Consider the following 72,089-nt stretch of genomic DNA (forward strand, 5'->3'; position numbering starts at 1 on the left):
AAGAAGTCAATGAACCAAGATAATGGGCCAAATCCCTCCTTGAAGAGGCAATAAAACCTCCATGGTATCTCATAGCACACTAGGCATGTGAAAAGATAGTGCTCCTCCATCTCAACCTCTAATGTAAACAATAAAAAAAGATCCTATTCTCCTTGGAAATTGTCCAACTTGCACCCACAGAGGCAATGTGATGAGACTCTAATCTAGCTTATCGTAATCCTCATGGCTTGTGTGACTTGTGCATCCAAGTTGTAGTGGAATGGGAATAAGTGATCCATATAACGCCCATGTGCCCATGGCGGCATACCAAATCTTGACGTGTCCCAAGTTGTGCCTACATGACTCCAATGCCAACCAAGAAAGCTTGTTTTCTCTATCCAAGGTGTAGATGATGTCATGTATAAAACACGAGAACACTTGAGAAGAATCATAGGGGTGAGGCACTGAGGGCTTACACCAAATCATCTGAGTTCTATTGGAGCCCCTATGCATCATGACACGTGTCACAAGTGTCAAAAAGTCATCCCTTAGTGTTAGGCTCCTAAACTAAGCCTCAAAAAGCACTCACTCCAAACAAACCAAAGCCACATACCCCCTCATCAATGAAGTTGGGCTTGCCGAGCACATAGTTAAGTAGGGTCTAAGTTTAAAAAAAGATAGGACAATCTCTACCTGATAAGATAGGATAGTCTCTACCTGATCCCCTACATAGGTGAAGTACAACCTAGGGACTGTGGCATGTGAGGTGTAGAAGATCATATCCTTAGTGTTGCCAAGGTTAACAATGATGTCACGCTGCTCACGAAAGGCTTGCAATGTCGTCGAGTATCTCCATATCCTCTTGGACGAATCTGAGAGAGAGAGAGAGAGAGAGAGAGAGATGGATGTATTAACATATGCTAAAGCCAAGTACGACCATGGAGACCCAATCAATATCTTGCAAAACTCTCCTATGAGCTAAAAACAAAGAATACTCAACTGACTAATTACTAATGCCACTCCTCGCTTGACATCCATTTTGTTGATGGATCACATGTAACATCTTCTCAGCTCATAGACCTTTCAAGTCTTTCGTAGAGATTGATCTCTCTTTCTCTCACATTTAAAGAAAGAGCCTCTATCCAATCCAAGATTACGAGGACACACTATGATCCCCTCACATTGTATAATTGTAGCACTATATCACTAGCACTTATATGATTTGTTTTTTCTTTCAACTTTCGATTAGGATTTTTACGTTTTCTCCATAATTCAATAACATCATAATACTACTGGTCTCATAGACCCTCCGTCTTTTATAGACATTAATAGACCCCACTGACCCACCTACTACATGACCATCATGATAGTCCATACAATCACCAAGAAATATGGGGTAGTTTTGAAGGCTCAGATCAAATTCTTAGTGGAGAGATAGGGCCAAAGAGACACCTGCCAATCAAGCGTTACGAGGAAGTACTCTACTTTGAAGCATGTTTACTTTTCGAGGTATTATTGAGGAGACAAAGGCATGGAAGCAAAAGGCATACTACAATTCCATAATTGGCAAATTTGAGGTACTTTCCCTATGTAGAAACCTTATACCCTAGCTTGGTAGGACAAATTTCGACTTTAAATTTTGAACGGTATAAAATTAAGGTTAAAGGGCTAAAAAGTTAAAACACGCAAAATTTAACGGGTTGTAGAAGAAAAGCCTTCAAAATGTTGGAAATTTTATGTTAAGCAACAAAAGGACTTTTGGTGGACAAATTTGGGTGGACAAGCTCACGACTCGTCAAGGCCATTGCCCATTCTACTTCATGCGATTGATAGTCCTAATCTCTAAATCTATTGAGAGACTACAAAGACACTTGGATGCATTGCAACGGTTTGGCAATGAGAGAGACCTCATGGTCAATCTCAACAAAATCTAGGTCAAGATCTTTCACACTTCATACAAACAAAGAGCACGTATGTCATTCCTATTGGAGTAGGGATTGCCTCATCTTATGTTAACCTCGAACCAACCTTCACAAGCCCAATCTTTTTAATGAGACCAATCGCACGAGCATGTCTAACCAAAGGATGCGTAGCTTTCCCCCACCTAGAGAGGTAGTGCTTCCAAGCCCACTTTCAAGAGCCTCGCAACAAGTGCTGGTGAGTATCAAGACTTGCTCTATCCCTCTCGCGTAAGCTCCATGAAGGAATCAAGGGCCACACGTCAAAAACGGTCCACAACTAGTGTGTATGCATGACGTATGTAGGTACGAATTGAAATGATGCACATTTATGACAGAGGGACTCTCTCATGTGGCATAGTTGGCTTACACATGATTATTCCAAATCATGCGTGAGTGTAGTTTCCAAGTGTGTCCAAAAGCCAATGGTTCATTGGATTAGCCAAAATGGATCACTTTCCTCCTTTACAGTGTGGTCTTAAATCATCATTCCTGGAAATCTGATGTTAAGAGACCAGTCTCTTTATTCACCTTACCTTGACAAAGCTCCACACGAGCCCTACATGGATGCACCCCACCTAAGCTCCCCATGGACTCCTTTTCCATTCATGCTAGTTGCTCATGATGTTACTATCAACCATAGATACCTTCATCAACACATCACAGCCACTGTCTAGCCAAGAGTAACGTTACACTTTCTACAAGTTGAGTCTAACGGGATACGTCTCCGGTTTCCATTTCAAACTTCTTTATACTACCTCAGCCTGCAACAGAGGAGACCACTCAGGCACCACATGAACACAGGCATCATACAAGCAATCACCACACCAGAGTGCAAGATCCTCTAGCCCCATGGACACGTGGAGTCACTAGAAAGAGACCCCAATCCTTTCTAAGAGCGAGACATCCTAGCCCTAAGAGATCCGAACCTTCCATCCATCTGTTGTAGATTGGGGCGTACTCCGGAGACATGGGGCCACAGGATGGCCAACTTCATCACATGCATGCCCTCTATCATGGAGGAAGATGGTACTATGATGTTGCTATTATTGCGTGGTTGGGTTGTTCACATTGTACATGTAAGACTCGCGTAATCGTGGGTCATTTTATTTGGGTAGATAGTTTGTGTCCTTTCATGTTTTGTGGCATACACAAACACACAAATCAAATGCATCACTTTTGGTCGCATGGACCCTTTGAATCTTTTAAAAAAAATAAAAATTTTCTCACCCACCCACCCATGCGGGGGGGGGGGGGGGGGTGTGTGTGTGTGAGAGAGAGAGAGAGAGAGAGAGAGAGAACTGCACTGGATATTACCAAAAAAAAAAGGTGTGTGTGTGTGTGTGAGAGAGAGAGAGAGAGAGAGAGAGAAAGAAGAAAGAGGCCGAACTCGACCTATGAGACAAATCAAGGTTCAACTGTCAATGTCTTCTAGATGTCCAGAGAAAAAAAAAAGGACAAAATGAACATGAAATAAACTATGAAAGTACTGAGCTAGAGAGAGAGAGAGAGAGAGAGAGAGAGAGTATACACAATCTGTTGAAACAGGAAGGATGCCAAAAGCATCCCCAAGCTTAGCATGACAAATCAGGAAAGTGAAACAAAATACGAGAGAGAGAAAGAGAGAGAGCCCTTTGCAAAAGACCCAAACAGTCGTACCAAAAAGAAGCTTGAATAGTTTATTCCCTAGCCTACTTGTTTTGTTCTCCACGTGGTTTTTTATGAATGATACAAATCAACCTCGATAATTTCAAGGATTGGTTGAGGGAGTGCCATGATTGCTTGATACAAGCTAGGTGTTGCCAAGTTATTTGCTGTGCACGATAGAGCTTCAAATCCTGAATGCTAATCCCAACGTCACTAGCTGGCTTTGTTCCTTGTGACAGTTCAGAACACGGGCAACAACAGAAACACCGAGGAGCCAATAATCTCCGGTTCACAAAAATTACTCTCCAGTTGCTTCTGTCCTCATGGACTTTCCCAAGTATTGGACCGCTTTACCAGCAGTACCAACATCTTTGAATCTCATCACTCATCCAGGGATATCTTGCTCCCTTTCTTTGAAATTGAGCTACATAACCACCCAAAGCTCAGCTACAGAGCATCTCCGCCAATACACCAAGAAGCTGCGGCCACCCGCAAAGGGTAAACAAGCTAGTCCGGGAACAAATATTTATAATACCTAACTAGCAAATCCAACACTACAAAAACAACTCAAATCGTGTGTCTAGTCGAGCCGTACACGTACTGTACAATAATCAGGAGGTAAGGTGGTTTACAACTCAGCTATGGGGGAACAATGATTGACTGAAGAGCAAGCACGAGGCATGAAAGGGAGCTGCCCAATTGGGCGGCACGGTTGGGCACCCATTGCACTACTTGGGAAATGCCAAGGAAACACACAATTAAAAAATCACTCTGGACTTTGCCTGGCCAACTCTACATGAAATAGCTCAAAGCAGCTTTCTTGCGGGAACCTCCTTCACCATATAGCTCGTTCCATTGCAGCAACTCGGTCATGTTGGCAGAGTCAGAAGACACGCTAGCACAAACCTGCGCGCAAAATAACTCCATGTAAACATCCAAGCGTGACAGAAGACACGAAATCAAATCCTCCTTTTAGATGGTGACCGAATACCTGTTCATGTGCACGGCGCATGTCATCCATATTCAAAGGCCTTATGTTGACAGGGCTGCCAGCAGTCCCAACAAGGGGTGGAGGAGACCGACCTTCTGCAACTGCAGCTTCTCGTTCCTAACAAGATAACCAGCATACACCAAAAGAGCACAAGTTCATTTACCTTGTCTAGAGAATAACTCTAATACATTTAAAAAAACCACACTAGAAAGGACAATCTTCTTTGACATACCTTCTTCTCCTTCTCTAGAATTTCCCGAATTGGGCGGTAGGCAGCCATGACACACAAGTTCTGAAGCAGCAACAACAGTAAGCACCCAGCTTGAAGCTCACACAGGTAGTGCCATCACAGCTTATGAAGGGTAGGTGGAGCACTAACCTTTAGATCACTTCCAGAGTATCCATCTGTCATGCTAGCAATATCATCAAAGTCTAGATCAGGAGCCACTTCCTCCTTTGAAAGTATAACTTTCAAAATCTTGGAACGATTGGCTGCATCCGGCAGATTCACCATAAGCCTGCCAGCAAGACACCAAAGGTCTCTGTAAAACCCTTCACCCTAGCACTTAATTGCAGATCTCTCACAGAGTACACAGCTTCACAGACCTCCGAGGAAGCCTGCGAATGACAGCTTCATCCAGGTCAAACGGTCGGTTTGTCGCCGCCAGCACTAGCACACGTTCTCTATCCTTGGTCCTTAGGCCATCCCAATTGGCCATAAATTCGTTCTTCATTTTGCGCATGGCCTCATGCTCTCCAGGCTTTTCTCTGCGTCCAAGCATACTGTCTACCTGTGCTCATTGCCAGTACAAAATAATCTTGAAATTAAGAAGCATTACTAACATTCACAACAGGCCAATCATTACCAAGACTGTCACCAGATGCCTTTTCTCATTCTCATAGCACAGCACACTAAGCTATGACCAAACAAGGAGGTTTTTGACTCTTCCATGTACCTCATCAACAAAGACAACGCTGGGAGATATCTTGCTTGCCAGAGTAAACACAGCTTTCACGTATTTCTCTCCTTCACCAAACCACTGCCATGAAAAGCAACATGTCAGAAACCTTAGTTGAGCACAAGACCATGCAACAGGACTGAGTGCTGCCACCTACTTACTTTTGAAGCAATGCTTGACATCGAGATGTTGATGAAATTTGCACCAGCTTCGGTAGCAACAGCTTTCGCCAGCATTGTCTTGCCTGTCCCGGGAGGCCCAAACAGCAATATCCCTTTGCAAGGCTGCAAAATTAGTGATACTCAATAATGATAGAACAAAAACTGTCTTCATCCCCCCTCCAAAAACCAAAAACACAGATTCATGCCCATTTCCTTCGAATTCCTCCTCCGCCATGGTTCCACCAGTGCTTCACACAAACTTATGTCAGCGCCCACTCTCCTCTTCACCTTCCTCTTCCTCCTCATCTTCTCCCTTCCCTTTTCCCTCTTTCCATAAACCTTACTTAGTAGGCAACACACAACTCCCACCTATACAGTTTAACATGAGCTACAGCCCAAAGCCTAGCAATCAGCCAATGACGCGATTGCTTGTTTCTTCAATTGAGTACATAATAGTTCAAGACATCCTATGTAACTATTTGGCCCTCCTAGCTCTATTTCACATGATGAAATCCATGCCCGGATACTAGACAATTGGAAAAAGACATGCGGACAGGGTCCATAAGGATCGATTAAGAAAAAGCACCATTCTTGGTCAAAAAGCAAGAAAAAGCAAAAAGTCAAACAGGGTTGACCACGAGCCAAGGGCACCATTGGAAAGAGGAGACTAAGCCGAACCAAAAAGCTAGAAGACGTTTTCTCAAAAAGCAGCTCTAGGACCTAAAAGCAAGGCCCTAAAGTTGTAAAAGCACAAATCAAGAACTTTGGCTATTATTAATAATATTTAATAAAAAGGCAAAAGCAAAGCAAAAGCATCACTTTTTGGCAAAAAGCAAGGCTTCCCCAAGTATAAAAGAAGCATCAGCCTCTCTTGAGCATCAAGTTGAAGAATCACGTTGCCATCTTCATTGAAGCGTGGAAATTATCTTCTTCATCGTCATCTATGAACCAAATCATGGAGTTTTTCATCGCTACCCGCTGATTTCAGAGCGCCTCCAACAACAGTTATGCCACGTCAACATTTTTCGTGCGATTGTACGGATCTGTACATCTGTACGGTACAGAAAATTCCAAAATCCCTAAAACTGCTCAAAAAAACCCTAAAATTTGCTTTTTGGAGGTTTTTAATCCCCCGAAAACCATTAAAACAAGTTTTATATTAGTTTTCTTGCCAGAAAGAGATTTTCTAGGGTTTTCATCATCGACAAGGCTATAGGAATTGTGGAGATTATTCATGGGATGAGCGAGTGGATTTAGAGCTTGGACATAGAACTTGGACATAGAGCTTGGACATGGAAGCTTGAACTTGAGCATAGACATGAAGAACTTGGACATAGAACTTGGGCATGAAGCTTGGACATGAACATGGAACACAGAGCTTAGATATGGAGCTTGGATTTTGGACTAGGACTTGGACTTGGACTTGGATTTGGATTCATTGGACTTGGGATCCATTGGATTTGGATAATGGATCTGGTACTAGCCTGGTGAGAGAGAGTTGTGGGTCATCCCCGTGGTGTGCTCGACAACATCAGAGATCTTGTGCGTCGACATCGACATTGACTTGGATATCCTACATCGGCATATTTGTTTTGTATTCATTGATTGTATTGATCCTGGCCAGTTGTACTTCACATTCTATTCCGTACTCGTAACTAACACCCTGATCCCCATACCATTTGAATATACTTTCAGAGATCCTGTTTTATTATAGGCAACCAATATGCATCGTCCATGCATCCCCATATGCTTTTCCATCTAGCTTACAATTTTTTGATTGAAAAAGAGCAATGTGCCTAAAATAGCTTACTTTAATCGGTACTTTCTGTACTTGTGTCAGCGTGTGGTGTGCATTGTGCCTAACTTTTATAGCCACTTTGACACCATCCGTTTGCAAGAGAAAACCTATCTACCTCAAATGCTAAGATTTCATTGAGAAGATCGGCCATCAACTTGCATTATAGTTACTCTCTCCTCAACCACATCCCAATGCTTTCTCACCCAAATTATAACATATTCTTGCATTTATCTCATCCTTTTTTTTGGTCCGTCTCAAAAGTGAGTGTATTCGGTCTAGTTCTCCAACAGATCAAGGCATTATCTACTACCATAACTCCTCATGAGTCTTAGCAGTGTGGTGCCATATTGACATCCCAAGCACAAGTTGTCATGTGCATCACATAATGGACATGAATCTCAGTGTTAGCGGGCTAAGGGGCAGATTGATGGTCAGGCACCCAGGAAGACGCCCAAAAGAGTCAGGATGTACAAGACCCATACTCATAGCAGTCTAAACAAATAAGATGGAAACTTTGGAAGTGACTAAGTCAATGAATCCCTTGCTGATTCTGCAATTACCTTTGTCAGTTGACCTTTACAAAAGAGCTCCGGCCTTTGCAAAGGAAGCATAACTAGCTCCTTAAGTGTCTCCTTAACATTCTCTAAAGCACCGATGTCATCAAAAGTTACTCCAATGTCACTTGGTGGGATCACCTCCGAAAGTAGCCTTTTCTCAAACTCATTGTCTGTTACAATATCCTACATCACACACAACAGGTACAAGAGTTAAGTGCTCCTCTATGAGAAACCATCACTAAGAACTGTTTATGTTTCATTGAAACCAGTATTACCAGTTTGTGGCCATACCTTAAGAGTCTTCTTCAAGCTACGAGATTCATTTTGTACCGCCTGTAGAATATTTAAGCCATGGACAATACTGCAAAACGAACACCAAAATCACAAATACAAACTTTCATTGCAATTTAAAAAAATTGATAGCATGAATATCTCTAAATGCAAATTGAGATCACCTTTCCGTGGAAAGCACCAACTTGCTGTTTCTAATGCCTGGTTCTTGACAATGCATAAGATGATCACTAATAGCCCAGCCAACTATCCTTTCAGTAGCTATAGAAGAAAGACCCATCCATGTTTTAGAAAATAAACCAATATCTGCATCAACTTAATGCAGTGATAAAGCGTGAGTGTGGAGAAACAGAAAGCTGCAAGATCAACTTCAACACTCACTTTCATTTGTAAGTGCCTGATCCTTAATAAAGATGGTAGAAAGACCATCGCACTCTACATTGTTCCGAGTTAGCACCTGCATGGTACACAGATGGTTTATTCATGGATCATATATAATATGTTTGGATTAATAGACCCTTCTGTTCTTTTGTAGATTTTAATACAATCTCCCTCTGTCTCTCTCTCTCTCTCTCTCTCTCTCTCTCCCCATACCAAGGAAGCGTGCACAATCTCATGCCCATGGAGCTGCAAGGTGGGTGGTTCAGCCTCGTGATACGGGACGCTAGATTGGGGCCATCGGTATCAAGTAGGCTCGCGGCAATCACACCTCACGCTTGGACACTGAACCTACCATAGGGTGGTAAGTCGCTAGCCACAATCCATTGCAATCATGCGACGCATACGATGTCGGGTCTTTAAAACCTCATTAAGGTTTCCGTTCTAGGTTAGATGATCCTTGGGCGTCTTCTGTGAAAACCTTACATTGGTATTAGTGTCGCAAATACAAAAGCGTGTGCACAGAAAACCTTATCCCATACATAACATCATAGCATAATACATAGCATCCGACAATACATCACTCTTCAAACTGGCACCAGATACATCCAGAATACATGATGAAAACAAATCAAACAATTGCCTGAGAATTCAATCTCAGCCTTCCAAGAGCTCCTCAGGAACAACCACACTGGGGTATGTGATCACACCCTTTGGCAGTGGTGCTGTCCCGAATAACCAGCCATGAAAAACCTTGGCTCTGGCCACCCGAAGGTTCCACCCTTAGAGCCACAGGCTTCACATAGGTTTAGATATTGTTTGCCTTCAAATCTGTCGTGAAGAACCTTGCTGAATTTGGACTGAACAGCACTGTTTTCAGCCCACAAACATGCTGTACAGGTCAGCCCAGCAGATGAGATGGGTGCCCTGTTGTTTGCATTGAACCAAGAGCCTTCGGAGCATCAAACCTCAGCCTTGAAACCTGCTGTACAGCAGTCATCCAACCCTATAGAGAAGCTAGAAGAGGTCGCTTGCTGAGAGAGAGAGAGAGAGAGAGAGAGAGAGAGAGAAGAATCGCTTTTGCCTATAGAAGCTAGGGAGGCAAGCCTTCAGCTATATGGCAGCCCTGCAAGGAGTCGGCCAACCCTCAAGAGCAACTTTGCATGCCCAATTGACACCTGTGAGAAGCCCAGGGTGTTCAACCTCCAAAAACAGCTGGAAAGGAGAGCGCCTAGCTGATTTTGGCCTTCCCCTCCCAAAATAGCAACTCGTGGGATCTATTAAGATTGATGGGCTGCCCACCTTGAGTAATGGCCAAGTTTCATAAAAAAACTGGTCCTCTTGATGTGAACACTTTTAAAAATTGTCCGCCCAAACTTAAGTGTATGTGAACACTTTATAATTTTTCTACCCAAATTTAAGTGGCTGTAAATTGAGTTTGGGGTCATTTACCACCTGCAAAATACATAAGACCACCGCCTCAATCCCAAACAAGTGTACACACACGCATCCACAGGTTTCCAGGCATCCCCAGAACCCATGGACAAGCAGAAACACCAAGCATTGTCCAAGCAGTCAAGACAAGTCATTCATGCATGTCAAAACACACACAAATGCTTTATGCATAATATTCTGGATTCCATCTCCCAACTTATTCATCTTGTACTGAACTCGTCTCGAGCACCGCCCATACAGGTATAAAGAATGCTCACCAGGGTGTCCACCCTTCCATGAGACTTCAACAGCATGCCAAGAACTCTCACCAAGGTATCCACCCTTCCATGAAGCCCTTCCACATGTACAAAGCGGCGAGACACTGGGCAGAAGAGATTGAGCTTCTTTGCCTTGGGCTGAGATCACAAGTAGGCTGAAAGTATGCACAGGCACAAGCCTAAGCATACATGCTTGAGTGCTGATGTTGATCTCTGTTTTCTGATTGAGTATTTGGGACTGAACTGCTCTTGCCTTTTTATATGGCCTGTGGGTGCTGGTCGGCTGCTTGAAGAGGCTGTCGACCTGTAGGAGCTGCTCTCACGACTGGCTGAAAATGGCATTAAATGCCTTAAGTGCATAGTTGTGAAGTTTTAAGAACTACCTCGCTTTGGATGAGAAATGGGTAGATGAAGACGAAGACTACTTCAAGGATTATCCGAATCTTCTTTAGGTTTATTTGGTCGCTTTTCAGTTGCGGACAACTCATTAGAAGCCGAGGAGAATGTCATATCTCTGATTATACACGTGTGTAGAAACACCATGGAAGGGTAGGTATAGACCTTGGTGTGTGTTCCAGGCATGGTTTAGTACATGTGGAAAGACTCCATGGAAGGATTGAGATCCTAGTGTGAGCTCTTGGCATGATTGGTTACGTGTGGAAGGGCGGTCAGTCAGGCAGTTTTGTCCACTCAGTCTTGTGGACACCGTTCAGCTTGTTTACAATTCTCCGGTAAAAGAAATAAAGCAAATACTCCTGCTTGAGGGGGGGGGGGGGGGGGGGGGGGGGGTCAGTGGGTAATTCGGGACCCAATCTGGTGTCATCTCTACTAAGAACCAATCGAAGAAACACTTCCACAAAAAGAAGACGAAGACAACCAAAAACTCCAAATTCAACTCAAAAGAGTGCATGGAAGAATTACAAGCAACCTTGGCCTAGCAAGATACACCCAAAGAACAAAGTTCCTCAATGGAACAATGGTGTCAATGGATGACTGAAAAGGAAGAGCAAGACCGTGAAGCAAGACTGGTCGAACAGTTAGCAGAGAAAGCTAAACGCAAGGCCAAATAGGAGTGATTGCGGGCAGAGCTCGAAGCGAAGGCGTACCACGAGCAACAGGCTCGAGAAGACTTGAGGGACCAGTTCCAACAGACACTCCAGACTCTGGTAACTTCTTTCCACCCTACTCAATCCTCCACAACCCCAGCCATAGCCTCGACAACAATTATCCGTGCTTCACTGAACTTCACCATGTACGACAGCAAGTGCGACCATTCGGTTGTGACTCAGTTTATTCACAAGTTTGTTGCCCACTTTCCTCTTTCGAAAATCATAGAAACTCAAGAAGAAGTCCATTTGGCGACTCCACACCTCACGAGTGATGCAATTACTTAGTGGCAACATTGGTCCCGTTTGCATACACATCCTTACCCTGGCTTACCAGACTATGATTGGGACACCTTTGTGTCCGATTTGAAGACCAAGTTTCTACCTTCGCAGTACATGACAAATGTAAAAGATGAGTTCTACAAACTCACCCAGAACGGTTCCCCTAAGCTCACTCGCTCCAATAAGGTGATCACACAACTCAACAATTGGGAAAGTCTGAGGAGGAGAAGCTCAAGCAGTTCATTCAGGGATTAGATCCAAACATTCAATCCCCATTCGAAATTTTGAACCTCAGACATATGACAGGGCTTTGACTCTTCCACAGAATCCGAGATGATGCTTAATGGAGGCAAGCCCAAGACCGCTCCAGCCACCCCCAAACCACAGCAGCACACGCAAACCAACCAACAGAACCAGGCATCTAACTAGCAATTAGGTAAGAGGGCTCCCAACAACAACAACAACAACAACAACAAGGATCAAAAGAAGAAGGGCCAGAATAGCTCCGAGAAGAAGAGACAAGATGGACCTAAGAAGACCCCTGAAGAAAAGATCAAGGAAGGCCTTACGGGAGGATTCCCGCAGTCATATGAGAAGGAACAGTACTTCAAAGAGAACCGTTGTTTTTTTCTGCCACCACACGGGGCATGCCAAGAAGGATTGTACCAAATGGCAAGTGGAAAAGAGCAAAACAACCAACCTCTTCAGTGGCTACTACCACAGCTGTACCCCACCTCCTCCACCCCCGCCCTCAACCACTAATGTTGTTCAGCTTTTGCCCACTTTGAATGCGGTACCCGTCGTGGTATTCGATGATAAGCAAGAGGGAGGAGTTGAGAAGCATCAGAAGGTCTTATCAAAGCTTAAGGCACAGCGAAGGGGCAGCAGTTTGTTCTTCTCTTCGACATGGGCAGTTCAGAAGATGCCATCTCTTCATAGTTGGCAACCAAGATGAAATGTGCCTTGGTGCTGTATCATTTGGACGTGGACGAGTTCACTCCGGTCTACGTACTCATATTTCTCAGAAAGCTCAATAGTTTGTCTTCCCAGTGCAGAAGGCCCAGTTTCACAGGGACTTCATTGTCTCGGCCCTTCTCGGATGTGACATGATCCTTGGGATTCAGTGGTTCCAGCAGTACGCGCCCTTTCTTGGTTGGAGACAAGACACCTTCACAATCGTCGAAGGTTTGCCTGAGCCTACTATCATTCGCGGGATCAGAGTATTCGAGGTATCTTACTTATTTCCCACCTTCAAGCCAATAGAGCTATCAAAAAGGGAGCTGAGTGTGCGATGATCTATGTCCGTCCACAGCAGATAGCGACATCCACCGCGACTCCATTAGAACCCCATATGACCGGCCTCCTCCCAACAGTTTCAGGACATCATGTTGAGGGATGATCTTCCACCAAGAACCCCACCTTCTCGTCTTGAAGACCATTGTATCGAATTGGTACCTGGAGCTGTGCGATGATCTATGTCCGTCCACAGCAGATAGCGACATCCACCACGACTCCATTACAACCCCATATGACCGGCCTCCTCCAACAGTTTCGGGACATCATGTTGAGGGATGATCTTCCACCAAGACCCCCACCTTCTCGTCCTGAAGACCATTGTATCGAATTGGTACCTGGAGCTGAGCCACCCAGTAAGTTTCTGTATCATCTTTCCAAGGCGTTGGAAGCTGAGTTGGAGACACAACTAGCACAGTTGTTGAGGTCTGGTTTCATTTGGCCTTCTTTCTCTCCATTTGCTGCACCTATCCTGTTTGTGCAAAAGAGAGATAAGACCGCATGTCTCTATGTGGTATACCGAGCCTTGAATAAGTTGACAATCAAGAATAAGTTCCCAATGCCAAGAATAGAGTACATCCTTGAAAGGCTCAACGGTACTCAGTACTTCACCAAGATCGCCCTCAAAAGTGGCTATCAATCAAGTCAAGATTTTCGAGGCCGATATCCCAAAGACTGCTTTTTGAATAGAATGAGGGCATTATGAGTTTGTGGTCAAGCCTTTTGGTTTGACCAATGCACCAACGACACAAGATGATGTCACGAGTCTTCGCCGTACTCATCGGTATATGTCTATTCATTTTTTTGGATGACATTAGATACGTTCCTTCATGGGCTTGTGCCAAGCATATAGCTCGCATATGGATCGATTTTCTAACCTTGCAGCACCTTTGACAGATTTGCTCAAGGGCGTGAAGACTCGATGACAGAAAATTTCAGTTATTACAGGTAAGGCTTTAGAGGCTGTCTTGCTTTGCAAAAGGCACCTTCCGAAGCACCAGTTCTCAAGCTTGCATCATGGGATGACCCTTTTGAGATAATCACCGATGCTAGTAATCTTGCCATAGGAGCAATTTTGCAACAGGAAGGCAAACCAATGACATATTACAGAAGAAAGTTAAATGATGCCAATATATATATATATATATATATATATATATATATATGACAAAGAGTTACTAGGGGTTGAAGCAGTGAAAACCTTTTCATTATGGAAGGGAATTTACTGTGAAGAAAGTTCACTAGGCCTTGAAGTGGTTGCAAACTATGCCAAGTGCCTAGTGAAGCGATAGACAACACCGGTAGAGTCAGTTGTTCCAACAATTTGGAGAAATGATTGAGTATGTACCGTGTAAGACCAACCCCGTAGTAGATGCTCTGAATCACAAAGGTAGTATACATGCAGTCCAAGAGTCCAATGTGTTAGAGATACAGGGAAAAGATTTAGACAGAATGAAGACACAGTATGTAGATTGTCCAGAATTTGAAACTCCTTACAATATGACCCTTTATTCAGAACCGGGTCATTACACCATTCAGGATGGTTGGCTCTTTTACAATGATCGATTATGTGTTCTCAGGGAGAAAAGACCGACGCTCTTCAATGATGCCCATGACTCACTTGGTGGTCATCGCAAGATCAGCAGTACCTTGGAGAAGTTAGAAAGATCGTTTTATTGGCCGAAGATGCGCAGGGATGTGTACAACTATGTTTCTCAGTGTCCCTTACAAACAGGCAGGGTTGCTGCAGCCATTGCCCATTCCTAAGGATCTGTTTCACGACATCTCGATGGATTTTGTTGGACCCCTTCCCGCATCTACTGGATCTCGGAATACTCAGTGTATGACGATAGTCGACAGGTTCAGTAAATTTTGTATGCTTATACCATGCAAACAGACGACCATAGCAGAAGATATAGCCCGGCTCTTTCTCCGACATTGGTATCCAGTTTGTGGTTTACCAACAGACCATTACTTCAGATCGGGCCCCAAAGTTTACATCTCACTTCTGGCGAGCTCTGTTCAATAACTTTGGTACCAAATTGCAATTGTCCAGTGCATGTCATCCTGTGACATGTGAGAGCTTAAGACTGTAGTAATCACAACCTTAGTTTAACTAAACTGCACTTAATGATGTTTAAGAGATAGACAAATAGGTGTCAATGCAATGCAACTATATTAGATGAATGAATGCGATTACAATGAGATCCAAATGGATCTGTACTGCTGAATATGCTGCCTATATGCTGAATATGCTGAATGAACTGCTGTCCACTATCTTTCCCTTGTCTCTTGGGAAGGAAACGCTGAAGGGAGGCTTTGGAACAGATGTTATGCTGACCTGATGATGAAACGCAGATGCATTTGCAGATCTGATGGGCTGAACTAAATGCGTTTGCTGAAGATGATGCTGATGATGATGCGTTACTGCATATGCTGATGCGTTGGCCGGAAATGCTGCTCCCAAAGCTTCCTGGAAGAGATGCGTTGGAGCACACTGGGCTGAATGCTGCTATGATGAGCTTGCTATGCTAAATGGAGAGGCGCCTGTATATATATGCAAGCATGCTGCTGGTCGGCCAGCATAAGGGCTGTCGGCCAGATGCCATGTCCACAACTGCTGTCGGCTGCCCCTTAAATGCCTGAAAAATGCCTATAAAATTGCATAAATGCTAGTAAAATACCTGATGATGCTAATGATGCTAAAATGATGCCATGTCACTGTACACCTGACTGGTGTGCACGTGACATTCCCCGCTGCTAAACTATTGCTGGGTGATAAACCTGGCAACCTTTGACTCCTCTGTGATCCTTCTCCTCCGAACCACTGCCCCCTTCTGTCTTCTGCTGCCGGGACTGAGGCCGTCTGCAGGAGTGAAATCCTTCGAGCCAAGACTCTATGTACTACGGGAACTGAATGGCAAATACCTGAGTCACCCCTGACCTGCCTCTAGAAACCTTTCACCTACCATCTCCGTCGTACCTGAAGCTCTGAACCTCCTGAGGCGATGTTGGAGCAAACTTCCATCTTCTGTGGAAGAGAAACCCCCTGCTGCTGCCAGTTGAAGTCCAAAACTTATGTCCTCCTTTGATGATGGATGTCATTCTTCCCCAGAGTTCATGGGCAACATGTATGCAAGACTGACTGCTAAGATGAATGCTAAGATGTCTGTTATGCAAGCCATGTGCAACCCTATATGCTGTGCAAGAATGCAGATGGATGGGTTACTAATGCATACCTAAGGGAAAATCCCTAAGGGTGGCTTGCAAAATTTTGAGAACTGGGTTTAACTGTGCGGAAGCGATAAAAATGATGTCTGACTGAAGGACTAATGAACTGAACATGCTCTAAGGCTGGTTACCCTGTAACGCTCTGATACCAATGTGACATGTGAGAGCTTAAGACTGTAGTAATCACAACCTTAGTCTAACTAAACTGCACTTAATGATGTTTAAGAGATAGACAAATAGGTGTCAATGCAATGCAGCTATATTAGATGAATGAATGCGGTTACAATGAGATCCAAATGGATCTGTACTGCTGAATATGCTGCCTATATGCTGAATATGCTGAATGAACTGCTGTCCACTATCTTTCCCTTGTCTCTTGGGAAGGAAACGCTGAAGGGAGGCTTTGGAACAGATGTTATGCTGACCTGATGATGAAACGCAGATGCGTTTGCAGATCTGATGGGCTGAACTAAATGCATTTGCTGATGCGTTTGCTGAAGATGATGCTGATGATGATGCGTTACTGCATATGCTGATGCGTTGGCCGGAAATGCTGCTCCCAAAGCTTCCTGGAGGAGATGCATTGGAGCACACTGGGCTGAATGCTGCTATGATGAGCTTGCTATGCTGAATGGAGAGGCGCCTGTATATATATGCAAGCATGCTGCTGGTCGGCCAGCATAAGGGCTGTCGGCCAGATGCCATGTCCACAACTGCTGTCGGCTGCCCCATAAATGCCTGAAAAATGCCTATAAAATTGCATAAATGCCAGTAAAATACCTGATGATGCTAATGATGCTAAAATGATGCCATGTCACTGTACACCTGACTGGTGTGCACGTGACACATCCTCATACCGATGGCCGAACCGACATTTACAATCAGTTGGCTTTCGATGTGCTTAAAGCGTACAGCCATGATCAGCAATCGAAGTGGGAGCTTCATCTCCCATTGGTATAGGCAATTTTCAATGACACTCACTCATCTAGTGTTGGCAGAACTCCGTACGAGGCAACCTTTGGTCGAAGATTTTCATCTCTTCTCACGAGGATGATCTCTCCTTCCTTGGAAGCCAACAAGACGACAGAAACTTTTTCAGCCATCATTGAGTCCGTGAAAGAGTGTCTTACCAAAGCTCAGGAGGCTTACACCAGACAGGCAAACAAGTCATGGAGAGACGTCAATTTCAAAGAAGGTGAATGGGTATATTTAAGGATCATGAAGCAAAGACTCAAGCAAGTGGTTAAGCGCTGTCCAATGTTGTCCTTCAAAAGTTTTGGTCCTTTTTCCATCATAAAGAAGATAAGCAACGTCGCCATGCAACTCAGATTGCCAAACAATTGGATGATGCACAACGTCTTCCACGTCTCTTGGTTAAAGCCTTATATTGGACCTTCATTGCAGAATGTTCCCGAAGAGCAGCAGCCAGAAATGGTTGATCACGCAAAGGTGATAGAGCTTGAGCAGATCCTTCTACATCGCCAAAAGCATGACGTCTCGCCAATTTTATGGTTTGCAGCCAGTTGTGAGCAGCTCTTGCAGGCCGACAACCTCTTCAGGCAGCCGACCAGCACCCATAGGCCATATAAAAAGGCAAGAGCAGTTCAGTCCCAAATCCTCAGTCAAAAAATCACAGATCAACATCAGCACTCAAGCATGTATGCTTCGGCTTGTGCCTGTGCATACTTTCAGCCTACTTGTGCTCTCAGCCCAAGGCAAAGAAGCTCAGTCTCTTCAGGAGTTTTCAGCACACCCTCCCTCAGTCTCGGGCAAGTGTATCTCTCTCGAAGATAGCTTCAAAGTCACCTAAAGCTTATGCAAAGTTCTGCCCAGCGTTTGGTCACTTTGTCCTTGCCTTTGGCAGGCAGTCAGTCAATCAATTTTGTCCGCTCAGTCTTGTGGACACAATTCAGCTTGTTTATAGTCCTCCAGAAGAAGAAATAAAGCAAATACTCCTACTTGCGCGCGCGGGGGGGGGGGGGGGGGGGGGGCTTCAATGGGTAATTCGGGACCCCATCTGGTGTCGTCTCTACTAATCTTTTTCAGATTCATGTATGTTGTTTAAAGGATTGCTAAAGCCTCACTAAACTCAAGTTTCAAGAAAGGCTTCGTTGTTTCACACGGTCCTAGCTCAGCGCATGCTGCAGTTACCACTCACAATTGCAGGCAATAGCATTTGTATTGGATCCGCCGTTTCATGGCAAGGGGTAGGAGACTGATGGAGTGGGAGAAGAGTCTCCAGAAATTGGTGCCAGATCAAACTCAAAGGAGAACCATCAAAACTCAGTTGGGCTTCTATAGGAACAAAATGGGCCTATTTTCATATGCAGATGCCTTGACAGACAAGTTTATAGTTGGATCAGCTTTATGATGGAAGGATTATGGAGCCGACAACCCGAAGTTGCGGCAGTTGGCCATTCACATTCTTAGCCAAGGGACTAGTTCCTCTGTCATTGCTTATTTCTTTTAAACATAATAACGGCCACACATGCCTAAGCACACCAACACACTCTAAGAGGTGGTTCACACATACAAGGCTCCGAATACCCAATAAATAATCCAGTTATTATTGGCCCTTGCTTTATTTATAAGCTTTCTTGCTATATTTATAAGCTTTTAAACATTATTAGCCCTAGACTCTTAGTTAATCTAGACCTGTTCTTGCTAGCACCATTAACCCACGTGTAAACCCTTCAGGTCCCCATGCCCCAGCTACGCTGTTAACCCTAATCTTTGGGTTAACCCTGACCCTAATCTTAGGTTAGCACATGCCCCTAGCCCTAATCCTCTCCTGTTGAGACGTAACAAAAATAACCCACACTTGTTAGCTTTTGCCAATAGTCAACAAAAGCTATACTAAAGGGATTACTAACTTAAAAGCTTATATGAGTCTTAATCCTTATAATCAATCTGTTGATTGATCTTTTGGACTCACTAACCCATGGATTAGCCAACCTAACCCTAGGATTAGTCCACCTAATCCGAAGGTCAGCCTCAAGTACATAATATACATCCCCTCTTCAAGCATTTACACACTCATAAATGAATCTGGGAAAATTCCGGCTAGAAATCTGACTCACTTTGAACCTAACCCCAACGTTAGCCTCAAGTACGTAACATACCTCCCCTCTTCAATCAAGCATTTACACTCATAAACGAATCTAGGAAATCCCTACTAAAAATCTGACTCTCACTTTGAACTCACATCTGCCTACTCCCTCACAATCAATTAATCAGAGCAGGCAGAAACCGAAGCTCTTACAGTCTCTCAAAATCCCACGCCCGAGTGGAACAAAAGGCAAAATCCTCAACCACCACAAGTTCAAGACGTTAAACCCTCAATAGCTAATCTTTCCTCGAGTTTAACACCCATAGGCATGAAGTGTGTCCTATCTAGAACACCTGGAAAAGAGCATCTGGCATGAGCTGCAAATCCATGTATTCCAACAAAGAAGACCAAGCTATGCCTAGGCTGAAGCCTGATGTATATGGAAAAATATAGCACCAAAATCCTATATAAGCATGAGGAGGGCTCATAACTTCATGTTAAGAATCATGAAGACTAGAAATATGAGCAATTGAAATAAAGCTAAGAAGAAAGGCTTGGCACAACAAGCATGTGCATAAGCAATACATTATGAAAGAAGATTTAGTGTCCTATATGACTCTTGTTACTCAAAACACAAACCAAAGTTGATATTCCACAGATTAGCCAACCTAACCCTAGGGTTACCCTCAGGTACACAACAAAGACACATTATAGGTTCCAACACATGAGGTTCTTTGCTGCCTACTATATTGTATACACAAGGCCTACGTAGAATGTTGGCCCTGTATTTTCTTTCAGCAGCTAAACTATTATTTTCATTTTTCATGTTGTCTTGTCATCCAGAACACATGTAACACTTTTTTGGTCTCACAGAGCCTTCCAATCTTTCATAGAGTCAATACACAAGGCCTACGTAGAATGTTGGCCCTGTATTTTCTTTCGGCAGCTAAACTATTATTTTCATTTTTCATGTTGTCTTGACATCCAGAACACAACCCTAGACACATGAGACCTGCGAAATAATCCCAAACACATCTTATATACAGGTAGTAGTAGCAGTTCAGCCAACTACACGACCTGAAAAATCCCCATATTTTCCCATAGATGGATTCACATGGGCTTGCCCACAAATATTCGGTGGCCAGCCCACACTTGGGTGCCCACACTCAGCTGTCCAGGCTGCCCAAAACGTAGCACAATAACCTGCAAAACAGGTCGGCCAGGTGTATAGAGACAGGTGTATCACAGGGAGGTTCATCTTGCTCGTGGAAATGTCACACTAAATGGGCCAGATCAAGCTGTGCTGAAGGAGCTGGGTAACTTACGCATGGGCAGAGGTGGTTAATTGTAAATGGGCAGAGGTGGTTAATTGTAAATGTCAATCATGATGGTGGCCATTTTCGCTGCAGAATCTGTTTAGAGAATCATGGCACCAAAACGATTGGTTGGCAGCATGGATGTACTACTTCATTGTATGTGGAATGTGTACTTTCACTGTGGCTTGCACGAAGCTCTTTTCATGGGAATTCTGCCTTGTTAGGTGACCTCTTTCTAAATATGCATGTGTTCTTTTGGGTAGAATTCTTGTGTCTCAACTTGTGGTCATCCCAGCTATTCTAATCTCATGAACTTCTATAGTCTATACCAAGACTATACCATTGGCTATACGTATAAGGTTTCGTTAATACACTAGAAATAGGAATACTAAGAAAACAGAGTTAAATCTGTGAATCACTTATCATTCTCATTGCAAACAATTGAATAGAGGGACCAGATTCATACAGATCGCAGCTGGACCATATTAGCCTTGGATTTTAAAGTCTCTACATCCCGTTCCAGTTGCCGCTTCCAGTCAGATAGAAGATTTTCATCCTGATCAGACATCACATAAAACATGTATGCGATTAAAGGAAGAAACCTGAGCTAAAAATCCATAGAGCTTGGAAATAACCGTCATCTATCAATTAGTACCTGAGGAAGCTGCACAGAAACCTTGTTAGGGAAAAGCTTAGAGAGCATCTTTGATGCTTTGGGTACTTCTTTGCTTCGTTCATGGAGCCTTCCAAAATTGTCCTGAATGACACCCACATAGAAGCAATTAGTTTCGATAACTCTGCATAGTCCACTTTACAAACAGCAAGGCATAGAAAGGCAGTTGTGCTACCGGAAATGCAAGATCAAGAAGTGTTGTCTGATTGCTTCCAAATTTAGTGAACACAAGACCACCAGGATGGGTCTACATAGCACATCAAACAATCACTGAGGAGTAACCCACAAGCACAGAACGGAAAGCCCTCTGGAAACAAAAGCATTAATACAGTTTAAGTTTCCAAATAGGAACTAGCGAAAGGTTATGGCATGCCTTCTCCTTGCGGTTGTCAGACAAAGTATGCGAACCAATGACAACGATTCCACCCTCTAGCTTCTCCAGCTTGCTCTTGAAGGCTGCATGGTATTCGAAGTTTCCAATGATTGACTTCTCTACATCTTTGACAAAAAGTATACAAGGTCCTTTTTTATTCTCTGTTGCGACAACCTGGAACATTAATTGGTGTAAGGCAGTTTACACATAAATTTCACAGGCAGCCAATCTTGGAGATGAGCAGGCTGTATTGCCCATCCAAGCTCACTCACTCCCCAACCATCTTTGAATGTCTAACAGCCCCTAATTTGCTTTAGCACCAGCCTTATGCTAATATTTGAAATCTATACATACAAATGTGACTGGCAAAATCTTGAATCTGTAGACCAGACCTCAAAGAGCACATCCGTCACAACCTTCTCCAGATCTTCACTATAACCTCCCTCCAGTCGAAGCTCACTTGCTGATTGGTGAAGAGGGTTAGTGAGTGCAAAAAACATGCCCAAGGATTCTCCACTGCAATGATAAAGCTAGCTTACAAGTAAAGTGGATACTAACCGTTACAGAAGAAACCATGGTCATCCTCACAAAGTCCTCCTAGATTGTTACCATCGGCAATAGCTTTATCAAATCGAACTCCAACTTTGCCAGGATTTTCATCAAATGTAAGCAGAACCTTCCCGCGAGCACCAATGGAAGGACCACGGCTACACACAACAATGATACATCATTAGACTGGGCTACAACAACACTCAATCGCTGCCTTATCTAAAATGCATTCAGACTACATTATTTTGCAGGCAGTCTACTGTCATTGCCCATGGCCAGCCAACCTCTAGGCAGTTTGTTTGCGTGGCTAACTGTTTCAGGTGCCTCATGCTCTTGTTCTCCGCCCAAAATCTGATGACCTCTCTGGTAGTTAAATCACGGTGATCTTTGTCTGCTACCTTGTTTACTGCCTCACACTAGTGAATCCTACAACTAACCTTGTACATTCCTGTTGGGAATAATGCCCAATCAGTCTTCATCTACTCTAGCCATGTCATAGATGTCTTTTTAGGTAGAGCTCATGAAGAGCTTTGAGATCGTATTTATCCTATCATAAAGGGTAGAGGAGGCAAATTTGAGAGTGGCATCTTAACCTCCTAGTTATTCTATGGTAATCACCACCTTCTTAAGCCTCTAAAAGGACTTGTATCTCTCTCTCTCTCTATATATATATATAGTAATCGAGTACTTGTACTCCTTGTAATCAAATGCATGTTTTTCATCGAGTACATGTTAATGTGCTCTAGTCTTTTCTTGTTTCTGTCAGGTGGTATCAGAGCTTGTTATTTCTATCAGTGATATCACATCTGTTTTACCTGCCATGTGATATCAGAACAATCTAGTGCTTGATCCCTTCGAAAACTCTTATCTCCCAAGCTCAAAGTTGGTCTGTTTGTCTCTACTCATTGTCGCTAGCCACTTTTACATTGCCACCTTCTGCAGCAGACCTGTTGCCACACTGGTGTATTATCAGCCACCGGCACGTTTCTCCACATGTGCTTTTATGTCAACAATTGATGCCACCTCAGCACTTTGTTTAGGCATTCTTCAGCAACTGTCCACCCTCCAATTGTCAGCACCCAGACTATTCACCTGCTTGTGCAGCGCATCTAAATTCCTTGCTGGAGTTGTTTTACGTTACCAATTTAATCAATCTTCCAGAAGTTGTATTGTGCCACAGCTCGAAGCTTCAACTCATGTATCAACATGTTACATCATCAGCAACTCAAAGCCTCAACTCCCATGTTGGTCTGTCAATGTTACCACTACTGCAACCTTTTTCATCAGCACCAGTCATCACAAGCAAATTCAAACATTCTTCTCATTGCCTTCATTGGCATTAGATGCCACAGTCGGCAGTCATATAGTCTTCATCGACAGCAGATTTGATACATGTGTGCTGTGCAGCCACCACTCCAACATACTCAGCAATCAATCTCATCAGAAACGGGCCGTTTGGTACAGTACTCATCCACAACTTTTGATGTCACATAGAGCCGTTGCTCTTTACAAGTATTAAACCTTAATATCTTTCTTTTCACATGCTTTATGCCAGGAGGGCGTTCCTATGCAAGTTTGCATGGAGAACTGTTTATGGACCTCAAACATCGATGGGAAAAGCATTCATGTTTCTAATCAGGTGTCCAGCCATGAGCCATGTTGCATCCCTAATCAGGTACCTTCTTATGGTTTCTCATGTCCTTCATGGAAACCTCATAAACAATAGGTTTTTGTGCTGGCTAAACCTCATGTTCTTGAACCTTGCACTGGAGTCGTCCATTCAGCGAAGGATGATTCTCATGTATCCGTGTCCTGTATCCAGTCAGCCAATCATGTTGAGAGGGCCAACTCTCATGTTTTCTTGTCATGTATTGCGTTAGCTAGTCTCGTCCCCTCGTCATGTAATCGATCAAGTAGTCATATAGAAGTTGATTCTCATGTATTCTCATCATGTGAGAGAAACAAAACATCCCAGCAAGGTGTTACAGACATATATTCTTTGCAAGCTAGCAAGTACAATAAGGCCCTTCAGGGACGGATCAACATAACGGCTCCCACGGGAACTAAAGTGTGATTTATTCATGTCTTTTATTAGGTTCATATGGCTTAGTGCCAGGAGTTTGTGCAACCAATGATTTTATCATCATGAATAACTTGTTATTACGGGAGAATGTTGGGAATAACGCCCGATGATTTTATGGTCATGTTGTAGTAATTTGCTATTATGCGAGGGTGTTGAGAATAATGTCCAATCACTCTTCATTTTGGGTACAGCTCATGAAGAGCCTTGAGATGGTACACATCATACCAAAGCCTAGTATGTAGTCTAGTCAATAGTAACATGTACGCATTCTGTGAATAAGGATTGTATCATTAAGGGTAAAGGCCATGTGCATGTAGTCCTTGTAATCAAATGTGTGTAATTCATCACATAATCCAAGAGTAATTTTGTGTTCCTATCAGTGGTATCAGAGCTTGTTTTTCCTGTAAATTCCCACTCACACTTGCATAGCCTCTTTTCTCACTCAAGCCTCACACCAATTGGGCTTTTATTATATCTTCCCTGTCCCCATGCATGCTTTTATTATATATTCCTCATCATGGCGCCCACCACCGCAAAAGACACCATATCTACCTCCCTCAACAAGCTTGAGATCTCTCACCTGTGAATCTCTCTCTCTCTCTCTGTTTTTTCTGGACATCCAGAAGACATTGACAGTTGTACATTGATTTGTCTCATAGGTCGAGTTCGGCCTCTAGTAGACGTTAATACAGCTTTCTTTCTTTCTTTCTTTCTCTCTCTCTCTCTACGAGCTTGAGATCTTTTCTCTGTGAATATGCATTTTTTTGTAGTGAACTCCATATGTTCTGAAGGCATTGCAATGAAAGGAGGGGACAAGCAGATGGAAGAGGCATAGATAGAAACCCTCTTCACTTTATCAACAATTCCGCAAAACACCAAACATCACCATTTTAATCATAGAGGAGGAAAGACAAAGGTGTGCACCTGCACACATAATTCTGGAAAGCAACACTTGCAACATTTGGACCAATAAATTTGACCCGATCCCCTGCAGATCCAGATCCAGAAGCTTGATCAAAACTTCATCTGTTCAGCTAAGCTACAGTATATAATCTGTGTGCTCCCATCTACCTATTTTGAGTATGCGCTTTGAAGTTGTTGCACCAAAAACAGATGTTATATCCAGCTTTGAGCTTGCATTAGCAATTGATGGCAAAGATCGTGATACGAGAGCATTCAGATCTGCCACAAAGGCAGATTCATCTTTCCGAATGATGTCTTCAGATGTTTCCAATGATTCTTTTCCAGAAGAACTCATTTCAAGAGTTCCAGCCTCTTTGGCTGAATCCAAATCCCTTCCAATTGCAATGCCCTGTACAAGATAAACATCATAACTCCATCAGAAAAGCAGTCTTCAAGTCTGGAACATACTTTTTTAAGACATGCTAGAGATACCCTACACATACTAGTCCAACAATTACTTGAGGCAATTTTCAAATCTCTAGAAAAGCTTACAAAAAAAAATTCCCATGACTTTCTACCATGCATGAGTCTTCCACTAAGCTTCCACTCATCAATGCCATTAACTGCTTCAGGTCACATGCTACCAACAGTCCACTTTGGCAACATACGTGAATCACCACAATGTCAACTGGCAAAATTCCACCATTATGAATGCTATATTTCCCCTCATCCAGCGGAAAAAGCAGGGAGAATCTTATCATCATCACTTTAGCTTGATTGCTGTGAAAGGGCAGCCATTGGTATAAAAAGAATGTTCAAAATTTGCTGAGGTAGGTTGGTAATCTCGTGATTGAAGCCTCTTTGAGAATAACTTGGAGGTGGTATCCTCAGAAGCCTAAGGTGTGCTTTACTTTATTTGCAAAACTGTTTGAACAAGTCCCCAAAGTCTTACAATCACATAAAAGTTGTCACCGACAATCTTCACGAGCTCACTGAAGCTGCGCCCCCGTCCCTGCTTGCGCGTACTGCACACCAGCGCCCCCCACCATTGCGCTTGCTCTTGCCCCCCCCCGCCTGCTGTAGTTCCTGCGCCCCCCTCCCTCGTTGCTCTGCCCGCCTTCTTCTTTCTTGCCCCCCTTCGCCTGCTTCGCTGCTGAGCCCCCCCTCCCTCGCTGCTGCGCACCCTCATCGCCCTCTCGCCCCCCCCCCTCCTCGCCTTCTCGCCCCACCTCCTTCTTCGCGCCCACCTCGCCTCAGCAGCGCCCCGGCCCCCCCTCTGCCAACATTCTCCTCCCCGCCCCACGTTCGCACAGCTGCCGCCCCCCCCCCCCCCCCCCCCCGGGCTTCTCCTTCGCCATTTTTACCCCCCCCCCTCCCTTTTCGTGCTGTCTTCCGCCCCCCAGGGGGTTTTGCTTTTCCTTTTCTCTCCGGTCTTCCGCCTCTCTGTGTGCAGCCCGTTTCTTGCAGGATTTCCGCTTTCGCCTCGCCTACGCCTGAGCTTCAGACTCTGATGGAGACTCCTCCCGCCTCGCCTCAGAGGGACTCATCCGCAGCCCCCTCGCCTGCCCCCGAGGACACCCCCATCAGGCTTTCTCTTTCGCCGGAAGAGGAAGCGAGCCTCACCGCAGAGGTGGAACGCCTTCAGGCCCATTCCACCATCTGCCGTATAGTCGGCACTCGCCCCAGCAGAGGGGAGATCCGGGATCTTCTCCAGGCCCGCCTTCTTGCAGATGTGGGCAAGATCCTGGACGTACAGCTACTGGGCCGGGGACATTACCAGATCGAGTTCGAGACCGCCCAGAGTGTGGCCAAGGTCCTTGCCATGAGTCCCCTTGACATCAGGGGTGCTCGGGCTTTCTTCAGACCTTGGCAGCATGGCTTTGATCCAGCAGCGGCTGAGCAGGGAGAGCGCCTTTTTCATGTTACAGTTTGCTTCCCTGGACTCCGCCGGGAGTATCTTCCGCTTCTCTCTCGGCTAGGAGCATTGGTGGGCTCGGTACTCGAGACTGGCCCCACAGCAGCTTCAGTGGTGGCCAGAGCAGCTGGGCTACCCTCCGTCAGAGTTTTGGTGTCTGACATCTCCTCCCTTCCTAAGGTCATTCAGCTACCTAGGATAGGGGGGGGATGGATTGATCAAAGAGTGGAGTTCTCGGGGCTCCCGAACCAGTGCTTCATATGCAGGCAGGTCGGCCATCTGGCCAAGGCCTGCCCTCGCAAGAGACCTCGACCCTCACCACAACAGCAGGCCCCTGATGGCCCGCCCACAGATGCGGCACGGCAGGCTGCCTCCGGGACACCTGCTCAGGCCACAGAGACCTCGGAGTGGCAGCCTGGACAGGGGCGCCGCCGAGGGAGACAGTCACAGCAGCACGCACAGAGACCGCTGCAGCAACAGCCACAGTCTCAGCCTCACTGGGTTCCCGTGAGGAACAGCTTTGCTCCCCTCCAAGAGGAGACCCCTGCAGCGACTGAGGACCAGGAGATGCCAGCACCCCCTCCTTCACCCCCCCCACCCCCATCCCCTCCCACTGCCTCGCTTCCACCTTCGCCTCCTCCCGCCCCCACTCCGGTCTCGGCAGCGGCTCCCTCTCCGTCCCCCTCGCCCCCCCCTCCTCCCCCCCACCCGCCTCGCCTTCCCGGGAGACCCTGGTAGTCCCCTGGCGCTCGCCCGCGCAGTCCGGAGGGCGCTGAGCACCGACCTCGCTCGAGCACCACAGAGGAGACCTACCATGCCGATTCGGGCTTCACGGATATCATCTATCCGCAGTCGGCTGAGTCGCCTCGGTGTTAGACAGCGATCGGAGGCTTTCGGTTACGCCTTCACTCGGCTTTTTGGAGCAGAGGGCCCCCATGAGCCAGCACCCATCCGAGTTCATGTAGTGATACCTCCGGCCCGCGGGGAGGAGGCACTTGATTCAGCAGTGGCCTTCTCGTTCCCTCTCTGTGGCCCTTGCGACTGGGAGTGGACTCTAGAGCTCGCTCTTAGCACTTTGAAGACTCAGGCAGTTGAGTTTTCTCATCATGTGAGCGACCTGGAGGTGACAGATGTGATAGGCCGGCTCTGGGAGTTGGCTCATTTTTTCCTGGATCCCGGGAGTGTGGATGCCTCAGGGATTCGTCATTTGGTCGTGCGTATAGTGGCAGACTTAGCACGCGACCCTGGATATGTATGTATACACGAGGTTGCTCTGTCAGAGCGGGAGGCAGTCGCCATGGGCCACAGCCACTGGCGCCTAATCCGTGATTCTTGCAGTACACCGGGTGGGCAGATTCGCAGCCGCTCGGATGGGGACTACTCTCCATCCAGCCGCTTGCGAAGGCCCGCCGCACGGCTGAGACAGCATCTACCTCAGCAGGTCATCCATGAGGATCATCTCATGGAATGTACAGGGCCTGGGCGGAGCACATTTTATACGCTATCGAGGTTGCTTGAGGCAGGAGGTTCAGAGATGCCTGGTTGGTGGCAGCATTGATATTTTGATGATGCAGGAGCACCACTTGGGTGAGAGCAGGATCCGGAGATATGGTTCGGTGATGCCTGGTAGATGGGATACCTTTTGGTCTGCAGGGTTTGGTCCTTTGGGAGGACAGGGAGGAGTTTGCATGGTCATTGCAGATGTATGGCGGCAGGCCATTGTGGATCGAGGGATCATTGTGCCTAGTAGAGCACAGTATATCATTCTGAGGATGCATGATGAGCTATTGGCGTGCTCAACGTCTATGCGCCTAATCATGCTAGTGCCAGAGCAGAGTTCTGGACCCAGGTTATGGATGCATTGCCAGAGGCCGCACATTGGTGTGTCGGGGGAGACTTCAACATGCTTGAGGACCCGGTCGATAGGGTGGGAGGCAGTCATGTTACAGGCACGGAGCTTGCAGCTTGGGACCGGTTTTGCATGACACTGAGGATCACTGATGCATGGCAGCATGGGGCCTTCTCCCGTTCTCAGGACAGTCTTAGTTTCTCTCGGTCGGATCGCCGACAGGGAGGGACTAATCTATCACGGATTGATCGCTTTTATGTGGGCGACTGGTTAGGGGAGCGAGGGGGCTCCGTCGGCATTCTCACTGGCACCTCATTTTCAGATCATGCGCCAGTTATCCTGACATGGGAGGAGAGGACACGGGAGCCCAGCTTGCAGTTGAGGATCCCAGAGAGGGTACTTACAGATCCCAGTCTCGCTGAGGACATTGAGAGGATCTGGCATGATAGTCAGTGCTCTGACCAGGATGCAGCAGGCCAGTGTGCCCAGGGACTCATCGAGCTTAGCTCTTTTTTGCACGCTGCAGCTTTGACACGGCTGGGAGAGATTCGCGAGAGGGAGCATCGGCTGAGACGCAGCCTTGCCTCGTTACAGCGCCTCCAGGAGCAGCAGCCTGCATGTGAGTGGTTGGCAGCCCAGCTGAGCCAGGCACGCCAGGAGGTTAGAGAGGCAGAGGAGCAGAGACATGAGTTTTACTATCGTCGTCAGGCCTCTCAGTGGACGCAGCTTGGTGATAGAGTGACTGGTGAGTTTTTTGAGATCACTGGACCCCGCCATGCTCGGGCAGGAGTCCGTCAGCTTGGTAGACCGGATGGTTCGGTAGCTACTGAGCCCGAGGAGATCAGAGCCATTGCCACTGCATTTTATAGAGACCTGCTTTCAGCGGAGCCAACCACTGAGGACAGAGATGCTTGCAGACAGACGGTGTGGGCCCATGTGCAGAGGAGGGTCACAGATCGTATGCATTCAGTTCTTGGTGCGCCTCTTTCAGAGATTGAGCTTGCCGAGGCCTTGAGGGTCCTGCCGCGACATAGTTGCCCAGGGGAGGACGGACTGACGCCGGCCTTTTTTATGCGCTATTGGGACCTTTTGGGGCCAGGCCTCCGCAGGGGCTTTCAGCATGTTTTGGACACTAGGGTGATGCCGCAGAGCTTTTCAGAGGGCTTGATCTATCTTATCCCCAAGGGGGAGGGAGTATCAGATGATATTCGGCATTGGAGGCCTATTACGATCCTCAATACTGTCTACAAGGTCTTAGCAAAGGCCTTGAGTTTGAGGATCCAGCCCTTCCTGGGGGAGTTGATTCATGCTACTCAGACAGGATTTGTCAAGGAGCGCAGTATCCTTGACAACATCTTTACTTTCTGGGAGGCGACGGCCAAAGCTAGATTTCTTGGCGAGGACTTGGTCGTGATGCTTCTCGATTTTGAGAAGGCATACGACAGAGTTGATTGGGGTTTCTTAGAGGGCACTATGCTTCGCCTGGGCTTTGAGCCAGGATGGATCAGAGGGGTGGCGGCTCTGTATTCCACAGCTCGCAGCCAGGTGTTGATTGCAGGAGGACGGGGGCCGAGTTTTGAGCTGACCAGATCAATCCGTCAGGGGTGTCCTCTCGTCCCCTTTCTTTTTCTCTTCTTTGCGGAAGCTATGAGCATGTATTTGACGGCAGAGGAGGTTGGTTTGAGAGGACTACAGCTCCCAGTCCGGGGGGAGGACCTGCTCGATGCTGAGTTTGCAGACGACACGGGCTTATTTTTGCATGGGCCAAGAGGCCAATCTTCTTCGGGCAGAGCAGTCGCTCCAGGTTTTTAGTGCAGCTTCGGGAGCATTGATCAATTGGCGCAAGACAGTGGCCTTTTGGATCAGTAGTGCTCCCACTCCGGCATGGAGCCCGGACCCCGGTTTTAGACGGATTCCTCCAGGCACAGCAGTGCGGTATTTGGGATGCCAGATTGGCCTAGATTTGTCACCTGAGCAGCAGATTGCCCCGCTTCTTCTGAGCATTCGGAAGAAGCTTTTGTATTGGAGTACAGCTCGACTATCCTTGGCTGGGAGGGTGGTGGTGGCAAATCAGGTGCAAATCAGGTGCTGTTAGCGACCTTGTGGTACATTACGTCTTGCTGGATCTTCTCGAGCTCTTGCATCAGCCAGGTACAGAGGCTGATCAGGAACTTTCTGTGGTCTGGGCGGGACGGTCAGCCAATTCGGGCAAAGGTTGCATGGGCAGTTATTACACTTCCGCTGGCTCAGGGAGGTTTGGGCATTATAGATCCAGTCGATCAGAGCAGAGCCTTATTGGGGAAGCTTATTGTTCGGGGGTTGCTTCCAGGCGCTGAGCCTTGGAAAGAGCTCCTCTTGCAGCGGCTGCAGGCTCGGGCGCCCCCAGCAGGGGGCACTTGGGCACCAGAGATTCGCTGGATCTTCATAGAGATGAGGAGGACAGGCCTCAGTAGAGGATGGGAGGACAGATTTGCTTTGAGTATCCTGAGAGCTTGGGAGCTGCTGAGACCGGGGCTCTCTCAGCGACCTCCTACTTGTGTTGAGGAGCGGGCCAGACAGCCACTCATCTGGAGCCCAGCGGTTCGCACAGAGCAGGGTCATATGCTGGGTTCTCGGCCTCGTTTAGCCTGGGGGCCTTTAGCGGCAGGCCCAGCTCGTAGTTTTGGAGACTGGCAGGCCTTCTGCAGTCTCCCAGAGGAGATACAGGTGGAGAGGCTGAGTCACTTCAGAGGGGGGTTGATTATGAGAGATGATATTCAAGAGGCACTCACAGAGGAGTGGTTCACGCCTCTCGAGCCAGTGACCCCACGGTGGATGGGAGCCTTTACACAGTTGGAGATCCTGATTGCTATCAGAGCTTGCACTGAGGATGGCAGTTGCCTCTACTATGAGATTCAGGATGAGGGCAGACTCCAGCGAGTGGAGGTGGAGTCGCCTTTGGTTGCAGAGTGCACCTTTCAGAGGATTCGGGTAGTGGCCGCCGCTTCTCGGAAGTGGCATATAGACACCGATCCTGCTGATGTGCTCCCGGATTGGCGCATATGGGCATATGCAGTGCGCCCCTTGGCCCGGCTACAGTGGGACCCCGGGGAGTACGAGTGGCATGATCCTTATGCATCCCTTGAGGCCACAGAGATTACCTTTTTCCAGTATACTGTTCGGCTGGGGCGGCATATTTTGACAGCGAGGAGGACGGTCTCTCCAGCGCCAGCGGGGCATTGGCGGCTACAGGGACTCTCACAAGAGTTCCTGGAGGATTTTTGGGCTCGGCTCTCCGCAGGATCTCGACTTTTCAGTGGCTGGTCGCCCACAGGGGCTCAGCAGTTGGCACTTGGCTTGTTTACAGCGGTCTTCCGGCGGCCTGCGTCCGATGCGGCCACCCTATGGAGACACAGAGACACTGCCTTTGGGATTGTCCTCAGGCGCAGCAGATTTGGCTGCGGATGCTACGTATTCTAGCTCCCCTCTCTCCAGAGGGTATGTTTACGTGGGGTGCCGCTGCTTGGTCGACTTCGTCAGGGCCTGCTATGGGCTATGAGATGGAGCAGGGCAGTCAGGCCATCAGATTTATTAGGGGCCAGCCTCGCCTGGTTCCGGCACCGGATTTCTCGTCCGCCAGCTGGACACAGGAGCGGGATTTACGATGGGAGCTCCTCAGCAGCCTCACCATCTGGTTCACCTGGAGGGCCCGGTGCTTTACGGCCTTTGAGGGGAGATTGGAGCCACCAGCAGAGACTGTACGGGGGATTTGGCAGGAGTTGATCCACACCCTGCGAGGACAGTACGACCGCATCCGGGGAGACTCGGATGAGGCGATCTTGCGGCGCCAGGCCTTTCACGCCACTTGGCGCTGTGGCCCTTTCTACACCTTACACACGGGATCCCCCCGTTGGCACTACAGGCCACCTGTTTGGCTCTTCCCCCCCCCTATTGTATGATTTAGCCTCTCAGTCCTTTGTACTGATGCTTGTATTTTGCAGCACCTAGGGAGAGTCTCCCGGGCTGCCATGCTGTATTCACTGCTCTGTTTCTCTTATGAGCAGGAGAGATCTTTTGTAGCCCTACGGGCGTTTTTATATAACTAATGAAAGGATCTTTTCTCGGAAAAAAAAAAGTCCCCAAAGTCTTTGGAAAAGCCCGATCAGAATCAATTAGGTCTCGCCCAAGTCAGGCTGGGTGTGAAAAGCTCTATAATGGAGTTACTACCACCGGGCAAAAAGAGATGCATGGAGCCAAGGGATCCATGGATGCCAAGGTATGGGCTGTGGGCAGCCCATTTGGGTGCCCAAGTGCCCAGAATATGGCACAGGGCCTGGATGCCTTGGTAGGAACCCATCATATGGGTTTTATGCATGGTCGACCCCACAACCACCCAGGGGTCGGACTGGTCCAACCAGCAGGCCAACCAGCCTACTGGATCTAAAGGAGCAAATCAGGCCCAATTCTCCTCCATCTCAATTCAGCGCTGAAGCACATGTTGTAGCAACCACGGACAGCAATCTTATGGCAAACACTGGGAAGCCATTGAGGTCAATGCCAGCAGCAAAGGGAAGTGCTAGTTTGCAGCATCCCCAGGTAGCTATTAGCGAGTTCCAGTCAGCGTCTTCCTGAAGGAAGCGATGCAGGTCTGAACCCAGCCCAGTTCAGTGTGTCATTCATCTACAGCGATAAGGAGCCCTTCAGCGGGTAATAGGGACACAATCTGGTGCAGTCTCTCTCTCTCTCTCTCTCTCTCTCTCTCTCTCTCTCTCCCCCCCCCCCCAAACCCCCCGAGTAGGTGGACTCCCGGAGGGTTGGGACGAGCAAGAAGTCAGAGAGCAAATGGAAATTGATGAAGATGAATGCATCTCAAACACGGAGATTATGAGGAGGCGACTCAGTAAGGCCCTCCCCTCATTGATATAGGCAACCCATGGACCATTGTCAAGAAAGGGAAGCATGCCATTGCGAAATATCACAATAAACAGGACAAGATCCAAGTTCTCCGACAGTCCAAATCATTACAGGGCACCAGGCTCTGGTTAGCTGATGAACTCACTCCCTTACAGCTTAAAAACAAAAGTGCAGAACTCGCCAAAGTCCGAGCAGCCCGCCAAGCTGGAAAATGGGCAGTCTACCGTGACGGAAGGGCAATAATCGAGGACTTCCATAAGCCTAAACCCGATTGACTAGCATTCTAATGTGCCATCGGCATTTTTTGTATCATAGATAGTTGTTTATCATCCTAGGGTTTTCATTAATCTTTTGCTTGTGCCTAAGTGCACCCCAAGGTGGATTGTAATGACTGTGAGGTACCGGTTTTTGGTCCCATATGCCTTCAAGGCATTCCGTGGACGTTAATATGACTTTATTTCTTTCTCACTCTCTCTCTCTCTCTCTCTCTCTCTCTCTCTCTCGTAACAAGAAGGTCCAAAGACTTCCACGCATGTAACATTGGTATAAGGGCTATGTTTTTGTAATCTGTGAAGAGAAGAACAAACAAAAAAAAAACTCAATCGATGGTTTATTTGACGCTAAACAAAAGCTCAAGAGCCACCCACTATTTTCTCTAGTGGATGGTTTGAAGTCCCACTATGAGATAGCTGGAGACTACTGATCTTAGAGCCCAAGAAGAACCATCTGTTGGGTTTAGGGTTCGATTTAGGTTTAGCAATGAAGCATAGTATGCACAGTGAACAAAGAGAGTGAGAATGAGCTTGCAAAATACACACAGAATAATGAGATAGTGAGATTGGGTACAAAGTACAAGATGTGACCTTCAAGGTCACGTACACACCATAAGGGTGCCTGCTGGGTTTAGGGCTAGATTTAGGTTTAGCACTGAAGCATAAACTGCACAGTGAACAAAGAGAGTGAGAGTGGGCTTGCATGATGCACACACGATAATGAGATAATGAGATTGGGTACAAAGTACAAGATGTGACCTCTAAAGGTCACTTACACACCATAAGGGTGTGTTCACACACGAGGGAAAAAACCCTTTCATATACGAAGGTGAAAAGTGCCGTGTGTGGAGAAATATTACTCCTAGTTCACGCGTCATGTAACTATTTGCATGATGAAATCCATGCCCGGACACCAGACAGGTGGAAGAAGACATGGGAACAAGGTCCATAAGGTTTGATTAAGAAAAAGTCAAACAAGGTTGACTACGAGCCAAGGACACCATTGGAAAGAGGAGACTGAGCCGGACCAAAAAGCTAAAAGGTGCTTTCTCAAAAAGCAGCTCTAAGGCCAAAAAGCAAGGCCCTAAAGCCAAAAAAGCAAAGCACCAAAAGTCGAGTGATATTTTATTAATAAAAGTAAAAAGAGCAAAAGCAAAGACAAAGAGAAAAGCAAAAGCATGAAGGCTTTTTGGCAAAAAGCAGGGTCTCTTACAAGTATAAAAAGGATTGGACTTCTCTTGTAGTACCATGAACAAGGTCATCGAAGATGAAAGATCGTGGAGTGTGTGCGGACATCATTATGATCATGGAGTGCTTCTTCTTCGCCATCAACACCTTCTCCAACTTGCTTTTCAGACGTATGGTCAACCCTAGACTTGTATGGGCATATGCATGGGCAAGCCATGATACAGACGTGTGTACCGAGCTATACGGACAGAAATTTCAAAAACCCTAAAATTGCTCCAAAAATCCCAAAAATTGCTTTTTGGATGTTTTTTATCGCCCAAAACATTTAAAACAGGTTTTATATCAGTTTTCTTGCCAAAAAGAGCTTTTCCATGGTTTTCTTCATCGACAAGGTTGTAGGAGTTGTGGAGATTACTAATGGGAACTTGGACTTAAACTTGGATATGAACTTGGAGTCTTGGACATAGAGCTTGGACATGAAGAACTTGGGCATAGAGCTTGGACATGGAACATGAAGCTTGGACATAAACATGGAACTTGGACATATAGCTTGGGCATGAAGCTTGGATATGAACATGGAACTTGGTTATGGAACTTGGACTTGGATTTGGACTTGGACTTGGACTCATTGGATTTGAATTTGGATACTAGCCCGGTGAGAGATACTTGTGGATCATCCTTGTGGTGTGCTCGGCATAAGAGATCTCGTGCCTCGACATTGACATCGACTTGGATATCCTACATCGGCATATCTATTTGTTTTGTATTCATTGATTTGTATTGATCCTGGCCCACGTGCCCATGGATTGTTCTTGAATAAATTCCTGAAAGGAGGCGTCGCTTGTTCCCCGCTCAATGTGGTGTACTGTGTAAGATCCCTATTCCCCTTCACTGATGTATACCATTTTATACCCCCAGTATGGTACAGGATGGAGCTAGCTAGGTTGCATATCATGATTGTATACTCCATGCATATAGCTTTGCATTCTCCTAGTAGTAGAGCTCCATCCCCTGCACACCCAGATTCAGCTTTTTTATTCAGTACTTTTTCATTTTGTTGGGATGACAGAGGATACCCCATACAGGTACTCCGATTTGTCTCATAGGCCGAGTTCGGTCTTTTGGAAGACGTTAATAAAATCTCTCTCTCTCTCTCTCTCTCTCTCTCTCTCTCTCTCTCTCTCTCTCTCTCTCTCTCTCTCTCTCTCTCTATATATATATATATATATATCAAATAGTGTATCAGATGTCATATGGTTGTAACTTTGGTCTCATAGGTCACTTTGGCCTTTTGAAGACGTTAATATAACATTTCATTTCATCTCTCTCTCTCTCTCTCTCTCTCTCTCTCTCTCTCTCTCTCTCTCCGAGGGAGACTGACACCGTGTACACGGATGAGATATACAGACGCTTATGTGCCGAGGAGCCGGGACGGCCATTAGATGAGCTCACTCAGATATTGATAGATACGCTTCATGTTGCAGCATTAGAGGCATATCCCCATAGTCAGCCTACACGGAGACGATCTGGGAACATGCCCCAGAACAGTTGGTATGATGAGGAGTGCAGAGAGATGAGGATCAGATTACAGAGAGAGGTGCTCATGGGTGTTACCACTCACAGACAGTCACGGATTACCTTCCGGCACCTAGTGCGACGGAAGAAGAGGGCTTATCTTGCTCAGTTAGAGAGGGATTTGTATTAGTTATTTATGAGTCGGGACTCAGGCGAGGCATGGAGACTATTTCATGAGCATTCACCATCACCAGCCATTACCTCCACAGAGATTTGGGGTGAGTATGCAGCATCCCTGTACACAGCAGCAGGACAGCCGCCCCTGCCAGACCCATCGGAGCCATGCCCAGAGACATGTGCTTTCTTTACTGCTGAGATGGTAAAGAAAGCTATTGACAGGATGAGGACTGGGAGAGCATATGATCATGATGGTTTGGTAGCAGAGCACTTTATTCATGCCAGAGATATGCTTGCAGAGCTTATTGCTATGATGTTTAACCGAGCCATGTGTGAGGGTTTTCCTGAGACTTGGAATATGTCCACAATTGTGCCTATCTTCAAGTCAGGGGATCCCATGCTTCCTGGGAATTATCGTACCATCATGATTGGTCACACATTGGCTAGATTATATGCATCTGTTCTTGAGCAGGAGTTGAGTAGATAGGCAGAGAGAGAGGGCATACGTGCATCAGGGCAGGCAGGGTTCACGAGAGGTTTCTCCACTCTTGACTATATCTTGACACTCAGAGCTATTATTGAGGAGGGCAGATTATATGGCAGGAGGATTTATTGTTGCTTTGTGGATTTCCGCAAAGCCTTTGACACAGTACCGAGAGCCAGATTGATGCGCAGACTACAGGAGATGGGAGTGCCCACAGAGCTGATTTGGGGAATCATGGCTTTATACAGGACAGTTGTGGGACAGGTACGTACTACTCAAGGTATATCTGAGATGGTTCACTCCACTATTGGAGTGAAACAGGGCTGCCCCCTTTCTCCCACCTTATTTGGGATGTACGTGGATGAGGTTTCAGACTATGTAGAGCGGGAGGGTGACAGAGGAGCACAGCTAGCAGGGACATGGATTCCGCTGTTATTGTATGCTGATGATATTGTGCTGATCTCAGATTCTCCAGAGGGGATGCAGCGTCATTTGGATGCATTGCACACATTTGCACAGGACAGTGGATTGTCTGTTAACCTTGGTAAAACCAAGGTGATGGTGTTTAACACCACAGCACAGTGGGTTAGGAGGTCAGTACCCACCTTTACATATGGTCAGGAGACAGTGGAGTATACAGATGCATATACTTACCTTGGTGTGGTTTTCAGTGGCCCACTATTTTCCTTGAGGAGAGCAGCGGAGACCAGATTGACCAGAGCTTATGCAGCATTGGGGAGACTAGAGAGGATGTGTTCGCAGGTTCAGTTTCACGAACCTCGAACAAAGCTCTGGCTCTTTGACACTTTGGTCACTTCAGCCATGCTGTATGGAGTGGAGATATGGGGACCCTCAGTGGATCACCACAGCCGAGCTGGTAGCACTGATGGATGGAGACATATGAAGAGGCCCTTGGTTTCTATGATTTCCCGGATGATTAGGGCCAAGGCCTCCGTACCACATGATATTATCCGTGCAGAGATGGCTGCCCCCCCATTGGTGGTAGAGGCACTCACTCGATCAGTCTCCTTTATACATAGCACTTGGGCTCTCGCTTAGCCCTGGAGTCTTCACGACAGTTGGCATCACAGGGAGACGGATCATGTTGGTATGCACAGATGACAGCTTGGTTCCAGTTGCATGGCTTTAGTATGGAAAGGCTACCTCCATTTCAGTACTCCCTGGATGCACCCTCCCTCTCTCTCACACGGGCAGAGATTACCAGACTTATCAGGCAGGACTTGATTCAGCTGGACACTAGGAGGACATGGATACAGCCGACACAGGAGCTTGGTACAAAGATGGCTTTCTATAGGGATCATCTTCTCCAGCTCACGCAGGATGGGTTTGTGATTAGACCCAGCTACATGGATACTCATCTTTCTCATGGGGTACGGTGTGTTATTGGTCAGATGCGCACATCCTCACACCAGCTAGAGATTGAGACTGGCAGATTCAGAGGAGTACCAGCTGAGGCCAGGATTTGTCAGCTATGCCAGATGGAGCCAGAGACAGAGTTACATTACATATGTCACTGTCCAGTATATTATGAGATACGAGGCCGTTTTCACTGCCTGTTTAGAGAGGGTTTCGGACCACTTTCTAGAGTCATGAGATACCAGGATCAGAGATGTCTCGGATTATACTTGCTGGAGCTTCGTAGACATAGAGAGGGTCTCTTGAGAGGGACGGGATCAGAGAGGGAGACACACCTACAGAGGCAGATTACAGACTTCTTTCGACCAGAGATTGAGCAGTCAGGCCAGCAGGCATTGCAGCTAGCCCCAGAGTATAGCCGCACTAGAGGTACACTGATTGATCGGGCTATAGAGCTAGGGCGGTCCAGGCGCCCCAAGATGAGAGGCCCATCTCGACATCGGCGGAGACTACAACAGAGAATCAGGACCATACTAGCACGGCATGGGAGACGTCCAGTCAGAGTACTCACCATGGAGGACATTGAGGATATCCGCCATCGACCGATGAGAGACATCTTTGGATAGTGATGTGTATGATGCTTACCTTTGTTGCTAGAGTTTTCCTCCCAGATGTTATCCATTAGGAGCTTCTAGTACCGTACTTTTCCTCACAGTTATTTCAGTTTCAGTTAGTTGTTTTTAGCTTTTCTTACACAGACATTGTATCAGATCCACCAATTGTTGTAACCTTTTTGGTCTCATAGGTCATTTTGGCCTTTTGAAGACGTTAATATATCATTTCATTTCATTTCTCTCTCTCTCTCTCTCTCTCTCTCTCTCTCTCTCTCTCTCTCTCTCTCTATATATATATATATATATATATATATATATATATATATATATATATCTTGGACACGTGGTTGAGTTTGTCACTACACACCCCGTTGGGCTTACACGTCACTACTATAAACATATAAATCCACCCTTAGTGATGATGTGAGCATGTGCAAAGTAACTACATATAAATCTTCAAAAGAAAACTTTGTGAAAAGCTTCGAACTTTTGCTTGGTAAAGCTTTAGTGAACAAATCTGCAATGTTGTCATGTGTAGAGACATAAACAAGGCTTATCCCTCTTGCATGTAGCCTCTCTCTGACATAATGGTAATGCACCTCAATGTGCTTAGTACGAGCATGAAAAAAGCATCCTACTCCATAGCATTCTTAAATGTCAATGAGAATTAGTATGGCTAACTTCTACCCCACACAAGTCTACCAAAAGCCTTCTCAACCATCTGTAACTATGAATATTCCCTTGTTCTCAACTTGACAACTTGAAGTGCCGACTATTGGTTGCTTCTTGCTCAACCAAGAAATGCATGAATTGCCCAAAAGAAAGCAATTCCAACCAACCCAATCGGAATCATTGAAAGCATGCAGCTGAATATCACCCCCATTGGCATAAAGCAATCCAAGAGACTAAGTGCCTTGTAAGTAGAGGAAAACACAATTAACAATTTGCCAATGCTTAGTACCTCCACTTTGCATAAATCTACTCAAATGTGAGACCCCATACTAAATGTCTCGTCTCATATTGCATATAGATAAATCAAGCACCCAATAACCTGGCGGTACATCATGACATCGAGACAGACTGGGTTGTTGCATCCTTTAAAAATCCCAGGTAATAAATGGGAAAGTATTTCCATGGATTTTATTACCGGATTGCCAAGAACACATCAAGGCCACGATTCTATTTGGGTTGTGGTAGATCGCTTGACAAAAATGGCTAGATTTTTATCGACCCGGAAGACTATTACAGCTACGCAATTAGCACGGCAGTTTATCGAGCAATTGTTTAGACTGTACGGGTTACCGCAGGACATAGTCAGTGATAGGGACTCTAAGTTCGAGTGATTTTTGGAAACTTGTTTTTGAGAAGTTGAAACCAACTTTGAATTTGAGTTGCTCAAATCATCCTCAATCTGATGGCCAGACTAAAAGAGTGAATCAGATTTTGGAGGATATGCTTCGAGCATATGTATCCAAAAGACAAAGTTCATAGGAGGATTATCTTCCTATGTTAGAATTTGCATATAACAGTACTAAGCATACGAGTACAGGTTTTAGTCCTTTCATGCTTATGTATGGTTTTCAACCTAGATCACCTGTTACAGTAGGATTCTCTCTATTATTCTCTGTTATTCACTTGCACATTGGACAGAAGTCTACCACGATTGTGGTCTGCAAAGCTGTACCCCTTTCTCTGATAGCGCTTTCATAGCAGCAGTAGGTCTTCTTCGTCTTGCTTCTTGTTCCTCGTGTTAGATGCTAGACTACCACTTTATGTAACTCAAATTCCTTCCACACATGCATACAATAAACAGACTTGCAGGCTGCAAACCGAGACTTAGTACAGGATGAGTATAACTTTGTAACTTACCGTTGTGGGCAATGAGCCGCTGTCAAAAACAAGCAACCTTGCGCTGAAATGTTTTGCCAAAGCCTTCACCAGCACCTCCTGATAGATGTCTGACCCTGATCCAAAACTCACGTAGATATCAAGAAACTGGAATAAATGAGCAATGTCATATAGAAATAAGATGGCCAAAGCAAACCTGCAGGCCCAGAAAGCAATATACGTGGACTGACTGCATGCAAATCATTCGTGAACTTGGCATAATCTGGGCGCTTCAAATGAATGTAGGTTGAGGCAATCAGCACATTCTTTGTGCTTTCACTGTAAACCATCCACTCTTAGTTAGCATGAGCTAGTTTATGATTGCAAATGATGAGTCATACTTCCATGCTTCAAGCCACATCACTCACCTCAAGAAATATGGGAAATTATCGAAGGAGGTATCCACATCTTGGCCTTCAATCACCATCCTTGTAAAGTCATCCTTCAAAGTTTGCCGTTTTACAGCTGTTGCAGAAGCCACAGCAGCACCACTTTCTCGCTCTATATCTTTACCCTTAGCACCGCCTCCTATGCAATCAAGCTCACCACAAATCACATTCTCCACATCCTTTGGTAATGATCCTAGACAATCACCTGCCAGTTCCACAGCATGGGCAGAACCTGTATCCATTCCTGCATCCTCCATGGTAAGATCAGTTGCAGGCTTATCCCCACCTGGTTCAGAAGGCATAACAGCAGGATCATCACAACCTTTCCCTGTTTGTCCAGCTGCCTCTACATCAGACATGGATCCATCCGAAATATCAGAAGGGGGTGGCATGGGTGGCAGCAGTGAGGTCATGGTTGCTTTCAGCCGTTCATCTGAACTCTGTGCTAAACCAGGATGAAATGCTGTGTTCTGAGTAAAATTTGAAAGAGATGCCAGGATAGAGGCCCCTGCTACATCTAAGGGGTCTCCTGTTCTGGCTTCATCAACTTGCAACACTTTAGCAGCTCTGTTCTCCGGAACAGGTTGAGCTGCTGATGAGGAAATTGAAGTACTCGATAAAGGCTGAAAGATCTGCAAACGTGTAATTAAGGAGATGCAGCCTTTCTATATTTTTTAATGAGCATAGAGAAAAAAATTATAAATCTAGAACTCCATACTCTTAAGCTATCACCACCTATTAACAGCCAGTTCTTACTGTTGGCATGGATACATATGAGTAATGTTTGCAAGACGAAAAGACCACTTCATCACCACCTTTGAGAAGGGCATTACAGTTCTTTTTCACAGTTTTTCCGTTTACAAGAACCACACCATTATTCCCAGTGTTTTCAAGAAGTGTTACTCCACCTTGTTCATGCTGAAAATTGCACAAAACCCCCCACCCAAAAAAAAAAAAAAAACCTTAGTAAGGGCAACAGCAGGACCGTCCATGACCAGAATACTAGACATTCCTCCCATATATCAGAACGATTTTGTTCCATGGACAACCCATAATGCTTGTCTGGCCTCAAGAAACACAAAACAAATACCTGCATAATCCTTAGCCTGCAAAGAACCCCACTGATGCCCTGATCCTTCAGCTGCAAGTTGCAGGTCCTGCTACGTCCAATGGTAAAGGTATGCCCAACCAAGTTCACGTGTTGATGCTGAAATGTAATAGCCACTTACACCATCAATTGCAGCAACAGATTTTATATGTTTAATTGCAGCCATAATCGTGGGTTACATTCACAAACTACCAATTAGGTCCAGTGAGTAACAACGTGCACTTTGATTGCCCTGATAATATTGCTGTGATGTGAGGACCACAAAAACGGTTAAGAAACTTGCCTGATTGCATTGCGATAGCAGCTTTCCCCAAGGGTTACCAATGTCTGGGGGTTTCAATCGGAACCAGGTTCCAGAGTTCCTCTGTCTAGGTACTGTTGGAACCCCTGCTTAACAATCAATCATTTGGAAGCAAGTAAAAACCCTCCATGGCAACATAAAGAGGCCACTTGTGTTGTTAAAAATGAAGAAGAGCATGCATGATCAACCTCTGCAGACAACAATTGGGAAAACCTAGATTCCTGCAGAAAAGAAAGAGAAACCTGACTACAGCAGAAATAAAATGGGGATACCCTACCTGGGGCATTGTGCGACTTTGATTTCTCATCGGCAGCATCTATGGCGCCGTCGTCTGTCAGTTTAGGGGTGCGAGGGGAGCTCTCATCAGCCTGGTCGCCAGCGGCCGGTGTAGGATCCTCTGCTAGGGTTTCCTCCTGCGGCGATGGCGTGCACAGCTGCGAGTCATTCTGCTCTGTTGCGCGCGCAGATGGCCCCTCCTCCTGCAATTTCTCTTCTGTCTGCAGAAAAAAACAACAACATAGAACAATGACGGCGACCCGCGATCATAAGGACCCTCTCTCTTCATCTGTATGAGAAGAAAACCACCGTGCTGAGAACACAGACCTTCGCTCTTTTGGGCAATGGCGAAGGCTGCTGCTGCTGCTGCTCAGGTGCAGGGTCGGAGGAGGGAGGCGGGGAGCGCTTGGCAGCAGTTCGCCGGGTGGAGACCATGGCCACGGCAAGGGGCGATCAGTTCAGGGACGGCAGATATGGCAAAGAGAGGGAAGGGGAGAAAGGGAGAAGCTATGGCGGTGGATCAGAGTGCGAGATCAGGGGCGCACGGACGGGTCGATCTGTGAAGGGAAACCTCAACCACAGAGAGGCGGTGGTATGGCTAGGGGTATGGCGATGGCGAGCTCAGACAGAAGGTTTTGGTTATGCCTATGGCCTCCTCCGCCCTGATTGTTTGTTGTTGTTGCGTTTAGTTGACGATGGAATGCAGACGGACAAGCAGAGAGCCAAGTGCTAGAGCCTTAGGGACAGTTTCCATGTCGCACTTATTACTTCCCACAAGGGACACATTATGTAACTTACCTACATTTCCTTGCAAAAAATAATAATAAAACCCTCGAAAAAAAACACACACCTACAACCATCTAGGTAATGCTCCTTACAAGCAGGGTATGTGCCCATTAGCCCCGCATTTTCGTCCTAGGGAGGTGTCTTTTGTTGAGATGAGCACTACCCCTTTTGCACACCAAAATAGTGTTCTGAGAGGATAAGTTGATCATCAGCTATGTAGTGCCCATCATCAAGTAGCAATATATGGGCACCTAACCATCCATGGGCAAGGCTTCTTTCAACCAATCATTGAGAAGGTGCACTTTTGTTCTAGACAATATGTGATCGACCGTTTCCTCGTTTTTAGGTGGAGTTGTGTGGCTCAACTTGGTGCCCACCCTACATGCCCATGCAATGGCTGGGGGAGGAAGGTTTCTCGGTTGTCTATTAAAACAGGCAAGATCTCCTTATGGGCTGTTAGTAGAACATGGACATGTAATATATGGGAGTTTAACCATGAGGAGGTCTTTGAATCACCTAAAGCTTTGGTTAGCACCCCATTAGTAGTGTGTAAATTCGTGATGATGACAATGTAGTGTCTTACACTCTGTACAATGAGCCTTAGAGGCTACATGTAGTAAGGGCGGAATAGCATATGTCCTCATTTTTTGCTCTCATGTAGCTACAATAGACGCACATTCAGCAACAAAAGTGCATTTAATGAGGCAATGGAGTTGGCAAAACTTTGGAATATATTGTAAGGCAATGAGAGCAAAAACATTCTCAAGGATAAGGCAACACGTATAATTCTCAAGGATAAGGCAGCGAGAGCAAAAACACTCTCAAGGATAAGGCAACACCTGTAAGCTACCATTCTCAAATGATAAGGCAGCACCTATGATTTGTGTGTATATGTGTAAGCTAGCACACATTTTGCAATAGTCAAGAGAGCTCTGAATGACTCTCTTGACTAGTTTTACAACCCCTAGCACACATTTTGCTAGGGGCTACAAAAGTGTTCAATGCGATATTTCTTTAAGTACATTTCATTTGAACTGGTTTCCACACATGGGCTTCTTTTACCCCACATATGTCTTGTGGATGGTTGAACTTGATCGAAATGGGTGCATGCAAGACTTACTTATTAGAAGTGCAAATTCAAATGTGTGGCTACTTTCTTGAATGAGCCTACTCGTTATCAATAAATGCCTATAAAGTTAAGGATAAGGAATTTCTAGGGGGGTTTTCACACCATCATAATTTTCATGAGACTATACGTTGGTGCATTGTGTGCCATCGAGGAACTCAGTGGAGAGATCCCCAATTTGCCAAACAATTACAAAGTCAACTACATCAAAGTGTGGGCTCACAACACACCTCCCTAAAGTAGCCTTATAATTAGCCCACATGTTTTAGACCCTCATTGTTTAGCCTCCCCAATAAAACTACATACCCTAATGATATAGTGGATCCACACTACAACCTAACATGATAGTTCTTATTATTAGATCTAGAAAGATGTTACATGAGCCAAAATAATTTGTAAGCACCTTATTCCTCAACCAATGGTTTCCCATACCCCACTCATACTCTACCTTCACCTCTTGGAGTGTAGCCTTGTGGAGTAATATGATAATTGACTAATTTGAAGCAAACAAGTTCACGCATGCACACACCCACATGTGCATGCATGCACATATTATAAAAAGCATCCCATACTACTTATATAGGTTATCCTATGTGAAAAATATTGACCTTGGCTATGATAATTATCAAGGTTTTCACTTCCTTCCTGTCTTGTTTGCTTGACTCATGGCTAGGGACTAAAATATTGCTTTTACATTGTACATACTTGTTTACATGGACTTCTAGAGAATCCATTCATATACTTGGAGTGATTCTCATTCAAGTTGATGATGTTCTCAATATATTATCATTTTGCTTGCTCCATAACACTCATACACATCAATCTCACAACATAAAGAAACTTTGAAGCAAAACTTGTCTTAGTCTATAAGTAACTTGTTCTATAACACTCATACACCTCAATCTCTCAACATAAAGAAACTCATCTTAGTCTATAGGCAAAACTAGTCTTGGTCTAATCCCTACAAGGCAATACTCAAAAAGTATGACAAGTTTGCAAACACACGTAAACTCTGCCTTACCTTAAACACTATGCCTTTCTTGAAATATAGCAAAAAATGAGAGAAAACAAACTAAAACATAAAAAATCAATTAGAACTAGCCATAACTTACATGCCTTTCTTGAAATATATTAAAAGCATAAATGAGAGAAAAAAATACATAAAAAATTAACTAATATATAAAAAACAAACTAATACATAAAACCCAATTAGAACCAATATATATGTAAGCCATAACTTACATGCCTTTCTTGAAATATATTAAAAATGTAATGAAGAGAAAAAATTCATAAAAAAATTAACCAATATATCTTTAAGCCATAATCACATGTCTTAAAAAACAAGATGAAGTTTTGAGAAGCCAACACTAACATAGTGGAAAAAATAAACTATGAGGAGTATATATTGACAGCAAAGAAAAAAATTTGTTTATGAATATCATTTCACACTTATATATCCTATCAAGACATCATCAAGCAATGCTCTAAATTCTTATAGCATGAGGACTATGGGCCTCTCAAGGATTTCACATTATATCTTTAGAAAAAGGAAAGACCATATTGTCTCAACAATGAATTTTATCTAACAATAGTGACTTATAATTATAAAAGTTAAGCATAATGCCTGTATACATGTTGGTAGACAATTTGCAAGGGTTCTCACAAGTTGTTAAAAAAAGGATTCTATCCTTATTTTGTGTTTCATTGTGGCAGTGCTCCTGTGCAATGCCTATTCATTTTAGGACTATTCACCCAAAAAAAAAAGAAGAAGAAGCTGGATTCAATGTATTCAAAACGTTTAACTATAAGATTCATTGCTAATATTGAAGGTTTCAAATTTACAGTTATAGTAATAAAACCTTTCAAATTGTTGGGTTTTTAAGGGTTGTAGTAATAAAACCTTTGAAAGTGTTGGGTTTCTAAGGGTTGTAGTAATAAAACTTTTGAAATTGTTGAGTTTTTAAGGGTTGTAGTAATATAACCTTTAAAATTATTGGGTTTTTTAGGGTTGTAGCAATAAAACCTTTATGGATCACCTTTAAATTATTGTGTTAAATGTTTTGCACTTGTGAGAGAAAACTCTTTTTCTACAAAATTTGTTTGGTGGTAACTGCTATATATAGGGAAAAAAAAAATTGTTAGATAACCCTTGAGCAAATGAAAGTGACTATAAACTAGCACCTTTTACACATTGAAAAATGCAAGTTGCAAACTTGATTTTAGCCAAGGAAAATTATCCATGGGATGTAATCATGTCAAATTGTCTTTTTTTTCTTCATCATATGCACGTGACAACCTTGTGCCCCTCCTCAAGTTGTGGCTTATGCTATATGATAACTTGAATTTGTTTGTTTTCTCTTTCTTACTTACATGCGACAACTCTTACACCTTTTTTGTTAATACGTCACACATTTTGCAATAACATGAAGTATAAAATTACAGTATAGTATTATGCATATATCTCTCCCACTCTTATGGTTCCTCCCTTAATCACAATAGATATTGCCCTTCCTCTAGCACAAGAGACCTATAAAATCATGCAAATCACTCTTATCATTGTGAACCCCCTCTATCATGAAGAAAATAGGGATCGACATCGCATGTGAGCATGTTGCACCCCTTGATATCACAAAGCAAGGAAACTTTTACCATCCCTCCACCATAGCAAGCCATCTCCTTGTTTCTACCTAGCTATACTCATTGAGATAAAAAAACAATAAATTAGATGATATGCTTTGCACCTCAACTATATATCATAACTTCTTGTGCATATGTGAACCTCAGACTACTTTTTATAGGATCTTTGTTCTTTTGACTTTGTTGTTACTCGTAATGTTTAAAAGAATCATGAAGGATCTTTGTTCTATTCACTTTGATGTTACTCACGTGATGTTTAAAAGAATCCTAAAGGATGTTAAAGGCTCAAGGAAAGTATATAATTGTAAATTACACATAAAAAGGTAAGTCATGCAGAATGAAGACATATAAATCACCTCTAGTCATGAAGCCTAAAATTATGTACAAAATATGTCATGGTTCAATAGTATTGCTTAGAGTGTGAAGTTTGTTACATAAATAATATTTATTTCTTTAAGTTGTGTAATTTTCTCTCTTTACTATTACAATTGTTATTAAAACTTAAGCATATATCGAGGCCGTTATTATAATCAAGGAGCATAACGATGAGAGGTAGTGGTGATTTTGTAAGGCTATCCAAACAATTAAGTCACCACTCAATCCAATAGGCTAGCAACCTCAAGTCACAATGTTACGCTATTTATGTCAATCAAAAGGATGACAATCAATGTAACCTTTGAATGTGTCAAATAGAGTCAATATGATCAACTCACTTTAAAACAATTCAAACTTTGAGGATTCCAAGGTTCATGTAAAAGGATACACCTTCTTGCCCTATTTCATGATATAAATGATTATATGTTTTTCAAGCACTTGAGCATAATTAATGAATTTATCAACAAAGCACGTGGTGCCCCTCATCAAGCATAGCTTTCTAATGGAATTGGGTCACACACACACACACGATTGGTTAGTCCTTAATCTAATACACCAAAAATGTGTTCTTGGCTTCCATTTGTTTTGATAAAATGTCATTGGTGTATACTAGAGTCCCACGTTTGCATAAGGGTATAATTGATATATGATTTCCTTAAGAAAATACTTTAAAATAGTATAAAAAATATTAGTTGCGATATTTGAAAAGTACGTAGAAGATGAAGGCTAAGAATATGGTTAACGCAAGGTATCCCTAACTAAAGAACCATTTTTGCATGTGGATTTACTAAGGCTAAAATATTATCTCTTTGTTGGTCAAGATTACATCCAAGCAAGTTCCCACTCCCTATATACTTGCATTACTTTGTAAACTCGGTTATTGTTGGTACTATTATGTATTTCCCAAGGTTAAGCGATAGTAGTTGTTGTAATGCTACAAACTAGGTAATATTGGTTAATGTGTAAAGTCCATTAGGCTTATAATCACACCAAATAGAGTAGGGCCTCGGTTGTTGGATTTCTCAACTACATGTACAAGGAGGCCCCCACAGCACACTTGGCCTGCGAGGGGTGTGGTGAGCATTTTCAGATCTCCCATTCCATGAGGTAGAGATTCCCCTTAGCTCGAATGCTTTACCTTATAGTAGTAGAGGAGGCTATGAGCAGGTTTCTCAAAGTTACCATAGGGGTCTCGAGCCTTAAGCTGCCTCTTTGCACAGACGAGGAGTTACTAGACTCAAAGTTAGCAAATAATATTACTATGTTTTTGGAGGCTTCACATGCATTCCTTTGTGCTTTTTGCACTACTTTGGAGATGTTTTGTTTGGCAGCAAGTGCATCCATCAATTGGCACAAATTAGTGGGATTCTAGAGTAGTGTCTCTCCACGGATTGGGGTTTACTTGGATTGAGAGAGGATGCACTCCTAGATACCTCGGTTGTTGTTAGGTTGGCATTGACATCTCGCTTACACAACCGATGAGATTCGTGGGTAGGGCAAGGAAGCACATCTATACTGATCCCCTTCAAGGGATGATTACGGACTCTTGGAGCCTCTTGTTATGTGGTGGGTGTCCTATCAACCTGGGATCCTAGTGAGTGGGAGTGAAGGGATGCTTTGACCCCTATGAAAAGTAAGCCCTTCTTCAGTTACATTGTGCAAAATGCCGAACACTTAGTTCCGGGACAAATCTAGAGAGTCCTTACTTCTGGATTAAATTGGCATCCTTGACATTCAAGGAGATTTTTGGCATAGGTTGTGGCATTCGTACAGGGAAACAAAGATTTCCACTTTTATTTGGCTTTCTCTACATGGTGGCCTTGCAACCAACCAACGGAGATCGGTCATTAGGGCTAGCTCAGCTTGTTTGAGATGTGCAGGAGCTCCAAAGATAGTCTACCATTGCTATGGGAGTACAAGGAGGCACAAAGGATCTAGATTACAATAGCACACCTTTTTCTACAAGAAGGTTGGCCACTCAAAGCATGGAGTGACAACATGGGTGTAGTTCACCATCCTAAGGTAATACTCAAGGAATGGAGTAAGCATGGGTGTAGGTCATCATCCTAGAGTAACAGCCAAGAAGGCCATGGAAGCTTAGGCATGAGCACCAAGAAGACATAGATGTCTATAGAGTGAAATAAGATCAAAAAAGTACAATGCCCATGAGCCCTATGCCTAATATACCCTAAGGCCCCCCAAAAGTATACATGTAAATGACCCTAAGCCCAAGTGCCTAGGCCCCATCCCCCATGTGCATGTGCAACCAAATCTACTTCATTGCATTTTGCCAAGAACAACCCCAGCATCCCTACCTCTAGTGTTTTCTCCTCTTGTATAAAAATCTCTTTCAAACTTTGCGAGTGCCACACCTGTTAATAAGGAAACCCGCATTACCCCCCAACCTAAGCACAACTATCAGGTCAATATCCCCCAGTTCCATGCTCTCTTTTGTAACTATAAGGACCCCAATTTGATCACAAATTTCTCAATATGCTCCAAAACCCGCTAGAAATAACTTTTGATTGGGCCTCTCACTTATAGGGCGTAAGCTTTAAAACCCACTAACAATTAGGCCTCTTAATAACAACAAGCTAGATTGTTGATTGAATTGCAAACAATCTATCTTAATGAATCTTTCAAGATCATTATATCAACCATGGAATATTCATAATTTTTAAGACGCTAATCTTCATATACTGGCCAACACAACTGACCATGATTCTAATCTTAATCACAATGAATGCCCAATTCTAAACCATGAACTCTAACCTCAATACTTATTTTGGTGACAACTTCGCAATTTACAAGGCACACATGGCAACCCTTGAGGTTGAGAGGCAAGGAAACAACATTTCTCAATAGGCTATGCAATACAAGATTTATTGGTAGCATATTCAAGATTAAGGATATTAATCAAAAAATAGGAGCGAAATGACAACAATCGAAGGAGCTCTAAGCCAAGTATAATAAGCAAAGTTATGCTTGTGTTGCACTACTGCATGCTTGCTTATCTATGTAGTCACCCCTTTGTCTCAGTTTGAATCATTCTAATAATATATGGGCTGGGATTTAACAAGCATTACAAATCAATGTAGAGGAGATTCCAAGCACTTGGCTCAAGGGGCATGAAGTCACACCACATCAAGAAAGGCAAAAGCATGAAAGCACATAGTCCCAACAAATAGAAGTCATGAGAATGAGAAGCATCATTACATCAAGTAGTCAAGGATCTCCAAGAGCATCACAAACAATTTGAGTACCTTTATTCTATAATTCTAGAAAATTACTTGAGGTCATAGATCTAGTTCAAGTCCATAGAAAAGCAATGGGCCATGGTAAGACAACAATATTGCAAAATTTGTGTGACTAGCTTGAGGTATGAGCAAGTCACTACCTTCTTGGATTCTTGGAGTCTTCCTCATTGCCAAATTCTATGCCTTTCTTTGCTTTGAGATAATGTACAAATGCATACCTTACTACCCTAGCACGCTAGGGTTTATGAGACCAGACTATGTTCACATTGTGCTCACTTTGTGGCAGTATCTTCCAAGAGTTGCTACTTGGCTAGGGAGATGTGCAGCTACATTCCCTTGCTCTCTGCTATGCATTCACACAACTATGACAACATTATGCTTGACATGCACCCAAGAGACAGTGACAACATTATGCTTGACATGCACCCAAGAGACAGTGACAACCAACATAATTGGCAAGATGACACTTCAATAGAAGAGACATACACACAATATCCATACACTAAGGGATAAAGACAATTACATTGATTCACTAAAATTGTTTTTCTCCGCAGACCCAAGATTTCTCATTTTCACAAGTTGTCAAATCACGGTAGCAGGTGCATTGTTTGGGCCATAAAATTCCCGCCACTAAATGAGGAGTGTGATTTCAATGCAACCGTTCACTAATTGCCAATATTAAGGGTGCACCACCCTTGCTGCTGATGGTGTGCAAGTGGCGGTCCTCCAAGGTAAGAGATAGGCCTAGTAAATGCCATAGAGGGCATGTAATAGCCCATGAAGAGTTTGGTGGTGCAAATAAGGTTGGAATCAAACCACTTAAGAAAAAATAATAGTTTCTAAAGTTTGTAAGCTAGTCTAAGGCGGGCTACATAGGTGTCCAAAATGCTAAGGGTAAAATTTGGGCCAATTTTAAAATTAAAATGTTTGAACATGTGGATGCCATCAATGTGAGATGGGCATTCTCTGAGAAGAGTTCACACTATCGATCCAACATAATCAAGGTAGACTAGGCATTCACATTAGCCATGATGGCAAATGAACAAAAGTATGATGAAAAGCTATTTTGGTTTGGGCCGTCATGTGAGTAGGTGATTTGTAAGTCATTTGAGCCCATGAAGGGTATGCCTTGAGACATGCCTAGGCTACCATGTTTGTATATAAATGATAGTAAATAAAAGGATTAGGAAGTAGACTAAGAATTAAGAAGGTTTGGGCTAAGAACAAGCATGAAAACCACCCATAATTCATCTTATCCACTTGTATTTGTGTCAAAATATCCACTTTCTAATGGACCTCATGTGCATTAACTTATTTTGTGAACTATTTCTCTTGCTTTCCCTCTTGTTGTTGCTTCATGCTATACTCTACACTCCAATGTGATCTGTTTTGAAAGAATTGTTACTTCCATTTGAGCCTTATCCATGGGACAAGAGATATGAGATCCAAGAGGACATGGGATGCTTCGCATGTTCCCTCTAGCACGTAGCCAACTTGCATTTGATAGCGTGCTCCTTGTCCAAACCCTCTTCTTTCTTGGCTAAGGAAATAGAATGATAATGCCGACTAGTTCTCTCTTGGGCTAAGGAAAGCCTCTCTTGGGGTTTAGGATGATCACAAAGCCTCCAAATCTCTCTAACCTCTAAGGAGGTCTCTGCGTCTTGATAGAGAAGAGTCTTGGATGCGAGCATGGGGTACACCCTTCCGGCTCCCAAGTTTCTTGATGCACAAGATAACCGGGAAATGATTTGATTTGGTAGTACCTAGCAATAGAGCCTCCTCTATCTAGGCCCCAGTCATCCACATAAATCTATCCAATCATGTAAAGATGCATCCATCCTTGCTTCTATGGTTATGCCTTGAGTAAGATAAAGAGTTAGGCGTTCTATGGAAATCATCCTCTATCCAACAATCCCTACCATAGAAGGAGAGTATAAATCTCTGCCAAGAGGCTCTCTCCAAGAGGTGTGTTTTACCCTCGTGACCACCCCTTTTTGTCCAATGGCTACTCATTCCAATGATCAGCCAGGGGTAGCAGTTCTGTAATGGTGCCCTAGGGCCACCCTCTCCCCCGTACATTAGGCGCATAGATATTCGAGATACCTAGCTTCTATCCCTCTTGCATAGCTATAATCCATTGTACTCTACCATGGTATGATAACACCGTGGCCAATAACATGAGGTAAAAGTGATCCTGACATTGAAATGCATACCCACCTTTGGTCCCTTGTGCACATGACCAAATAGTGTGACCAAAAAAGGATCTAACCAATTTTACCACACTGAAACATATCCAATTTATGCTCTTGCAGAAGCAACACATCTATAGGTCCAGGTGGACCTGATCCTTAACAAGGTGCTTCTTATTGCATATGGCAAGTGCATTTTTCATATTTTCCATCCCAAGTACGGAGGACTCAACAATCATTATGCTCTGATGCAACATCCCTCTATGAAGATGACTCTACAAACTCATCACTCTGACCAAATCATGTGCAAAATCCCATCACATACCTGATCATGGTAACATTGAAGAATGTGTGGAATATCAATAGACTTTGGAACCCTCCTTAGAATCATATCCTTCCCTTGGTGACAAAGAAGGTTACCCATAACTGAATATAAAATCCCTTTCTTCAAAAGTCTTCGTCCCTATGTTGTTGGAAAACCAATAGGCGATTCCCTAGTATTGTAGGATTTCCTTCAAAACTTCTTCTCATTGAAATTTAGGATCTTTCAAAATTACATTGCCTACCATAACTGCCACCTGTTCTTTAGCTAGTTGATTTGCTTCTTGATTTTGTTCTCTATCCACATGTAACAATTGCACCTCCTTAACTTGTTTGAATAGGACTCGAATTCTTCACTACATCATCATTGTGTACATTGTCTTTGGAAAGGGCCTCATCTCGTGTCTTGGCATTTCCACTTCCAGTCTGATTCGGCAGAGTCGAAGTAGCTAGTGTAGGGTAGGAAGAAAACATTCCTTGGGCCCAAAGGGAAGGGATTGCCCTTGAGCACTTATCATATTGCCTCCTTTGTGTCAAAGTCTACTTGGAAGAATACTCTCCCAAGTAGCCTTACAACTTTAAAATGGAGTGTGGAGTTGGAAGGAAATGCTGCTAGTATCACAGAATTGAATACGGGAGGGGTGACTGACAAATATTTTTCTAATAAGTGTTGCCTTTGGGTGTTCCTCAATTTCGACGAAGAGGGTCAAGAGCTCGTCTTGTGGAAACTGGATGGTTCGCTTAGTTGGAGGGGGTTGATTAGCCATGATGCTAATCGAAGAGATTTGCCAACTTGAAACCTCATTAAGAGTAATATGTTCTTGAGTGAGGTGGAGGAAAGTGTAGCGAATAGAAGAGAGGCAAAGGCCAAAGTAGGAAGGGAAGGAAAGGGTTGGGGTAGAAGAGGAGGCCAAGTAGCACGTGCAATAGAGGATAGCAGACAATAAGAAAATGGGGGCAATAGGGAAGTGGGGATAGTAGAGGCAGGGAGGAAACAAGTGGGAGGGGGCAACGAAGCAGGGGCAACAGGAAAGTGAGGGCAATAGGAAGTGGGGGTAATAGAGGCAGGGAGGAAGGGAGGAAGTGAAGGGAGGCAATAGAGGATAGCAAACAATAAGAAAATGGGGGCAATAGGGAAGTGGGGATAGTAAAGGCAGGGAGGAAACAAAAGGGAGAGGGCAACGAAGCAGGGGCAACAGGAAAGTGAGGGCAATAGGAAAGTGGGGGTAGTAGAGGCAGGGAGGAAGTGAAGGCAATAAAGGCGGGGGCAGCTAAATGGGGGGTCAGGTAGCTAGAAGGAAGTGGCGGGGCACCAAGAAAATGGGGATAGTAGTAGGAAAGTGGGGGTAGTAGAAGCAGGAAGGAAGTGAGGGCAGCAAAGGTGGGGGTAGCTAAGTGAGTATTTTGTGGCTTTTTGCAAGAGTATTGTGTGGAAAAGTATAGAGTAATTAATTATTAACTAAATCTTAAAAATTGCTTAAGGCATTGCATGAGGAGTAGCATTAGCCTATTAGTAACACCTTGCATTGTTTGATTGGAGAATAATTAAGCATTAATTAAGATTTAATAAAAAATATCAATGTCTAGTTAGTTTATAAAGAAGGACTATTTTTCTCATAACTCGAGTTCTCGGACGCAGATTGGAAATCCGAGACCACCATTGGAATTGGGAGATTCAGCTCTACAACTATATATCTTCAGATTGACCAAATATGTGTTGTTTAAAAAAAAAATTAGTCTCTAATTAGGATTATGCATTTCTAGCATTGTAAACTACCCTACATAAGCTCTCATTTTATATAATATATTCAAAATTAGGACTTAATTAATAGTAGTAAGGATAAATTAAAAATTTACTCTATAACATAGTAAGCAAAGAGTTAAAAAAAGTTCATTGTTAAGGGCAAAAAACGATATAATTTGCTTGCAAAAGTGATTAGGTGCTCTTGCTCGAATTTGATTAAGTACATATCCTATCATTACTAGAGCTTTAGTAATTTATTATCCATGTAAAAATCTTCTTGAATGACGCATTGATGGCTTGTCATTAAGTGGATTTCGGGACTAACTCTTTGATCAAGAATGTATAGCAAAGAAGGGCACGGTCATCAACAATCATGGTGGTATACACGCTAGGCAAGTAAGGTTTGTTATTCTAACTTTCCACCTCGCATATTTTAGTAAGGTGGCATTAAAAAACCACCTAGTTGCATTCGCATGTGCTTGCAGGTTGCATGGTATTGGGTCCTGACTTCTTTAACGATGAACATGATGAGTGTGATCAGCAATTTGGCATTTCCTGCACCCACCTTGCACAAAAGTCATTTAGCAACATACCCTCACTAAGTCCCTGAGCACGGACATGAATTCACATCTTTGCTTTCTTTACTGGGACTAATCTTAATTGAAGTTATAATTCCATAAGCACAAGTGAAGGACAACTGGGTGCTGGGAGATCCATGGAATTTACAATACAATACAGTGGACCACAAGTAAGTAGCTAGTCAATCTCTGTCTAAGCATATGGGTCAACTAAAGCACAATTTGGAATATTGCACGGTTGATAAGTTCTCCTTAGAGACTTGACTTGCATGGGTTTTGGAATATTTCACACTTGATAAGTTCTCCTTAGAGACTTGACTTGCATGGGTTTTCATATTGAGAAGCTTTTAAAAAGCACTCATTTTACTTGCATGCACAAAATAGTTCTTAATTTAGAACATAGTGTATCCCTTGATCATTGGTATCCATCGTGTGTTGTTACATCTACGAGAAGCCATGGGTTTTTGAAAGTCTACTGGCTGAAAATTAAAAGGTTACTCTCTTATGGAGGCTTTAAACATAGGATCTAGAGATCGCGTAAGATATTAAATCTCAGTAGGATGCGCGTGATGATAGAATAACCTTGGGACTACTTTGTAGTCAAGCTAGAGCTTGGAATAAAACTTTTTAGGTGCGAGTGTAGACTAGACTGAAAAACTAGCCTGTGAGGCTAGGTTTCTATGCCTACCTTTAATTCACGATCCTTTTAACTTTTCTTAGAACCAATTGTGGGGTAGTGGTCACTGTCAATTAGACTAGCACACCAAATTTGGTCACAAATGGAAAAAACTAGTATTTGGCTAAAATTAGTGACAAAACTTATGGATTTTTCCACTTGGCTAAAAATAGCAAGTGATGATTGGAATGGGGGTTTGAGATAACCATATTGATAAACACTATATAAATAATTACCAAATCTGGTCTTGTACGAAACGACATTGTTTGTCTCCTGAACGAACCGGGTCAAAAACTCTCTCGAGGTACTTTGTCTTGGCTGAAATTTTGGTTTAAAAAGAAGGATTTTCAGCTGAAAACTCAGAATTTCCACAACTGCTCATAACTTTGGTGAGCGTACCGAAATCAGATAGGGTTTTGCACCGAGACTCTATGCATATACCTTGATCCTATCATGTAAAAGTTTGAAAATCCTACACAACGACGGGATATGAACCAGTCTTAGAAACCAGCTAGGTTTCCATGCATGCTTCTAGAGGCCAATCTAGGAACTTTTTTTGGTATCTGAGTTTAGGGTTATGTTACTATTGCTTAACCTTTAGTCTGAAATAGATAAATATGGCATTTTGCTATTTTTGGTGACCCCACTTGTTGATTTTTTTTGCCTGGCTAAAAATAGCATTTTTGTTGTGGTAGCAATGTGAACCATAATATGAACTATCCACATACCAAACCTTGACCTAGTTGGACCTAGTTTGACCTTGAACGGATGTGTTAACCCATTTCTTGTTGCCATATATATATGTAGGCAGTGATGTGTGTGAACACACTTAGGACTGCCGGGGCACTTTTTCCCTCTTTAGGAGGTTTTTTTCCCCGGCTTGTATATGCGCCCATCTTTCTAGGGCTAACTTATCTTTTGTACATTGACACAATCTAATACATTGTGTGTTGTGTGCATTCTTGCTTCTTCTTCTCCAAGCTTTGTGTGCTTTCCTGCAACCCTAATTCCAACAATTGGTATCAGAGCAGGCATCGGCTCCCAGGGCTACGCCGCCAGCACCCTCCGACTCACGTTCTCCGATTGAGGTGAGTTTTCACGATCGCTTGTAGGTCCCTATACTCTGCAAATGAGCCCATTGGGCTTAGCGTTCTCAAAAATCGCATCTGAGGTCGTTTCGGGCTCCGTTTTTGCATTGCAAGTTCTGCACAGGTGTTTTCATCATTTTCTGCAGAAATTTTGACAGTGAAGTTTTCTGCAAAACAAGCATACGTATTCTATTGTGGACCGTGCTACATGGCACGAGTTGTTTTCTGTTCAGTCTTTGCTTCATTACAGGCAGCTTTTGCATCAATTTCAGTCAGTGGCCATGGCTGATAACAGCAATGATGTATTTCGCACGTTGTCTGCTGAAGACAAACTGGATGGAGACGGCAACTACCCACTTTGGGCATACATGATGCAGCATGTTTTGGTTGCAAAAAGAGTGTGGAACATTGTGCAGGGTATGGATGTACGTCCAGGTTCTGTGGATGTAGGATCTATTGAGGATGTTGCAGGTTCTAGCAGCTCTACTGTTGCTGCTGTTTTACCCACTGCTGAACAAGCTCGTTTGGGATGGTAAAGATACGCAGGCTCATGCCTTGATTGCACTTTCTATCAAACGTAACATCACCCCACATATTCGTTCAGCTAAAACAGCAAAACAGGCTTGGGATATTCTAGCTGGTTTGTATGCAGGTCATAACGAGGCAAAAATCTCTTACCTGCGTAAAGAGCTAGAATTGAAGATAATGCAAGAAGATGATGACATGAATGTTTTTCTTGCTGAGATTAAAGATCTCAAAGAACAGTTGATTTCTGTAGGTGAGATTATTCCTGATCATTCTCTTGTGCAGACTGTTCTTGATGCTTTACCTGAGACATATCAGACTTTTGCTTCCACGTGGAGACTTCTTACTGAGGACAGACCTGATGCTATCAAGCATGATACTTTAGTCAACAAGCTCTTGCAAGAAGCGCAGTCCAGGCAAAACAGGGCCAGGCAGCGTGCAGTTGATCAAGCATTTATTGCTGCCCAGTAGCAGAGAAGAAGTGGTAAGGCAACCCCTTCCACTCTTTCTTCTCCTATTAGTAGGTCTGCAACTTCTTCTCCTTCCACAGGTAGCAACAATAAGTGTGAGAAGGCTCTTGATAAAGACAAGAAAAAGACCAGGTGCAACTATTGTAAGGCAAATGATCATGTCATTAAGAATTGCCCTAAGCTAAAGGCTAAAGAGGCAAAGAAGAAAGAGTCGAATGCAGCCACAATAGCGAATGCTTCTACAAATGCAGATTCTGCAAATGTTATGTAGGATACAGAATGGGCGTTTAGCGTGTATTGCCAGTATGACCCATCTGTACATGATGCATGTTTGGCAGTTTCTGTTGACTCTAACGTATGGTATTTTAACAGTGGTGCTACAAAGCACATTACCTCACATCGTGATATGTTCACTTGTCTTGAGGCTGTCTCTAATGGGAATACTGTCACATGTGCCAATAATGCTTCTTATCCAGTGAAGGGCGTTGGTAAAATTATGCTTACTGCTGCAAATGGCAGCGCTTTCACACTTTCAGATGCTTTGTATGTGCCAGGGATAAAGAAGAATCTATTGTCTGTCTCTGCGCTTGCTAGACTTGGATTTGTAGTCAAATTTGTGGATGACAGATGTACTGTTCATTGACTTCTGGTGATATGATTATTGCATCTGGCACCTTGTTTCGTGGGCTGTATAGGCTCAATTCTTATGACAAGTGTGTGGAAGATTCAGCAAATGCAGTTTTTGATGAAAAGGCAGTTTCAGATGCAAAACTATGGCATGCTCGTTTTGGTCATCTGAACTTTGCTAGTTTGCTGCGTTTGCAGAAACTTGATATGGTTGCTTCATTGCCCCCTCTTGAGGCACCATTGAAACCTGTTTGTGAAGGCTGTATTTTGGGCAAAATGCAGCGTTCTGCATTTCCAAAGGATGGTTCTGTGCGGGCCACTTGCAAGTTGCAACTTGTACATAGTGATGTATGTGGGCCTATGCAAACTCCGTCATTTGGTAAAACACTTGTACTTCGTGACTTTCATTGATGATTACTCAAGACATGCATGGTATATCCACTGAAGGCAAAGTCCGAAGTGTTTTTGTGCTTCAAACAGTTTTTTTCTTATGGTTGAAAATATATCCAATTGTACTATGGGCACCCTCCGTTCTGATCGAGGGGGGGAGTACTTGTCTAAAGAGTTTGATGCATTTCTGGCTAGTCATGGGATAAAACACCAATGTACAGTGCCGTATACCCCTCAGCAAAATGGTGTTGCTGAGAGGAAAAATAGGTCACTTATGGAGATGGCACGATATATGGTCAAGAGCCAAGCTTTGCTATATGCGTTTTGGCTTGAGGCTGTCATGTGTGCTACATATGTACTCAATAGGTGTCCCACTCAGGCCTTGCAGTCTATTACTCCATACGAAGCTTGGCATGGCAGGAAGCCTTCTATTGGTCACTTGCGTGTCTTTGGTTGCTTGGCCTATGCTTTAGTGTCCATGTAACAACGCAGAAAATTGGATGATAAGGCTGTCAAATGCATTTTTGTTGGTTACAGTGCTGAGAGCAAGGGTTACAGATTGTATCATCCGCAGTCAAAGCGTATCTTGATTAGTCGAGATGTTGTTTTTATGGAAGATGTTGTGCAGCCTTTGTTATCATGTACCAAAGAGACAGGTGTGAGCTCACGGGATGTATTTGATACATTGTTGCCTCTGTTTACAGGTGGGAATTCAAATGTAAGTCCTAATGAGGTAAATATTCAGCCTATGCAGATATCAAACGACATCATAGATCAGCCCATTTCTGATGCAGATTTACAGGATGTAATTTTTGAGGATAGGGCTGAAAATGAGCAGGCTAGAGGTATGCCTAAATGGCTGGTGCAAACCTTGCGTGATAGTAAAATTGATGCACCTATATCTAGTCGTACTCATTCAGGTTTTCAGCATGCCTCTTATGCATTAGATTGTTATGCTTTGGCTGTGTCTAGTATGTGTGAAGAGGAAGAACCTCTTTCATTTGATGAGGCACAAAAATCAAAAAATTGGTTGGCTGCAATGCAAAGTGAATATGATGCTATAATGAAGAATGGTACATGGTCTTTATGTGATTTGCCTATTGGTAAAAAGGCCATTAGATGTAAGTGGGTTTTTAAGTTGAAACGAAAGCCAGATGGCAGTGTTGATCGCTATAAGGCTAGACTTGTTGCAAAGGGTTATGCTCAAGAAAAGGGGGCATTGATTTTGATGAGACCTTTGCTCCCACTTGTCGTATGACTACCATTCGTAGCATTTGTGCATTGGCAGCTCATAATGGTTGGAATGTACATCAGTTGGACATAAAGACTGCGTTCTTGAATGGAGATTTGCATGAGGAGGTGTATGTATCGCAGCCTCGTGGTTTTGTTCAAAAAGGGCAGGAAAACAAAGTGTGCAGGTTGAAAAAGGCTTTATATGGTTTAAAGCAAGCTCCATGAGCTTGGTATGAAAAGATACATGCATATTTGACTGCACATGGTTTTAAAAATAGTCCAACAGAAAGCACTTTATATGTTAAATGTGTGGATGATTTACATCTAATCATTGCTCTCTATGTCGATGACATGCTGCTCACAGGACCAAATGAAAGTCATATTGCTGATTTTAAGGCTGATTTGAATGCCTCTTTTGAGATATCAAATTTGGGGCATTTGCATCATTATTTGGGGATACAATTTAAGCAGTGTGATGGAGGTATTGCTTTGTGTCAGACAAAGTATATTGAGACATTGTTGCGGAGATTTGGCCTTGAAGACTGCAAGCCTATTGCTACTCCAATGGAGACAGGTTTGAAGTTGAGTCTTCATGATGCTGGAGATCACTTTGATGTCACACTCTATTAGACAGTCTATACTTCGAATGAAGGTTAAAAAAATAGTTTGTCTGATAAATTCTCTACTTCTACGCTGTGGAGTTAAATCCTAAATAAACCTTGGATTGAATAGATATTTTTTCTTGTTAACCCCCCCTCCTTAAAAGAGAAGAAGGAGATAGAATAAAGATAAGTGACCCCTTAATCAATTTCTTAGGTATAGATTGATCCTTCCGAGACAGAATCAATATTCTTTTTATATAGCCATAATTAGCCCGACTGCTTCTCTATACTAAATTGAACTGATTAACGGTACAGTGCAATAGCCAATCTCGCAGCTAAGATGCTTGTTGCAGAAGCACCAATAAGTGCCAAAATAATTTGAATGTCCGAAATTGATGCCATTACTTCTTTTATCTCCCCATTCTTATTGTATATATTAATAAACAATAATTAGCATACTAAATTATATCATTTACATAAATCACTATGCCTTGATTCATTGTATCAGTCTTAGTCCATCATGGCTACATGGAACTACCCATTCGAATCTACCTGAACCGTTCCACTCCAAGGGAACAAAGAAACTGTTTTGACACTGAAATATATTTTTGAAAGTGATAGAAGGAGAGATAATGAATCTAGAGATAATTGCATAACTTGCTGTTCTGGCACTAATATTTGCATCGAGACCACTAGTAATTACTTTATCGGTAGCTCGGAAGGGTAATCTGTAACTGCATTCTGGTGGGTGGAACAACTCCCCGCTAGAGACTAAGTTACATAATTTTTTAGGGGGAGGGGAAGCTCCCCCAATATGTCAAGGATCTCTGGAATGTCCCACCGTTAGACAGAGAACCCGCTTATGTAATACAATTATATCGTGGCGGGTATGGTTTAGTGGTAAAAGTGTGATTCGTATCATTTTAAGATGACTAGTCAAGGGATCTTTCAAACCGATTTTCGACTAAATCAAATCAAAAAGCTTTATTTCTGTAAAAGTACATATACTTCTCTAAAATAGTTATTGGTATGAAAAACGTAATTCTCTCCTATACTTTGTTTTGCAAAGTCAAATTAATAAGTAACGCAGCAGAATTGTTTTGGGATACAGAAGCTACGAAATAGCTGTTGGTTGCCTCATTTATGTATGCATTACGAGGCCGGACATTCAGTTTGTAGTCTCACAGGTGAGCAGGTTTATGCATAGCCCAGGGTCTCAGCATTGGAAGGCAGTTAAACGCATCTTTCGCTACTTGAGTGGCACCATACATCTTGGGCTGTTTTATCCCAAGGGGGGATCGTTGCCGCTAGATTTACATGCTTTTCGGACTCAGATTGGGCTGGTTGCTATGACACAAGAGTGTCCACAAGTGGTTTTTGTAGCAAGAAGCAACCTACTGTGGCCACTTCTAGTTGTAAAGCTGAGTACAGGGCAGCTTTCACAGCTACGGTTGAGTGTGTGTGGCTCAGACGGCTTATGGTGGCTGACTTGGGTGTTGGACAGGAGTCTGCCACCTCTATCTTCACTGACAGTCAGAGTGTATTGGCAGTTGCGAGAAACCCAGTTTTTCATGCTCGCACAAAGCACATTGAGGTGCATTATCACTATGTCAGGGAGAGACTCTCAGCAGGAGAGATCAGCTTGGCCTATGTGCCAAAATAGGATAACCTCACCGATCTTTTCACAAAGGCACTTCCTCGTGAGAAGTTCGAAGCTTTCCGCAAAGCTTTGGGCTTGCTCCCCTTTGTGGACTGATCTACTTCGGGCATGGCACTCCCCTATACATGAGTGCCAGCTCTCGTTCACACCATCACTCCCAGGGGGGATTTGTTGCCATATATATATATAGGCAGTGATGTGTGTGAACACACTTAGGACCGTCGGGGCACTTTTTCCCTCTTTAGGAGGTTTTTTCCCTCGGCTTGTATATACGCCCATCCTTCTAGGAGCTAACTTATCTTTTGTACATTGACACAATCTAATACATTGTGTGTTGTGTGCATTCTTGCTTCTTCTTCTCCAAGCTTTGTGTGCTTTCCTGCAACCCTAATTCTAACATTTCTAGGGTTAACAAGAGCTACTGCCATTATCTTACATCAAGGAGTCAAGGTATATACACCAAAAGGTCATACATTTAAGATACAAAGCACTGATGTCTAAATCTACACCTTGGATGGACACTTGTAATGGTCCTGCGAAATACTTATGGTGGTTTTTGCTTCAAGAGCATGTGGTAGCAAGTTAGGATGAAGTTTGTGATTCATGGATATATTATAAAAGTAGTCATTGTAATAGCGTTAGGCCTCTTATGAGCCTAAAGTGACCGACCGGCCACGATTTAAGTGAGTGTGAAGACTTATGGCCATGTATATAAGTGAAAATCTCTCATAATACAAAGGACTCTCCCATTTTGCAATAGAGTCTTTCTCTTGCTAATCCTCTTGCTAATCTTTTTCTAATCCATGCTAGTGAGTGTGTGTGAGTGAAGTGAGATGAGAGGGTAGACAAGTACGCATAGTGCAATGCTGCGGTGTGACAACGCTCGTGGGAGGCACGATGCTTCTCAAGGAGTTATGGAGCTTGGAGACCTCAAATATTCCTCATCTAACCCCAGTGAAGCAAAGGCCAAATAAAAATTAATCTTGAAATTAAGATTTCCTGAATTCTACACAACCTTGCTTCAAAGCCTTGAACCAAACTGTCAGAGAAAGGATGAGCTTCCTATAATGCAGTTAAAAAATCATGTGAGGAATTCGATGAATCCCTTACAAAATTTAAGCAGTCTCTCAAATTCTCATTTGGAGGAGTTCTCTTCTCTCGTGTGGTGAGGTTAGCATAGCTTCAGCCCTCCATCGTTTAACGGCTAACCATGAGTTGTACCAAGATCTCAAGAGATACATAGAACTGGACTGTAAGGATTTGCAAGTTTCCAAATAGGCCTCAGTTAAAGTGGTCAATGGACCCACAATACCATTGTACACATTGGGAACTTTGGAAAAAGCTGGGATCCAAGAAGAGGATGAAAGTGAATGGGAATATGAAACCGAAACGAAAATTGAGGTTGAAACAAAAACTCAAACTTCCATCATCAAAGCCTGCATAAAGAAAGAAACCACAACACCAAGTGCATCAGCCACTAATTCATAATGTTCATCAAAGATGAGTGCTTGTGAACGTGCTTCAAGAACAAGGATATTATGATGGAAATTCCATCATATGGTTGCTAAGATTAAACAAAGTGAAGAAAGCCTCACCATTCCAAAAACTTCACCTAAAGTTCGACAAGAATGGAGGACCAAGCAACACCAAGCAAGCCACTCAACCCATCTCGTGCATACAACACATACACAAATGCTTGCGTGTTCAATCAGCACCAATGGCAACCAACCAGAAGCTGCTCCTACCCTCTCGTCGACAACACTTGAGCTGCAAATTCAAGAATCATTCCCCACGTCTGCAATGGATACTTATGAGCGCATCAAGGATAAACTCACAATGCTCTTTTCACCCCTCTGGATGAGAAGCATTGTTATGACTCACACTAACCCCTCTTACATATCCAACAAGAGATTACTTGGTGAACCACAACTATTGTGAGGATCTTTCCAATGGCCGAGCTCATAAACCTCAAGGTCTCCAAGCTCTACAACTCCTTGAGAAGCAATTCCACCGCACCTCCTACGGGCATTGTCACACCACTGCGTTGCACTACGGGTACTTGTCCCTCCTCTCACCTCACTTCACTCACACACTCACTAGCATTCATTAGGGAGAGAGATTAGCAAGAGCAAGACTCAATTGCACAATGGGAGAGTATGATGTATTATGAGAGATATTCACTTATATACATGGCCATAAGTGTTCACACTCACTTAAACTGTGGTCAATCGAGTACTTCAGGCTCATAAGAGGCCTAATGCTATTACAATGCGTACTCTTAGAATATATCCATGAAGTATATCATAAGAGGCCTAATGCTATTACAATGACTACTCTCAGAATATATCCATGAAGTACATCACTTAGGACTTCATCTCCTAACTTGCTACCACACGCTCTTGAAGTGGGAATCGCCATAGTTACTCCCTCACACCATTACGGGTGCCTGTCCAAGTTGTAACTTTGGACACTATTGCTTCATATCTTGAATGTATGACCCTTTGGTGTATCTATCATGACTTCTTGATGTAAGATAATGGTGATAGATCTTGTTAACCCTAGGAATGGTTTAACATCCCCCCTTCTTGATGGCAATCGTGTCCTCATGATCACATTAAAGACCTTTGTGTGGGGAGAATGGACAAGCTTTGTTGATGGCTTTGATGTTGATTAACACTCAATGGTCTTTGTCTCTCCGAAAGGAATAAGAAAAGCTAGCTAGTGAATGAAAAGGTTAGTGGTTTATTGGGAGTTCTTAACGGGGTGGGAGGTGGGGTTTTTTACGAATGATTGCATTTTTAAATTTGTGTCAGCTTGTTTTTTTTTGGGGATTTTTTTTCTCACTTTGTTTTTGGCAGTCATAAGTAATGTTACATGTGATTTATGTTAGTGGAGACGCTAAGAGATGTTAATAATGGGAGAGAAGAGAGGGAACGATCTGGAGGAACTTAGACATAATCATGAGAATAAGATGGTGATCCTCAGTTTCTCATTTGATTCGTTGAAACGACATTCATCATATGAAGAAATTGGCTTTGGATGATGTCCCTTTGTGTGGCAGGATTTTTGTCAAATGCTGTTGAGTAGGACCAATTCCTACATGCTTCTTCCCATGTGCTTTTTATGTTTTTGTGTATATTTAAGTGCTCTTATGAAGTAGATATACATGAAGTACAAGAAGTGAGTCATATAGACGCTTATTAAGCTACTGCTGCTTTTTGTTGAAGTAGCCACTCGTTGGTGAGGATTGAAAGAATTACGTCAACTCTTGTGAGGCTAATATAGATATCTTCACTAAGGATTGAAGATTATTGATTTGTGAAGATGGTAGCGTCGTTTGGAGAGGTTTGAAATTTGAACAAAAATTCTAGGCAATAGGTTATACCATTGACAAGGCTTTCGCTCACCATGGGCTCCCCATCCAGAGATGTACCTAGAAGTTGTCGAAGGTGAGGCTTTGGTACAAATGTTCTCCATTGCATGAGTATGGATATGTATTCATGGAGCAGCTGCTACATTAACATGGCCAAAAGAATATTAAGCTATAAGATTAACAAAATATAATGGCTATTGAAGATTCTTGGGAGTTGCTTGTGATTTTTATCACTTCTAGGTAGGCCATATGTGTGACTCCCTTGCTTTTGTGTGTGTGTGTGTGTGTGTGTGTTTTTTACTACCACCTTGTGAGCAATAGCTTCTTGTGGCTACTCTCCTTTTTTAGAGAATAGGTTCTTATGTCTGTCGCGTAGCTTCTGCACTTACACTTCACATCTAGAGGGGTGAAAAGAGCATTGTGAGTTTGTCTTTGATGCGTTCATAAGTCTCCGTTTGGCAGACGTGGAAATTGATTCTTGAATTGTTGGCTTAAATGTTGTCAAGGCAGTAGGTAAGACTGTTGGGGCTGGCTACCATTGGGGTTGTTTGAACACATAAGCTATTGTGTAGGTGCTGAATGCACAAGAGTGGTTAAGTGACTTGCTTGGTGTTGTTTGGACCTCCATGCTTGTCGAACTTTAGGTGAAGCTGTTGGGGTTGAAGTCGTGGTGGTGGTGAGGCTTTCTTCACGTTGTTTGGTTTTGGCAACCATATGATGGGATTATCATCATAGTATCCTTGTTGTTAAAGCACATGCACATGCACCCATCTTTGAAGAACATTATAAATTGGTGGGTTGATGCATTTGGTGCTAAGGTTTCCTTCTATGTGCAAGCTTAGGGGGCTTTGTGATGTGCTTGGAAATCCAAGCGTTGGTATTTCCTTAATAGTTCCCTTGTGCTTGCAGTAATCTTTTTGGTACCCACACTTGTTGACTTGGTGGAGTTCTTTGAGGAACTCACATAGGTTTTTATGGACGGTGTTATGGATTACTTTTCTTTTTCCTTCGCCTCTGAGTGCTACATTGAGGAAGAGGCTTTGACTGTCAAGGCACACAAATTTGAATGGCACCTTCATAGTAGCTTTGAGCTACTATGAAGCTTCTTCTCCACCCACCTTTTGATACCATTAAGATACCTTGATTTTTGTTATCTTGGTGGAGTTTTCTTTTTGGTTAATGCGGAAGGTTTGGGGCCCTCCCCTTGACATTGGTTGGCACTGAGGTTTCAGATTTGAGACTTATGGGCATTGTTGTTGATGATGAGGCTAGAGTCTCTTATAGAGTGGTTGTCAAAATGATGAGGCTTTTGAGCATGCAATTGTCTCCTTTGGTTGGGTTTATCGATGAAGAGGCATAGGCTTCAGGGCTTTTCCTTTGAGTTCCTTATTAGAGATAAATGGTTGCACGGGGAATTTCTTCACGAATAGCTGTTGATTGTGAGGTTTTGGCATCGAACTTCGTTATTGGTGAGGATAAGGTTGAAGGAATAGATACTTTATCGGAATCGATCATTGACGTAGATGGTAGGCCATTGTGTAGAGGGGCTTTTGTGGAAGAGGCTTTGTAACCTTTTGCGTTTAGCATCGTAGAAATCCATTAAAGTTGGATCTTCTTCCTTGCAGTATGATATTGTCAACTTTTTGTCTCGTCGTTGGCCATCATAAGATGACTCTATCACTAGCAAAGCACAGTGGTTCTTGGGAAATAATAGTCCATTTATGCCCCAAGATCAAATATGCTTCCAACACATACTCAACCACAAAAAACTTACAAGTAAGGGGGTTAGTTTCAATATACATTGTATGTTCAAAGTACCCCAAACATGGCATGTTCAAGTCTTGTGTAAAGGGAATTCTTTCAAGAGATGAGCTGTGAGTGTTGGGGTTGACCTAATAAATCCCATAACTCGAGGGTCATAAAATTGTGTTCTCGTGTTGGATAAAGCTGTGCTTGAGCTGTGGTGATTTTATTGGAAAGTTCTTATCCCACCAGAATCCTAGGTATCTTTTCAGTAAGATATATTGGAAGTTCCGTCTCCTCCAGGGTCTCTTCCTCCCATAATAGCAATTGTACATTGCCTACTCTGCAGGAGTGTTCAAGGTGACTGTTTACATGGAGTCATCTATTGAATACAACGAGTCACTTATCCAAGTTCCACCAAGGATGACATTATACTAAAGGGAATCTAGGGTAACATGGAATGTAAATTTCACAGCTCCACTGATTGTTTGAGTAGCATAGCTAAAGTAACCGAGAACTTCAATGTTTTGTCCTTGGCTCCTCTTGCAAGACCATTGTCTATAGGGATGAGTTTAGGTTGTCCCAATGACACCCAAGTGTCTATTGTCATGATGTTATGACTAGCTTGAGGGAATCAACACGCGTTTGCGCTTAACATCATTTCCTATAGGGAAATCTAACCATACCATGATAAAATCTTCCAAAGGAACCACGGATGTTTCAATTTTTGTTTCAGCTTTAGATCCCATTTTTGTTTCATATTCCCATTCACTTTCATCCTCTTGTTGGCTCTCAGCTTTTTCAAGAGTACCCAATGTGTACACTGGCACACTTGATCCTTTGACAATTCTAAATGATGTCTATTTGGAAACTTGCGAATTCTCACAGTCATGTTCTATGGAGCCCTTTATATCTTGGTATAACTCATGTTGAGCTGTAAGTGCTGATGTTATGCTGGTTTCACCATGAGAGAAGAACATTCCTCCAAATGAGGTTTTGAGAGACTCCTTTAATTTTGTAAGGGAATTATCAAATTCCTCACGTGCTTTCTCAACCACATAATTCATGCAATCCGTCTCGAATGACTCTTCTGTAGAGAGTATGTCTTCCTCTTGAAAGGGGAAGCGGTACTCCTTTGGGTTTTGTATTTTGGTTGCTTTTTTAGGTTTGGCATTTTAAGGTTCAATCACAACTGGTGATCCTATAAGACACTCAACCAAGCTAAGCATGCTCTCTTGAGCTTGCTTTTTGCATTCCGCATATGTCATGTGATCATGATTTCCAATTTGGGATAGTTGGGTGGGTTCTAGTTTCGTGATTGGTCTATGAGGCGCACAGCGTGAAGAGTCATAACTTGTTTTATCCTCACTTAGTGACATACTAGAACTTGTTTCATTTTCTAACTTTCTGTGGATTGTCAGTTTTTCATTATGCGATGAGATCGAATTCTCTCTTGGGCTTTTATATCCTGTGTCGCACATATAGGTTTTGTGGTTTATGTGGTGGTCTTTGAGGTGGATGCTTCTGCATCGTGTATAGCCTTTGGCTCTTTTGAGTTTATGTCCCTTTTTGGGTTTATGTCCCCTTTTGGATTTATGTCCTCCATAGGCTCCTTTCCCTATCCTCTTTTTCAACCTTGGTTTCGATAGTTTGTTGTCCCTTGTTTTTCTTGGGTTTAGAAGGTTTTGCTTTTTCTTTTGGGTTCTGCTTTAAAGCATGTTCTACCCATGAAACGAGGTATTGTCTTTTGCGTTCTTTTTGACCATTTCTCGTGCCTTGGCTTCTAAGTGTGTAAGCACATTCAAGAGTACCGTGGACAATTGCTCGTTTTGTACACTTAAGATGTTAAGAGTTGTATTTTGTGAGACAAGTTGCATTGAAGCAACTTGTCAAGGGCAATCTTGAAACATGTGATTAATGCCACATCATTTACATATGGGTTGCAAAGTGTCAGTGCATGGAAGTATTCCAAACTGTGCAATTTGCCACTTTGTGAGGTCCACGATAATAGGAACACTGAAGTGTTCGATTAACTGCTTCTTAAGTAATTTTTACCCTTTGGACTGTTTCTATTTGGTGCATAGGAGGAGATGGGAGTATTGAGTCAATTGTTGATGAATTGGGAAACTTTTTGGTATCATGATCAAAGGATTTACAATATATGCAGTACAAAAAAATAGGTGCCTTGTATGCACAATGTGGATTGGGATGGTCGTAGTGATTGCACTTAACACAATAACTTGCTACCATACGCTCTTGAAGTGAGAATTGCCATAATTACTCTTTCACACCATTATGGGCGCATGTCCAAGTTGTAGCTTTGGACACTATTGCTTCATATCTTGAATGTAGGACCCTTTGGTATATCTATCGTGACTCCTTGATGTAAGATCATGGCGGTAGATCTTGTTAACCCTAGGAATGGTTTAACAAGCATAGCATTAGGCCTCTTATGAGCCTAAAGTGCCCGACCGGCCATAGTTTAAGTGAGTGTGAACACTTATGGCCATGTATATAAGTGAAAATCTCTCATAATACAAAGCAATCTCCCATTGTACAATAGAGTCTGGCTCTTGCCAATCCTCTTGCTAATCTCTCTCTAATCCATGTTAGTGAGTGTGTGTGAGTGAAGTGAGGTGAGAGGAGGGATGAGTACACATAGTGCAACGCGACGATGTGACAACGCTTGTGGGAGGTGTGGTGGAATTGCTTTTTAAGGAGTTGTGGAGCTTGGAGACCTCAAGGGTTAGAGCTCGGCTAATGGAAAGATCCCCACCACAGTTGCAGTTCGCCAAGTAATCTTCTTGTTGGATGTGTTTCGAAGGGGGTTTGGGTGAGCCATAATAGGATGACATTAAAGTCTGCTTGCATTCATATGTGTTGGTTAAAAACTAAGTTAAATTAAGAGACATTTTGGGCTGATTTAAGGCATACTTTCTCCATCTTATAATACGAATAGGGATTTTACTCCCTCCAAGCAAGACTTTGCACCAAGGTAGACGCATATAGGGTCTACCTTGACATCATCTAAACACCTAGAATGGAGAACCATAGTAGCGGACAAAGTCAGACCCAAAAATGGACAACAGAAGCCAGGTTTCCAAGGCTTTCTTCTTTCTATCTCCTAGTTACTTAGTTTCAAAACTGATAGGTGT

General features: G+C 43.7%; 1 protein-coding gene across 1 annotated transcript; it reads right to left on the reverse strand.

Moving 5' to 3' along the window:
• Positions 1-3,476: 3,476 nt before the first annotated feature.
• On the reverse strand, positions 3,477-44,295 carry LOC147640132 (uncharacterized). The gene is made up of 27 exons (XM_086777517.1): positions 43,862-44,295; positions 43,536-43,755; positions 43,241-43,344; positions 42,940-43,056; positions 42,621-42,767; positions 41,829-42,481; positions 41,618-41,739; positions 41,443-41,537; positions 25,458-25,698; positions 25,311-25,374; positions 22,313-22,461; positions 22,147-22,217; positions 21,755-21,928; positions 21,557-21,628; positions 21,364-21,465; positions 21,175-21,264; positions 8,723-8,798; positions 8,506-8,602; positions 8,342-8,411; positions 8,054-8,233; positions 5,696-5,818; positions 5,532-5,615; positions 5,182-5,366; positions 4,955-5,093; positions 4,808-4,867; positions 4,576-4,692; positions 3,477-4,490 (listed from the first exon to the last, which is right to left on the reverse strand). Exons 1-27 carry the CDS (start codon positions 43,967-43,969, stop codon positions 4,377-4,379), a joined length of 3,774 nt encoding a protein of 1,257 aa, XP_086633643.1. The 5' UTR covers positions 43,970-44,295; the 3' UTR covers positions 3,477-4,376.
• Between the last annotated feature and the right edge of the window lie 27,794 nt (positions 44,296-72,089).

This window comes from Cibotium barometz, chromosome 3 (assembly GCF_041138505.1).
Source record: "Cibotium barometz isolate CiBa-2024 chromosome 3, ASM4113850v1, whole genome shotgun sequence".
NCBI lineage: Eukaryota > Viridiplantae > Streptophyta > Polypodiopsida > Cyatheales > Cibotiaceae > Cibotium > Cibotium barometz.

Bases quoted from the DNA above. Each gene is read 5' to 3' on its own strand.
- LOC147640132 (XM_086777517.1), bottom strand. From the start codon at position 43,969: ATGGTCTCCACCCGGCGAACTGCTGCCAAGCGCTCCCCGCCTCCCTCC. The intron at 41,538-41,617 runs GTTTGCTTTGGC...GTTTTGGATCAG, and splicing joins ATTGCTTTCTGGGCCTGCAG to GGTCAGACATCTATCAGGAG. The intron at 4,693-4,807 runs GTATGTCAAAGA...TTATCTTGTTAG, and splicing joins TTCTAGAGAAGGAGAAGAAG to GAACGAGAAGCTGCAGTTGC.